This window comes from Triticum urartu, chromosome 2A, assembly GCF_056163025.1.
Source record: "Triticum urartu cultivar PI428250 chromosome 2A, HENAU_Tu73, whole genome shotgun sequence".
NCBI lineage: Eukaryota > Viridiplantae > Streptophyta > Magnoliopsida > Poales > Poaceae > Triticum > Triticum urartu.
Genome location: NC_141874.1, coordinates 493,647,682 through 493,719,221, shown reverse-complemented (window position 1 = coordinate 493,719,221; position 71,540 = coordinate 493,647,682). Strand labels below are relative to the sequence as shown.

Here is a 71,540-nt window from a genome sequence, read left to right as displayed (position 1 = left end):
CATATGCATGGGTATCAAATGGAATAAGGGTATCATATGTGGACTGAACTGCAGAATGCCGGAATAAGAGGGGGATAGCTAGTCCTGTCGAAGACTACGCTTCTGGCAGTCTCCGTCTTGCAGCATGTAGATGAGAGTAGACTGAAGTCCTCCAAGTAGCATCGCATAGCATAATCCTAACCGATGATCCTCCCCTCGTCGCCCTGTGAGAGAGCGACCACCGGTTGTATCTGGCACTTGGAAGGGTGTGTTTTATTAAGTATCCGGTTCTAGTTGTCATAAGGTCAAGGTACAACTCCAAGTCGTCCTGTTACCGAAGATCACGGCTATTCGAATAGATTAACTTCCCTGCAGGGGTGCACCACATACCCCAACACGCTCGATCCCATTTGGCCGGACACACTTTCCTGGGTCATGCCCGGCCTCGGAAGATCAACACGTCGCAGCCCCACCTAGACCATCAGAGAGGTCAGCACGCCGGTCTAAACCTAAGCGCCCAGGGGTCTGGGCCCATCGCCCTTAGCACACCTGCACGTTGCGTGGGCGGCCGGAAGCAGACCTAGCCTAGTGGCGTTCCAGTCCAATCCAGCGCGCGCCGCTCCGTCGCTGACGTCAAGAAGGCTTCGGCTGATACCACGACGTCGGGATACCCATAACTACTCCCGCGTAGATGGTTAGTGCGTATAGACCAAATGGCCAGACTCAGATCAAATACCCAGATCTCGTTAAGCGTGTTAAGTATCCGCGAACGCCGACCAGGGCCAGGCCCACCTCTCTCCTAGGTGGTCGGAACCTGCCCTGTCGCTCCGCCTCAAAGATCCACACAGAGGGCCGTTGGGACAAAGGTCCTTTCAGCCCCCAATCCGTGAATCACTCGCGGGTGCTCCACAAGCCGACCCGTCTTTAGTCACCACATGTATCATGTATAAAGCATATAGTATATACCCGTGATCAACTCCCGAGTGATCACGGCCCGATAGTATAGCATGGCAGACGGACAAGGATGTAGGGCCACTGATGAAAATACTAGCATCCTATACTAAGCATTAGGATTGCAGGTAAAGGTAACAACAGTAGTAGCAAGGATAGGCTATGCATCAGTATAGGATTAACGGGAAGCAGTAACATGCTACACTACTCTAATGCAAGCAGTATAGAGAAGAGTAGGCGATATCTGGTGATCAAAGGGGGGGCTTGCCTGGTTGCTCTGGCAAGAGAGAGGGGTCGTCAACACCGTAGTCATACGGGGTAGCAGCGGCGTCGGTCTCGGTGTCTAGAGAGAGAAGAGGGGGAAGAAACAATAAATATAATGCAAGCATATGCATAGTGATGCATGACATGACAAGTTACGGCGTTAGAGGTGCCCTAACGCGGTAGTAGGTGATACCGGTGAAGGGGGATAACATCCGGGAAAGTATCCCCGGTGTTTCGCGTTTTCGGACCGGTGAACCGGAGGGGGAAAGTTGCGAGTTTGATAGGTTAGGGATGCGTGGCGGACGAACGGACTGCGTATCCGAATTCGTCTCGTCGTTCTGAGCAACTTTCATGTATAAAATATTTTCATCCGAATTACGGATTAAAAGATATGATTTTCTAAAGATTTAAATCATTTTTAGGATTTATTTAATTAATTAAATCAACATTATCCAGAATAGTGTTTGCTGACATCATCATGACGTCAGCATGACATCAGCGGTTGACCTGGTCAACCTGACTTGTGGGTCCCATTCGCCATTGACTGATTAGTCTAACTAGGGTTTAACTAAACTATCTACTTAATTAGATTAATTAAACAAGATTAATTAACTTAATTAGTTCACTAATTAATTAACTAATTAATTATTAATTTTATTAATTCATTTTTATTTTATTTTGTTTATTGAAGTGGGGCCTATAGGTCAGTGAGATAGGGGCGGCCCAGTCAGTAGTTGACCCAGTCAACAGGTCAACAGGGGGGGGCCCTTGGCCCACCAGTCAGCGGCCCAGGTGGTGGGACCCGCGGTGCCAGGTCAGCAGGGCCGGCTCTCGCCGCCGGCGACCAAAAGCACGGCGCCGACCCGCCGGAGTTCGCCAGAATTTGTGCTCAGGGCACAGATCCGCGCGTGCCTGGGCCCGTTCGAACAAGCGCGAAGACGCGCATCTAGTGGTGGTGGTGGTTCGTCCCGAGGTCGCCGGAGCTGTCGCCGGCGAGGAGAGAGGCGGACGTCGGGGCTCGGGTGAGTGGCGGGTTTCGTCTGCAGGCCACCAAAATGGGCGGGACCGGTCGCATTCGAACGGCAAGACGACGGCGGAGCGAATGGGGGTGGCTGCGGAGGCTGTGGTGGCCGGAGTCGAGCGCCACGGGCTCGACGGCGGCGAGGTGGTTCGGGCGTGAGGCGAGGCCGCCGTGGGCGCGAGCCAGCAGGGCTCACTGACGGCGCGTGTAGAGGGCAGAGAGGAGGAGAGGCGGCGCCAGCGGCCACGGCGTAGGCGAGGTCGCGCGGCAGCGGCAGAGTAGCAGGGGGGCGGCAGAGACTAGCGCGGCGGCGGGGCTCACCGAGGGGTGTAGGGATCGGGGCAATGGGGCTCGGGGTGGAGAGATGGGGACGGTCCGGCAAGGAGGATGCAGGCCGGCGAGGGGGGGGGTCCGGGGACGGGGTTCCGGGCGGCGTCAGGCGGTTCCAGGCGGCGGCGGGCGCGCGGGGAAGTGGGGCGAGGGGATCGGGATCCCCCGATCCAGATCCAGACGAGGGGAGGGGGAGTGGTAGGTGTCGGTGGGGGGTTACGGGTTAGGTTTCGGCCTCCAGGGGGTTATGGAGAGAGTGGGGGGTGGCCGGGTGGGCCTGGCGGGCTGGCCGACCAGTTGGGCCAGTGGGCCGTGGGAGGGGGGGTTCCCTTTTTTTTTGTTAGCTTAGGTTTTAGTTTTTCTCTTTTGTATTTTCTCTTTTGTTTTATTTCATTTTAAAATATTCAGACACTTTATAAAAATGTGTGCACCCCACCATAACTAACCTTGTAATATTTGACAACCCCCGAACATTTTAGTTTGATTAATTTTTTTTGAAAACTTTTATTACCATCATAATTTTGAATTGAATTTCGAAACCGTTTTGATTTAACCCGAGATTAAGTACAGTGACAGAGGTGACGTGGCATCATTAGTGAGGATTACTGTAGCTTAATTACCCGGGCGTCACAATTCTCCTCCACTACAAGAAATCTCGTCCCGAGATTTAGGAGGTAGAAGGAAAGAGTGCGGGGTATTCATCACGCAGACGATCCTCGCGTTCCCAGGTGGCTTCGTCTTCAGAGTGGTTCGACCACTGGACTTTGAGGAACTTGATCGCCTTCTGACGTGTGCGGCGTTCAGCTTGGTCGAGAATGCGGACCGGATGCTCTTTATAGGAGAGGTCCTGCTGCAATTCGAGCACTTCATGATCCACTGCTCGGATTGGGTCCTTGAAGCAGCGTCGGAGTTGTGACACGTGGAACACATCGTGAACCTGAGAAAGGTTCGACGGAAGCTCCAGTTGATAGGCCACTTTTCCACGCCTTTCCAGAATAGTGAATGGACCAATATAGCGGGGAGCTAGCTTTCCCTTGATCCCGAAGCGGTGAGCACCCTTCATTGGTGTAACTCGAAGATAAGCCTTTTCGCCAGGTTGATAGACCATGTCTTGGTGATGACGGTCATACTGACTTTTCTGACGTGACTGAGCAGTCTTGAGATTCTCGCGAATAATGTGAACTTGTTCTTCGGCCTGTTGGATAATATCCGGACCAAAGAGTGGACGCTCCCCAGTTTCTGACCAGTTTAGAGGGGTTCGACACTTTCGTCCATATAGCACTTCGAAGGGGGGCATCTTTAGACTAGCTTGATAGCTATTATTATAAGAGAACTCGGCATATGGAAGAGATTCCTCCCATTTCTTGCCGAATGAGATTACACAAGCTCGAAGCATGTCTTCGAGAACTTGGTTGACACGTTCAACCTGTCCTTGCGACTGAGGATGGAACGCAGTACTGAACGACAGATGAGTCCCCATAGCTTCTTGGAAACTCGCCCAAAACCTTGAAGTGAATAAGCTGCCACGGTCTGAACTGATAACCAGTGGGATACCGTGAAGTGAAACAATTCTAGCCATGTAGAGAGTAGCAAGCTGACTAGCAGTGATTGTCTCTTTGACCGCCAGGAAATGGGCAACTTTGGAAAGTCGGTCAATGACGACAAGAATAGCATCATTACCTTTCTGCGATTTGGGAAATCCAGTGACGAAGTCCATTTCAACATGGTCCCATTTCCATTCAGGAATAGAGATAGGTTGCAGAGTTCCAGCAGGCCTTTGATGCTCTGCTTTGATTCGGCGACAAACGTCACACTCAGCAACATAACGAGCAATGTCCTGCTTCATATTAGACCACCAGAATCTTTGACGAATATCCTGGTACATCTTTGTACTACCAGGATGGATGGACAGAGGCGTATCATGGGCTTCTTGCATAACCCTTTTAGTCTTATCCAGGTTTTTCTTCGAACATGGTACCACTAAGCGGCCTTTGAAATACAAGGCGCCATCGTCGGCGATCGTGAAGAATGAGGGCTTTCCCCTTTTGAGGTCGTGCTTAATCTTGAGGACTTCATCGTCACATTTCTGTATCCATTTGATGGTGTCCACAAGATCTGGTTTCGCAACCAGGGTATTGAGAGAACCCTTGGAAACAACATGTAGGTTCCGTTTGGGGAAATCTTCGGGAGGGGGAGCGAGTGATCCCGGAGGAACAATATGGAGGTTCAGCCTTCTAAATTCTTCGGTAAGCGAGGGCTGAACTTTGTGGACCTGGAGGTGGTTGCAGTAAGACTTGCGGCTCAGGGCATCAGCCATTACATTAGCCTTGCCGGGGGTATATGATATATCCACGTCAAAGTCTGCAACAGTCTCCATCCATCTTTGCTGACGGAGGTTCAGGTCTGGCTGAGTAAACAGATACTTCAGACTTTGATGGTCGGTGAAGATCTCGCAACGATTACCGAGAAGGTAATGTCGCCACTGCTTCAGTGCATGAATGACAGCAGCAAGCTCGAGGTCATGAACCGGGTAGTTTTCTTCGTGAGGGCGCAGTTGACGAGAGGCATAAGCAATCACTCTGCGCTCCTGCATTAGGACACAGCCTAATCCTTGGCGGGAAGCGTCGCAGTAAATGACGAAGTCCTTCTTAGTATCAGGTGGAGCAAGTACGGGGGCAGAAGTCAACTTGTCTTTGAGCGCCTGGAAACTTTCCTGACACTTGTCTGTCCAGTCGAACTTGACACCCTTATGCAACAAATTAGTCAGAGGCCTGGCAATCTTGGAGAAGTTCTCGACGAATCGACGGCAATAGCTGGCGAGGCCGAGAAAACTTCGGACTTGCTTCACATTCTTCGGAGGAGTCCAATCGAGAATAGCCTGAACTCGTTCAGGGTTGACGGCAATACCATCTTTGGAGATGACATGCCCAAGATAGGTTACTTCGGGAAGCCAGAATTCACACTTGGAATACTTAGCATACAGCTGATGTTCTCGAAGCTTCTCTAGCACAAGACGCAGATGTCCAGCATGTTCTTCCTCGTTCTTGGAAAATACAAGGATATCGTCCAAATAAACCACGACGAACTTGTCGAGGTAATCCATGAATATATAATTCATCAGACGAGAGAAGGTGGCGGGAGCATTCGTTAAGCCGAATGACATGACGGTGTACTCATATGACCCATACCGAGTCACGAAGGAGGTTTTTGGGATGTCCTCTTCACGAACACGGATCTGGTGGTAACCCAACCTCAAGTCAAGTTTGGAGAACACTGATGAACCAGCCAGTTGATCGTAAAGATCATTGATCCGAGGAAGAGGGTATTTATTCTGAATGGTAGCTTGGTTTATAGGACGGTAGTCTTGGACCAATCGGTTTGTCCCATCCTTCTTCCTAACAAAGAGAGAAGGTGCTCCCCAAGGAGAGCAACTTGGGCGAATGAAACCTTTGACAAGAGATTTGTCGATTTCCTCCTTAAGCTCAAGGAGTTCATGCGGCGGCATCTTGTAGGGTCGTTTAGCTATAGGGGTAGTGCCGGGTTTCAAGTCGATGACGAATTCGACAGCTCTAGCAGGGGGAACCCCTGGAAGTTCTTCTGGGAATACATCTTGGAATTCACGAACGACGGGAACGTTTTCAATGCCCTCGAGTGGTGCAGCGTTCAACGCATTCAAGGCATAAAGTCGTGCCTCGGCGTTCTGAACTAGATGAGCCTGATAAGCTATTATTTCATCAGAAGGGTGTAGCAGATGGACGACCTTAGTGGCGCAAACTATAGAAGCAGTATGCGCTTTTAACCAATTCATTCCCAGAATGAGATCAATGCTACAGGACTTCAGTACGATGGGAGAGACAAGGAATTCCAGTCCTTCAATTTCTACAGGGACGTCGTTGCAAATCATGGAGGTTCGACATTGGCCCGCAGGGGTGTGTACTAATAGTGAAGCATCCATGTTCTCACATTTAATGTCGTGCAAGCATGCAAAACCTTCTGACATGAATGAATGCGATGCACCTGTATCAAATAAAACGGATGCTGGTACTGAATTTACGAGGAGGGTACCCATCACAGTAGCAGGCTGGTCTTGAGCTTCGCTCAGATCAACGTGGTTGGCATGAACACGACCATAAGACTTGGCATTGTTGCTGCGGGGCTGGTTACTTCCACGGCCAGTTGCTGGAAGGGCCAGTTGATTCGGGTTCTGGTTGCATTCCCTAGCACGATGCCCTGGTTGTCCACACCTGAAGCACAATCCATTATTGGGAGTGGGAACAGGAGCTTGTGGTGGTGGAGCTGGGAGTCTTGGCCGCCTAGTCGGAGGAGTAGGCAGACGAGGTGCAGCATAGGTCTGCCTTGGGATAGGTGCATCCGGCTGGTACAAGCTATTGGGAATCCATATCTTGCGCTTCTGCGAGGACGGGCCCGAAGATGAGCCCGTGTCACGGTTGCGCCTGTGAGAGCTCTGGTATTCCTGCAGACCAGTTTCGACATTGATGGCTTTGTTCAACAGAGTGGCGAAATCAGCAAAATCATGCACTAGAAGTGCGAGTTTGATGTCAGCTTGAAGGCCATCCCGGAACTTCTCCTGTCTGCGTGCATCAGTTGCGATGTCTTCTTCAGCATAGCGGGACAAGTCAAGAAACTCCCGCTGGTAAGCTTCCACAGTTTTATTGCCTTGGGTGAGGTTGCGGAACTCACGCTTCTTCCGGTCCATAACTCCCTGAGGAATGAAGCGAGCACGGAAGGCAGCTTGGAAGTCTGGCCAGGTGATGATTGTTCCAGCTGGCAGTGTACGCCTGTGGCTGTCCCACCATTGAGCTGCGGGTCCCTTCAGGAAGAAGGAAGCAAAGGTGACATAGCTGGCAGGGGCTACATCAGCAGACTCCATCTCATAGGTGATGTCACGGAGCCAGTCATCAGCATCCAGAGGCTGAGTTGAGCTGCGGTACACAGTTGGGTTCAGGCGCATGAAATCCTGCAGAGTTACTGGGGTTGGCTGCTGGTTCATATTGGGGCGAGGAAACTGAGCCATCATATTCTCCATGAACTGGCGATTCATCTCAAGCTGTTGGATCATACCAGCCATGTACTCAGGCGGTGGTGGGGCGTTGCCACCACGACCACGACCACCTGGTCTAACCATCCTGCTAATATTTAACAGGGGTAGTTCAGCATTGAGGAATTGTAAAAACAAGAATCATTCATGATGAAACATGCACAACGAAAGCAGCACGATAGATACCACATAGTAGTCGGCATATCTTACAAAAGAGATCATGCATAGAGTTCGTTACACAGTGTTCAGTACATAGACTAAGACATCATAGGCGGCACGCAGGCTCGCGGCGAATGCATCTAACACTAATAAGCAAGTCTACGTCAGTCCCATGCGGTACTGCGGAGGTAGGTGTAGCCCGACAGCTGGCAGTGACGCGAAGGGAAGACCTCCACGCGAGTAGCCTGGGGTCCGCGGATACTCTGGTGCAGAACCCGACGCGCAGGTGGCAGGAGAGGGCCCAATGCAGGAGAGTAGCCTCCCACATCTGGCCAGCCGACGCCCTGGGGCATCACGGTCCTGGCTGGGTAGATAGCAGAACGCGACAGCTCCCCAGATCCGACGAAGGGGTGCAACATCGTCAGAGCACGGTAGAGGTGCTGACGGGTGGTGTACAACTCGTGGCGAAGAGCTCGGTTAGCTCGATCCAGCCCATCAGCATGCAGAACCAGGTTCTGATGGTAGAATGGCTCTCGGGTGACAGTGGAGTAGGCAGCAGTGTAGTAACCCTCCGCACCAACATCGGATGCGATAGCAATGTGCCTGAAGGGGGAGGTGTCCAACTCCTGATACTCTCCACGAAGACGTGTCAGAGCAGCATAAGCAGCATCGTGGACCGCCATATCGATAGTCACTCCAACACCATGAGCAGTGTGCAGCACGGTAGTGGAGTCATACTCCCGAGAGTAGAGGTGGACGATGGCACGGTACTGCTCCTGGTTGAAGTCCTGATACTCCTCATAGACGGTGTACTCAGGGTGCCAGCGATAACCCAGATAGGTCATCATCTCAACCAACACAGCAGGTGACCCTGAGGCACCAATGGCCGTCGTGTGGCGCACGACCTGCCTCGTGGGTTCCATCTGAAAACACAGATGTTTTCACAGGAGTCAAATGACAATGTGGATAATGTTCAAATACAATTCTAAAGAATAACTAGGGCTTATCCAACTTTGGGGTGAATGTCGTATCGGGATCCTAGTGTCAGAGTTAGTAAATTCGTTTAACCCGAGTAGAAGAGAGTTCAGAGTCCCAGAGTAAAGGTCGAGGAGTAAAAGATACTAGTACCACCCGATGGCGACGTGGGCCCGTAAGGCACACAGCCAAGTTAGTAAAAGTTTATACAATGTCTAGACTCGACTTCGGCCAAGGAGTGTGGAAGGGGGATTCCTACAGGCAGTCGGCTCTGATACCAACTTGTGACGCCCCCGATTTAATCGTACACTAATCATACACGCAAACGTGTACGATCAAGATCAGGGACTCACGGGAAGATATCACAACACAACTCTACAAATAAAAAGTCATACAAGCATCATATTACAAGCCAGGGGCCTCGAGGGCTCGAATACAAGAGCTTGATCATAGACGAGTCAGCGGAAGCAACAATATCTGAGTACCGACATAAGTTAAACAAGTTTGCCTTAAGAAGGCTAGCACAAACTGGGATACAGATCGAAAGAGACGCAGGCCTCCTGCCTGGGATCCTCCTAACTACTCCTGGTCGTCGTCAGCGGGCATCACGTAGTAGTAGGCACCTCCGGTGTAGTAGGAGTCGTCGTCGAAGGTGGCGCCTGGCTCCTGGGCTCCAACATCTGGTTGCGACAACCAGGTAGAAGGGATAGGGGAAAAAGAGGGAGAAAGCAACCGTGAGTACTCATCCAAAGTACTCGCAAGCAAGGAGCTACACTACATATGCATGGGTATCAAATGGAATAAGGGTATCATATGTGGACTGAACTGCAGAATGCCGGAATAAGAGGGGGATAGCTAGTCCTGTCGAAGACTACGCTTCTGGCAGTCTCCATCTTGCAGCATGTAGATGAGAGTAGACTGAAGTCCTCCAAGTAGCATCGCATAGCATAATCCTAACCGATGATCCTCCCCTCGTCGCCCTGTGAGAGAGCGACCACCGGTTGTATCTGGCACTTGGAAGGGTGTGTTTTATTAAGTATCCGGTTCTAGTTGTCATAAGGTCAAGGTACAACTCCAAGTCGTCCTGTTACCGAAGATCACGGCTATTCGAATAGATTAACTTCCCTGCAGGGGTGCACCACATACCCCAACACGCTCGATCCCATTTGGCCGGACACACTTTCCTGGGTCATGCCCGGCCTCGGAAGATCAACACGTCGCAGCCCCACCTAGACCATCAGAGAGGTCAGCACGCCGGTCTAAACCTAAGCGCCCAGGGGTCTGGGCCCATCGCCCTTAGCACACCTGCACGTTGCGTGGGCGGCCGGAAGCAGACCTAGCCTAGTGGCGTTCCAGTCCAATCCAGCGCGCGCCGCTCCGTCGCTGACGTCAAGAAGGCTTCGGCTGATACCACGACGCCGGGATACCCATAACTACTCCCGCGTAGATGGTTAGTGCGTATAGACCAAATGGCCAGACTCAGATCAAATACCCAGATCTCGTTAAGCGTGTTAAGTATCCGCGAACGCCGACCAGGGCCAGGCCCACCTCTCTCCTAGGTGGTCGGAACCTGCCCTGTCGCTCCGCCTCAAAGATCCACACAGAGGGCCGTTGGGACAAAGGTCCTTTCAGCCCCCAATCCGTGAATCACTCGCGGGTGCTCCACAAGCCGACCCGTCTTTAGTCACCACATGTATCATGTATAAAGCATATAGTATATACCCGTGATCAACTCCCGAGTGATCACGGCCCGATAGTATAGCATGGCAGACGGACAAGGATGTAGGGCCACTGATGAAAATACTAGCATCCTATACTAAGCATTAGGATTGCAGGTAAAGGTAACAACAGTAGTAGCAAGGACAGGCTATGCATCAGTATAGGATTAACGGGAAGCAGTAACATGCTACACTACTCTAATGCAAGCAGTATAGAGAAGAGTAGGCGATATCTGGTGATCAAAGGGGGGGCTTGCCTGGTTGCTCTGGCAAGAGAGAGGGGTCGTCAACACCGTAGTCGTACGGGGTAGCAGCGGCGTCGGTCTCGGTGTCTAGAGAGAGAAGAGGGGGAAGAAACAATAAATATAATGCAAGCATATGCATAGTGATGCATGACATGACAAGTTACGGCGTTAGAGGTGCCCTAACGCGGTAGTAGGTGATACCGGTGAAGGGGGATAACATCCGGGAAAGTATCCCCGGTGTTTCGCGTTTTCGGACCGGTGAACCGGAGGGGGAAAGTTGCGAGTTTGATAGGTTAGGGATGCGTGGCGGACGAACGGACTGCGTATCCGAATTCGTCTCGTCGTTCTGAGCAACTTTCATGTATAAAATATTTTCATCCGAATTACGGATTAAAAGATATGATTTTCTAAAGATTTAAATCATTTTTAGGATTTATTTAATTAATTAAATCAACATTATCCAGAATAGTGTTTGCTGACATCATCATGACGTCAGCATGACGTCAGCGGTTGACCTGGTCAACCTGACTTGTGGGTCCCATTCGCCATTGACTGATTAGTCTAACTAGGGTTTAACTAAACTATCTACTTAATTAGATTAATTAAACAAGATTAATTAACTTAATTAGTTCACTAATTAATTAACTAATTAATTATTAATTTTATTAATTCATTTTTATTTTATTTTGTTTATTGAAGTGGGGCCTATAGGTCAGTGAGATAGGGGCGGCCCAGTCAGTAGTTGACCCAGTCAACAGGTCAACAGGGGGGGCCCTTGGCCCACCAGTCAGCGGCCCAGGTGGTGGGACCCGCGGTGCCAGGTCAGCAGGGCCGGCTCTCGCCGCCGGCGACCAAAAGCACGACGCCGACCCGCCGGAGTTCGCCAGAATTTGTGCTCAGGGCACAAATCCGCGCGTGCCTGGGCCCGTTCGAACAAGCGCGAAGACGCGCATCTAGTGGTGGTGGTGGTTCGTCCCGAGGTCGCCGGAGCTGTCGCCGGCGAGGAGAGAGGCGGACGTCGGGGCTCGGGTGAGTGGCGGGTTTCGTCTGCAGGCCACCAAAATGGGCGGGACCGGTCGCATTCGAACGGCAAGACGACGGCGGAGCGAATGGGGGTGGCTGCGGAGGCTGTGGTGGCCGGAGTCGAGCGCCACGGGCTCGACGGCGGCGAGGTGGTTCGGGCGTGAGGCGAGGCCGCCGTGGGCGCGAGCCAGCAGGGCTCACTGACGGCGCGTGTAGAGGGCAGAGAGGAGGAGAGGCGGCGCCAGCGGCCACGGCGTAGGCGAGGTCGCGCGGCAGCGGCAGAGTAGCAGGGGGGCGGCAGAGACTAGCGCGGCGGCGGGGCTCACCGAGGGGTGTAGGGATCGGGGCAATGGGGCTCGGGGTGGAGAGATGGGGACGGTCCGGCGAGGAGGATGCAGGCCGGCGAGGGGGGGGGTCCGGGGACGGGGTTCCGGGCGGCGTCAGGCGGTTCCAGGCGGCGGCGGGCGCGCGGGGAAGTGGGGCGAGGGGATCGGGATCCCCCGATCCAGATCCAGACGAGGGGAGGGGGAGTGGTAGGTGTCGGTGGGGGGTTACGGGTTAGGTTTCGGCCTCCAGGGGGTTATGGAGAGAGTGGGGGGTGGCCGGGTGGGCCTGGCGGGCTGGCCGACCAGTTGGGCCAGTGGGCCGTGGGAGGGGGGGTTCCCTTTTTTTTTGGTTAGCTTAGGTTTTAGTTTTTCTCTTTTGTATTTTCTCTTTTGTTTTATTTCATTTTAAAATATTCAGACACTTTATAAAAATGTGTGCACCCCACCATAACTAACCTTGTAATATTTGACAACCCTCGAACATTTTAGTTTGATTAATTTTTTTTGAAAACTTTTATTACCATCATAATTTTGAATTGAATTTCGAAACCGTTTTGATTTAACCCGAGATTAAGTACAGTGACAGAGGTGACGTGGCATCATTAGTGAGGATTACTGTAGCTTAATTACCCGGGCGTCACAGAAGGAAAGCGGTACTACCGTGGTAGGCGCGGATGTAAAAAATTACATCCGCCCCTACTACCGCGGGGGAGTAGCCTGGTGGGCCGCGGTAGTGCAGCTCCAGGGGAGCGGTACTACCGTGGGCACCTGCGGTACTACCGCGCCGCAGCACGGTACTACCGCTCACCTGGGAGCAGTACTACCGCGAGCCAACACAGCAGCCAGAAACAAGGTGACGAGATAACAACGGAGGAAGCTCCAAGGTGCAAGGGAAAGAAGGGGACAAGGAAGAAACGTGTACGTGATGATTCCACCCAAATCTCTCCGACGCGAACCCCCTCTTAATAGTACGGCTTTCCTACGACTCAAATCCACCAAAAAGAAACGTAGAAAAGACGTCGTCTTCAACAGTCTTCGAGGGGCACCCAACCGTCTTGTGTCTAGCGATGAAATGTCTGGGATACTCAAGGCACACAATTAGTTCGCAAACGCATTATCATTAATCACCAAAACACCTTAGGGATAAATATGCCCTTACAATGTGTTTGAAATTTCTTTTCATTTTCCCTTCCTGAGACTGTTTCACGAGCTATATGTCTGATGGTGGTTGGTGCATTATTTATAGAAAAAACCTTTTCTATACACCCTATATGGGAAAAAAATGTAATTTACAAAATTCCAAAAGTTCCAAAAGTTTTTTTCAAACAAACTTGACCTTCCTTTGTATCGTGTAAATAGTTTGGCGAAGGAGTAAGTTCTATAGTATTCTTGGTGGAAAAAAATCAACACTATATACAAGTTACTTTTCGCACTTTTTGTCCTTGAATTTTCCTTTTCTGAAGTCAACGGGAGTTTTTTCTTCCACAAATTGTTTATACGAGTACAAAAGATGGTAAATTTTAATTTGAAAAAAGTTTTGGATTTTTTTTGACTTTGTCAGATTTACTATTTTTTGCCCATATCAGGTGTATATACACCCGAGAGCCAAAGACTATTTCCCCATTCCCTCGTCCCTAACTGGTTGGGGGTTATCCCCTGCCTGGGAGCCCTAGCGGCCACTTTCCTGGCACGCGGGAGCACTCCCAACACTCTATGTGGTGCGCTCCAATGCCGCCACTTGTCATGCTAGGCGTTTTCCACACAAAGGTTTGTCTTTTTGTTTTTTAAAATTTTCTTGGTATGATTTTTTAGTTTTTAGTTTTCTAGGTTTTTCTATTTCTTTGATCGTTCTGTCAGAAAGCACAATTATGTTTCGTGCTTTCAAAAAAGGGAAGCATAGTTCTCCTTTCCTGTGAAGCTTTTCCCAGAAGTAAAGTACTTTCTCTGTAAAGTAATATAAGAGCGCTTAGATCACTACAAGCATGGTTTAGTACAGTTTTGAAGCACAAATTTCATTCAAAACAAAGTTTGTCAGAACCTATCAACATGGGATCTAGTTTTAAAGATCCCGACACGAGAAAAGAAATGGTGAAAATGACTATGATTTGGATGCACGGGTTGAAATATGATCATTCAAAAATCAAATCTAAGAAAAAACACAAACAAATCCACCCATCTCTCCCTGCGGTAAAATACACAAAAACTCTCTTATTGCGACAACTGGCACATGTGCATTGTGGTACTTGTGACCACCAGAGAAGATGGGAATGACCTTTGCAAGGTGCATCCCTTTAACTACTGATTTTGACATAGTACACGCTAACATGGCAATCCTTTGTGGGCCGGGTCAAGTAGTTGATTTTCTCTCGTTTGACAGGCTCCCACATGGTATGCTTTATTTTCGGGAGGTCATATGTGCCACTCAATGCGCCAGCGAGTGCTTCTTTGCACAGGGCGCCCTGTCGACTTGGCCGGCCCTTTACGGATCTCGGAGTGAAGAATCACAAAAACTAAGTGTGGGTGTGAGGGATCGAACGCGAGATCTTTTGCTTGTGCGATAGCCACTTGAGCTGATGAGGTTTGCTAACTAATATGCTACGAACTATCAGTATTGACACATCTAAGACATTTTTTAAAATTCAAAACACATTTTCTTTTTTCAAAAAATTAAATATTTTTTGAAAAGCGAATCTTTTTCAAAATTGTGAATACTTTAAAAAAATAACTGTTTTTTTAAAGTGCAAACCATTCTTGAAAATGATGAATATGTTTGAAAAAATGAAAATTTTCAAAATTTTGAACTATTTTTAAAACTGGAACATTCTTTGAAATTTTGAAAAAAAAGTGAAAACATGAACATTTTTTAAAAACAGGAACATTGTTGAAACTCCAATCAAAATACAAAAGAACAAACAATTATTTGGATCCGCGAACAAAATTGGAAAACAAGAATATTCTGAACACAATTATATTAACTTACGAACAATTGTTTTAAAATACGAACATTTTTCAATATTCGAACAAAATTAAAAAAGATCTCTGCAAATTTTGAAGATTTAGATCTTTTTTGAAAAAAAATAAAATCCAGAAACCAATAAATAAATAAATGATAATAAAAGGTTTTGCGCATTTATTGAAATTGTGAACAAAAATTGAAAATTGGGAGCATAATTGAACTTATGAACAAAAATTTGAGACCCGGAACAGTTTTTGTAATTCCTATTTTTTTTCTAAAATACAAACATTGTTTGAATTTGTGAATGAATATTTTTTTTGAGGAAATTGTGAACGAATAATTTAAATACAGGAACATTTTGAGAAATTTTGAACAAAATTTGGAAAGCGAATATTTGTTGAAATTGTGAACAAATTTTGAAAACATGAACATTCTTTGAAATTCCAAACAATATTTGAAATTTTCAAAAAGTTTGAAAATAAAAATAAAAGAAAATACGAAAAATTTAACAAGAAACAGAAAAAAGGGAAGAAAAGAAAAGAAACATAAAAAACCAAAAAATGGAAAATGGACCAGGTTAGTCGGGGACTCGGGGGTGCCCAGTGTGCAGACCCGACAGTTTGCCGCCTTCTGCTGCAAATACTGTGTTCCATTGTTTTCTTGGGAGGTACTATCTTTTATTTTTGAGACATACTACTTGGGAGGTACTCCCTCTGTCCTAAAATATAAAAACATTTTTAATACTATACTAGTGTCAAAAACGTTTTTATATTATGAGACGGGGGGAGTACTATCTGACTCTAACTGCGTCAAATAATTGACCATTGATGCAGGGAGCAAGTGTGGTTGCCGGCCCATCCAGAGCTCGAGCGTAGTGAGTGGCCCAATTTTTCCTGCTCACCTTCTAGTGTCTTTTTGTTTTTGGTATTTATTTTTTCCAGGAATATATTTATCTATCTATATCTATATCTATATCTATATCTATACCAATATAAAAAGACCCAAATGAGCAGATCCAAACCATCTCATCCGTCAAATCATGTTATCTAACCGTTCAAATCGCTCCAATGTTGAGCACCAAACACGTTTAACGCTCTAATTACCCACCACTGCCATTGGTTATAAACACTTTTTGACTCAACGCTATCCCTTTAAATCTGCCATGTAATTAATATCCTACCACTCTTGTGAAAAAGTAATTGATATCTTACCAAATACCAACGTGCAACAGATATATCTTACCTAATATAACGTGCAACTAATATCATACCTAATATAAACGTGTATTGCACGTACATTATTACTAGTTTTTAAAAGTGTACATTTTTTTATTTTAGAACATTCTTCATAAACTAGGTGAACATTTTTACGCAGGTGTGAACATTTTTAAAAAAATCAAGTATTTTATAAACAGGAATATTTTCTTTAAATTCTGACCACTTTTTGGATATTGTGAGCCTTTTAAAACGAAAAGAAAACAGGAAAAAGGAAAATAAATAACCAAAAATAAAATGTAAAGAAAACAACAGAAAAAAGGAAGCCAAAAAATACCAGACTGAAACCTTCTAGAAGGTTCCAAAAACAGATTTATGTAGAGGCTGCATTACCTAATTGGGCCGGCACATTTAGCTTGCTCGTTCCTCTACCACATGTGATTGATTGATTGATCGATAATGTCTCACAATGAGTGACACATAGGTTTTGATAGATTTGTTCGGAGCTTCTATTTCACGCCTTATGCGGCAAGTTGCGGCTTAAACGGTCGCTCGTTCGCTCGTGCGCTATGGCTTCACTCATTTTTTACACTTGCCTGTTGCTACCGCTGTTATACTGGCTCAGAAAGATGAACAACTACCTTTTAAATTTCTGAAAAATGGTGAATTCAAAAAGATGGTTTGTGAATTTTTAAAAAAAATATTGATTTGAAAAAGTTTGCAAAGTTGACAAAAATGTTCACGGTAAATTTTAAAAATGTTCACAAATTTTGGAAATATTCATGAATTTGAATTTCTTTCGGAAATGTGAAAATACTTATGAGTTTTATGAATATTCACGAATTTCAGAAGATGATGAAAATGACCATGACTTTTAAAATGATAACAAAAGTGAAAAACCATCTTCCTGAATTTCAAAAGAAAACTAATTGAAATTAAAAAACAAAATAAAATAGGAAAGTAAAATGAAAATAAAAAATAAAAGGGAAGAAAATGAACATTAAAGGAAAATGGGTGAAAAAGGAGACATGTAAACTAGGAGATAAAAACATTGAAAAAAGGAGGCAAAGGAACCTTCTAGGGGTGCTTGTTGCGAAGTATTACCGCAGGAATGGGATTTTCTGGTTTTATTTTTACACTTTCGCTCTGGTGTGACCAATTTCCTACACTGGCACTTTTTTCTTCCTTTTTCTCACTTTTTACGTTTTATTTTTTGCACTTTTTTATTTTTATTTTTTGGTTTCCTTTTTGTGTTTGTTTTAACTTGTTTTATTTTTGTTCCGTGTTTGTCTTTTTTTCATTTTTGTTTCATTTTCTCTTTCTTTTTTAGTTAATTTTTTCAAAGGATCCAAACAACTCCGAGCTCGGCGATGGTGAGTGGCATCAAGGACCCACACAACTACGAGCTTGGCAAAGGAGTCGTGTCATGACTTCGGGGACCAACATGACTCCAAGCTTGGCAAAGGAGAACTATGTCGAGGGTTGGCGCAACTCTAAGCTTGGCCAAGGCGACTAGCTTCTCGACGTCGAGCTTCCACTCGACTTTGGCTTGGCGAAGGAAATCGGTGTGGCATTGAGGATCCTGGCGACTTTCATCTTGGTGAAGAAAAGTAGTGTCTTGACATCAAAGATTCGCGCGACTTCGGGTTTGGTTAAGGAAAGTGGCAACTCAACGTCAAGGCTACGCATGAATATGAGTTTGGCGAAAGTGAGTGGCACCTCGTCATCGAGGACCCACACGACTCCAAGCTTCGAGAAAGGAAGTGGCGTCTCGACGTCATAGATCTGGACTACTTTGAGCTTGGTAAAGGAAAGCACTATTGAGGACCCGCGCGATTCTAAGCTTAAAGAAGGGGAGTGTCATCTTGTAACACCCCGGTCTCTCACGTCAACACATGATCGTTACTACCAACTATCACCTGGGAGCTAGACTAACCTCACAGATCTACACTGGCCTTTCCTCGCACCTTGTCGACACTCGTGCGCACCCGAGAATATTTTCCTGGTCAGTCACCCATTCCCAAATTATCCCAGGCCACACATGCTTAACCTAGAGGTTCTTTGGCGATGAGATTTTGATAAAGAAGGCGTGCCTTATTGATATGAGTAGTCTATTATTTCTATTAAGCAGGATGTCATATACATCTCAACTCAAAGGAATTGGCATTCTCATCGGCCAATGGGAACATTTGCTCTTGGCACACATTTGTGCGCCTAGTGCCGGCATAAGTTCCACAATGTATACCACGATGGGCCATGATGGATCCATTTTATGACGGTTTTCTGCAGTCTTTTTGTCCGGATTAATTCAGGGTTTGGCCTTCTCAAGCTCCGTCGAACACGCATGCAACTTTACCCTCTAAGGTCATTACTTTGGTATTACTTTGCAAGCTCTGTGCACCATGTTCGGCTTTGTGAATGCAGGTGTTATCAAGCTTGAGGATGAGCACCTCGCCTAAGAATTTGCCAATTGGAAGTTTATTTCTGTCGAGGGCGAGGTCAACTTTGTGAAGGTGAAGGTTGCCACTATCTAGAACCTGGCAATCAGCTACTTCTCCTTTATGTAGTGCTACCTACTTCTCCTTTGTGTAGTGCTGATGGGCGGAATAGGATTTCAGGGCTCCTCTGTTGCGAATTGGACTATTGCCCCTTCATTAAAGTTGTTTAGGATGACATCGCGCAGGCGGCGCCATGCGGTACTGCCGCGGGTACGAGCGCATGTGGTCGTTTCACGCATCATTTTCTCTTTTACCTCCTTTGGTGCACGCCAAATTCTATAACAATAAAATAAAAAGGAGATTTGCACTTACTAGCGATTGATGAGCAAGTTGAAGGGATAATCACCAAAAATATTCGGTTGAAACGTGGTAAAAAAGAGTGTCAATACCACTTATCACCTCTCATGGTCAACGCCAATGTTATTGTTATGAAAACAACTTTTGACTAAGGGTGGCTTTAGCCACATGGTTGAATTCAAGAGTATGGCATGTGTCGCTAGTAAGGAGAGAATGAAAAATATTTAATTGGGGGTGTGTATCGATGGTCTTATGACATAGGTCACAGTACACTTACAATATTTGCATGTCAATGTTTTTAATAGGTTTGTTTGTACAAATGAAGCATGATCTAGTACTATATTAGAAATGTGTCGAGCAAAGATGGTTGTGGGTACGAGTTGAATGAGGCTCCTCAGATCCCACTCCCAAGTGACCAAGGCTACCCTTAAGATGGTGTGGGGGAAGGGTATGAGAGCTAATCTTGGCCCATGAGTCTATGGTTGAGTAGTCAACCTTTTTGCCATGGTGGGCTTTCTTCATGGGCATCCTTCTTCACTTGGGCTTCTTTGATTCTCCTTCTCTCGCCGACTCGATCTTCCCATCTTTTTCGCTTTTGTTGAATTGTTGATGACAAATACTTACTTGTGTTGACTTATCTTCATTTGCTTTTAGTGTGCTTAGTCGGGATAAGTGGGTTTTTTGGTAATCATTAATTACCCTCAACAGTTTGTAAGATTGGTGGATATATAAATTACATATTAATGATGCCATACTTCTTTTATTTGTGTCGTAATATTATTAGCATGACTTAATGTAAAATTATGGAAGTAACACCTCAAAGGTGTTGAAAATTCAAGAAGAAAAAGTAAAAGAAAAGAAGTATAGTATTGGAATTTCATGTGCAAACTTGTACGCGCATATGAAAAATACTAGTCCTCAATAAGACAAATACTATGAAATACAATGCGGTGTTCTTTGTTTTTCCTTCGATAGAGAGTGATTTTATTGACTTAATAGTGTCGCATGAAGGGAATACTATCAAAACGAATTTACAACCGATCTTGGCATGACTAGATTGCACACAACCAACACAGCCATGCACACAACCCACCTTGGATTGACTTAATAGTGTCGCATGAAGGGTATGAGAGCTAATATTGGCCCACTAGTCTATGGTTGACTAGTCAACCCTTTTGCCTTGGTGGGCTTTCTTCACTAGGCCTTCTTTTCTTCTCCTTCTCTCGCTGACTCAATATTTTTTATCTCTTTTCCTTTGTTGAATTGTTGATGACAAAGACTTACTTGTGTTGACTGGATCTTGATAGCTGCTTCGAGTGTGCTTAGTCGGGATAAGTAGGGGTTTTGGTAATCATTAAATGTTCCCTAAACAGTCTGTAAGATTGGACATATAAAATTATACTTCCTCTATCCGGAAATACTTGTCCTCCAAATGGTTGTATCTAGACTTATTTTAGTTGTAGATACATCAATTTTATCCATTTCTAGGACAAGTATTTCCGGACGAAGGGAGTATATTACTAATGTGCATGCTTCTTTTAATTATGTTGTAATACTACTAGCATGAATTAATGTAAAATTATGGAATTAATAATACCTCAAAGGCGTTGAAAAGTCAAGCTGAAAAAGTAAAGAAAGAAAAGAAGTATAGTACTGGAATTTCATGTGCAAACTTGTACGCATATATGAAAAATACTAACCCTCAGTAAGACAAATACTATGAAATACAATGCAGCGTTCCTTGTTTTTTGTTCGACAGAGTGATTTTATTGACTTATAGTGTCGCATCAAGCGAATACTATCAAAACGAATTCAGAACTGATCTTGCCATCTTGGCATGACTAGATTGCACACAACCAACACAACCATGCACATTTAAAAAAATGGCCGGCAAACAGAACATCGTACAAACATCATTCCTTGTTATGCACCCCATTAATTATTTTTATTTCCATGAATAAAAGCTTGGTTAGGTTTGCAGAAGAGTTGTTGCATTGTTCTACATCATACTCCCTCTGAGTGTTCAGCTACTCCAGCGACAACTATTTCGGTACACAAGGAGTAGAAGTTAACTATCTATATCTAGTCCGAAGTTCAAAGCAAACACATACAGTATAGTTTAATTTGCTTACAATAGGGCCGGTAAATCTGGGATGAATTCAGCAGGGCTGTGATTATCTCTATTCGAATAAGGATGGCTGGGCAGTCACAATGTGTGGTTGCATACGTATATGTTCAGAGTCATCTAAATAAGTGGTTGGTAATTACTGTGTAGATTTCTGCACTTAAATTCTAAACGAAGCACACGCATGATGCAGTAGCAGGCTAACAGGAGTCCTACAGGCCGATTCAGTACGTGGCACACCTTACTCCACGATCATATCAAACTGACCACGCACGCCCATATATATGAAACTTCTAGAAGCAGCAATTGGCTAGCAAAGATTCCTGTACGGTTTGAACCAAGTGTGTTTAAGACCAGAGCCCCTGGATGAAGTGTCGCCTGCAAATCGGGCACATAGTGCCGGCCGGCCGCAGAGTAGTTTCGAATTACATATGCTTTTGAGCTACTAGGTACTAGCAAGGGTATGCGCGTAACATGCACTATCTAGGTCACGTGGTTAATGCCAAACGAGCAGTGGCCACTTACAACCAACGAAAGAGGCGAGAATCTGTTCCTCAAAAGGAGAAGAAGAAACGAAAGAATGGCATGAAACCACGTCACTAGTGTTTGAAAAGGTTCACCTGGACGAAACAACGAGCACAAATTAATTCGATCCTGAGCTTTATGGCGATCTATACCTGCAACCCAATCGTATTGACTCGTTAAAGTCCATAGATATTATTATTTTCACCCAACTGTCTAATCAAAGGTGGTAGCTAGTACTACATATGATATGGCTCTTAACAATACTAGCAACATCATCAAGCACAACATACACATCTATCTACAGAGACTTGGAGAACAACGCTCCTCGATCGATCATCACTAGCTAAAATTTTGCATCAACCGTATCGTTTCTGAATTATTGGCAGTATATATAAGCTAAATAAGCTGAAATGTAAATGTAATCTTCACATCATCACCATTAAACCACAAAAAGATCGACCTTCATAACTCGGAAACAAGAAGGACAGTATCTTATTTGAGCAAGAAGAAGCTAGGCATATGTGCATGTAGATGTAGAGGTGAAGCAGTAGCTCAGGAGCAGCCGTCTTGCACCCGGAGAGGGCTGGAGCTGGCAGGTGGTGCCGGGGCCGGGCGGCGCGCGCAGGACTCGGCGACGAGCGCCCGGCGCGCAGTGAGCAAGCCGGCCGGCACGAGCGGGCGGTCGAAGGCGGAGCAGTCCATCCAGTCCTTGAGCAGCTTCTCCTGCCCCCACATCTCCGGCACCCACACCCTCCCCGCCATCTCCCGCCTGTGCCGCTTCAGCCTTTCCCGCGCGGTCTCCCCTTCCTCCTCCTTGTCCGCTGGCTGCAGCAGCTTCCCCGCCTCCCGCTTCTCCTTGGACGTGGATATTCTTCCAGCTTGATCTTGCGCCGCCACCGCCGCACGGTGATCGGAGGACGTAGCGTCGGCCGCGACCGGCCGGCTTTCCTCCGCCAAGCCGCCCGTGCATGCCTCGGCCGGGTGAGCCGCTCCGTGCTCCGGCACCTCCTCGACGTCGCCGGAGTATGCCATGCAGCAGATCAAGCAACACACACTAATTACCCAGGCCAATGGAAGCTAGCTAGAACAGCAATGATTCTTGATCCCTTGGCAAACACCGGTCGTCTGCTGCCTTGCTGACCCCAATATAACGAGGCCGGGGGCGGGGGGAGATTAAAAGATGGGGGGAGGTGGGGGACGGTTGGGGGAAGAGGCGGACACGTTAGGGGGAGCAGGGGAAGGAGATGGAAGGGGCTCGCCTATGGTGGCTGCGAGGTGAGCGTGGCCTGCCGCTGCGGCGCATTCCGCCATATATGTGGCTGCCCTTGCCTTCGCGACGTGGCCGGAGGCCGGAGCCGTGGAAGCAGTAGGTGAAGTAACTGTGAGGCGCGCGCGGGCGTAAATGTGTGTGTGCGCGGCTGCGGCTGCGTGGCGCGGTTTGCGTTTCTGAGGCTGGCGGCAGCGCTGCGCGGGCTGGATGCACCACGGCCAATCGGTAGATACCTCCGGTAGATTTGATCTTTTGCGGGGGCCACCGAGCAGTCAGTGTTCGTCTAGCCCCATTAACTTCGAGACTCTGACCCGACATTACTGATGGGACGAAGGAAGGAGGGACGAAAGATCCACCCGACCCGAGCAATCAAATTTCTTTTCTTTCTTTTTCTGATAACTCAATCAAATTTTTATTTCATAAAACATAGTCCACACTTTTAAATTGTGGCATAGATATAATATTCCCTCCGATCGGAAAAAAGTGTCTCAGCTTTGAACTAAGGTTTGAACCAACCGTAGTTCAAAGCTGAGGTTCAACCTTAGTTTACAGTTGAGACATTTTTTTCCTATTGGAGGGAGTACTAGGTAAGTCTCTGATTTATCTTCTTATATTATTTTGATAGTGTAAAAACGGATTTTATTTGATAAACATTTATTACATACATATGTACTAATTTGACTTATCAAACAAAGCAAAATTTTATTTTAGAAGTCGATAACAAGTGAGATACTTGAGCTGGTTTTTAGGGAAAAACCGACCCAAAAAATTAGAGATAGGAGGGAAAATTAGAACGAAGAAAGGCGGAATATGTAGGGACAAGCAAACATATAGCCTTATGTCCTTTTCATTAAGTATTAAGCTGCCCTGTAATAGAGTGTAACTGTTTTAGGGTATTTTGAGCTAAAAACGGCCCTCCAACAGCCTCCCTATTTATAAAATTTGCTCCAAAATTTTTGCTCAGCCCCAAATACAACCATATGTACTGCAAATAGACGACAACAACCCTGCTCCCGCTAGACGAAAAAAAAAAGTAGCCAACCGCCCCCAGTGATTTCCCGCCGCAACCGCGCGCCCGTCGCTCCCCCTCCCGTGCCGCAGCCGCTACCAAATCCATCTAGAATTGACTGATTCCATGACCGCCGCACCGCGCGGACGCCGGATCCACCATCCCCTGTCGTCGTCGCACTGCCACATCGACCCAATCGCCCCCCGCAGTGCCCTATTTGTCCACCACCTCCACCATTGTCGCGCGGCCAAATCTGGGCGATTCTGCCACCGTTGCACCGCCTGCCACTGAATCCGCCAGATTCCGCCACCCCACCGCCGAGGATGTCATCCACACGCACGTTGAAGAGCAAGACATTCGTGTCATCCGACTACGAGACTTTGGCCGCTACGGTCGCCGAGCTACAGTGCGACGACCAACGCCACTGGCTTGGTACCTTTGACACAACGGATATCGCCCCGTCCGCGTTCGACGTCATGTGTTGGTGGTTCGGCCGGACGCGGAGCGAGATGAACTTCCCGGAAATCGAATCCCGTGAGGCGACGGAGTTCATCGGTTCACCAATGAATATTGTATCATGTGCGGTGAAGAGGGACACCCGCACCATCCTGGAGTAGCAGGACACCCGGGAGAGCGATGAGGCGGTGATGGCAAAGGCCACCGTGGAAATTCCGCACCTCGTGCAGGCAGAAGCGGAGTGGTTCAAGGCTGAGTCCGAGGATGAGATTGAGGAGTTCAATACCTCTGAGGAGGAGACCATGGCGCTTTGCAACACTGTCGACACACAGCCTGACAAATGATAAGTAGTATGTGTGTAGAGGTGTAGTGTGTCTGTAGGAATACTATGTTTAAGTATGCATGTCTGGATGTTTAGATCGTTGCATGTTCAAAAATTTGAATGTTTGGAAGTAATCAATAGGCCATGTCCAGATGCACAACACTGTCTGAATGTATTGGAGTATGCAATGTGATCAACTAGTTTGGAGGTTCGTTTGAAAAACAATGTGTGGATGAGTGCTCTGTCTTAAGGCAGATGTTAAAAGACCATTTTTTTAGTGCCCTAAAAAATATTTTTTGTACTCTAAATTCTGTTTCGACTGATTTTTTTTAGCTGCTGGAGTTTTTTTTTGAGAATTGGCAGCTGTTTGAGGTGCTCTTTTTTCTTTTCTTTTTGAGGGGTGTTTGAGACGCTCTTATGCCGCATGCGCGGACACAAGTGCCGTTTCGATGGCGTAAGAGCAAGTCTAGTAGAGCCCTCAAACCCTCAAACCCCTAAAAATAACCGCCTTTTTTTTACAGTTTTCGCCGAAAAAACACCGTAGACTAGAACCTCTAAATCCTCAAACCCGTAAAAAAAATTAGAGGTCCAACCCTCAAACCAGTTTGCAACCTGTAGAAGTAGGGGTTGAGAGGGAAATCTCCCCCCAACCCGCACTCCTCCTCCTTCCTCGCGCGGGAGGAAACTTCCTCCTCCTTCCGGCCTCCCCCTCCCGCCGCCTCCCGCCGCATCCTGCCGCGCCGGCCATGGAGGGCCCCGCCACCGCCGCGCCCGCCTCGCCCGCCCCCGCCGCCTCCCCTGCTCCTTTCGTCGCCGTGGCCGAACCTCCTCCTGCCGCGCACGAGGTGTTCGAGAAAATGGCAACCCCATCCTCGTTCATGGACCTCCTCCAAAACGCGGAGGTGGACCTCGGGGCTCCGCCTCTCGAACCCTTTAGGGTTGGTGACGACTTAGAGGAAGATGAGGAGGATGAAGGTGATGACGAGGAGGAGGTGGCCGAGATAGGGGAGGAGGCATTCACCGCCGTTTCCCGCCCACACGCGCGGTCGACAAACTACACCGAGGCGGAAGATATCCTCTTGGTTCGTGCTTGGGCAGCTGTGGGAATGGATGCAACCACCGGCACCGATCAAACCGGTAAACGGTATTGGCAAAGGATCGAGGACACCTATTGTAGGATCAAGCCGAAGAATAGTGGGTTCATCTCTCGCACTTACCGGTCGCTTCAAGGCCGGTGGGAGTTGATGAAGCCCGCTTGTGCTCGTTGGAGTGCGGTCATGGACCAAGTGAGGGATGCACCACCTAGTGGAACCGTGGAGAGTGACTATGTGAGTACATCTTCACTATTTTAAATATGTGTGTGTACTATGATATTGGTGGGTTCTTATGTGATTTATGTGTGGTTGATAGGAGACAATTGCCGGCATGAGGTACAAGGAGATGGCCGCTTCCAAGGGCAAGCCATTCCCATTTAAGCATGCTTGGACAATTCGTCAAACCTTTGACAAGTGGAACTTGAGGGATCAAGAGACCGCACCCAAGAAGTCGGCAATGCTTAGGATGGGTGATAGTGAAGATGAGGAGGAGAGGAACTTGGGCAAGCCCGAGGGAACCAAGAAGGGCAAGCTAAGGGTGAAGATGGAAGAAGAGGCGTCAAGCCTAAGGGAGAAGATGGACCACATGATGAAGGCAAGAGAGGAATTGACAACGAAGACATTGGAGACGAAGCTTCTTATCACCGAGAAGAAGAAAGAGGTCAAGCTTGCACAAGTTGAAGCAAAGCGTGAAGAAGCAAAGCGCAAGGCCGAGTTGGAGAAGAGGATGATCAAGCTCAAAGAGGCAAAGGTATGGAAAGAACTCATGGTAGAAGAGAAAGAGCACATGATGATGTCCAAAAAGGACATGGATCAAGACCAATTGCAATGGTGGAAGGACTACAAGGAGGACATCGCGGAGAGGAAGAGAATGTTCCGTGTTGCGTCCTCTACTTTTCGAGGTGACACTCCGATGAGTAGTTGTGGCATGGCGGTGTGTACGACTCCACCAGTGCCCATGGAGATGCTTGATGGAGCCTGCATGTGGTCTAGGAGATGGCGTCGAGGTGCAACTTTTTGGTGATGGTGCCGATGAGAGGAGGAAGATGATGATTTTGTGATGTAAACTATTAAACCATGCATCAATGATTGTCATTTGGTAGTTTGTTTGGAAGTTGATTGTGTTCTTGTTGTCATAAATTGTGAGATGTCAAATGACATCAATGATTGTCATTTAGTAGTTTGTTTGGAAGTTGATTGTGTTTTTGTTGTCATAAATTGTGAGATGTCAAATGATAGATTTAAAAATTGGGGTTGAGGCAAAGACTAGAACCCTCAAATCCAATCCTTAAAGCAGTTTAAGGGTTGGATTTGAGGGTTCTAGTATTTGTCCCTGTTTTTTAACCCTTAAAAGTGTCAAAAAGTGATACTTTTCAACTCTTAAAACTGCTTTTAAGGATTTGAGAGTTTGAGAATTGTACTAGTAATGTTCTAAGGCGGTCCGTTTGCCAGGCCTTGTGCGCCTGGACAAGGAACGGCCCAAGGAGGCCCGCGGCAACAGTTAGGTGGAGTGAAACCGGGCAGACAGAGTGGGAAAGAAGATAACGACAAGGAGGCTTGCCACGAATCGCCAGTAGCTGCCGTGCAGGACGCGGAGAGGGACCTCCCGCCACTGTTGTATCCTCTAGTAGTGATCAAGGAAAAGCAAGTACTCCCCCGCAAAACAAAACAAAAGGAAAAGGAAGTACTCCTAATTCACTGCTTGATTTGATGGTAGCTGGTGGATGACTGGGTGTGGAGTAAGATAGCAGGGTAGAATTATAGTACGTGCACCAGAAGAACCCGAGCGCTGGTCCACGCAAACGAAGGTCGCACAACGAGCTTTGCTTGGCTGCCGGCTCTTGCTCGTACGCTTGGCGAGGGCTGCGCGCGCTCGCGGCACCTGCGTGTCGTACGTACGTGACGCCCCTGCCTCGTGTATATTCGTGCTGTCGGTCTTTCACCTTTCGTCGGACGGCGACGCGGCGGGCTCCCTTCGCGCCCGGCATGGCGGCGTGCGCTGCTTCCCCTCCCCTGAATCATCGGGCTGAGCAGGGCACTTCACACTTCACACCCTTCTCATCGCTCCTCAGCGAGCGGAGCAGCAGGTGCCCGTGTCGCCCGGCGGCGGCACAGGTTGCGATCCGCGCTCCCGCCGTCATGGGCACGCCTCGTGTACCCAGGTGTGCGCTTCTTTCCTGCCTGGTTCTGTTCCTTGAGCTGGAGGGAACGAAAGTTAGCCGGTGCAATTGTACCGGCCGATCGCCACGAGTCAGGCTCTTCAGATTGTAGCTTGCAAGGCAGCGTTGAACTCGTTGCTTCAGATTGTAGCTTGCAAGACTCAATATTGTCCTCCGTTCAAAGATCCCTGTCTTTAGGGGCGTGTTTGGTTAATGGCATAAAATCTCTAGTAGACCCCCCCCCCCCCCCCCCCCCCCCACACACACACACACCCCACGAGTTATTTTCGCATTGTCTTGCTCGAGTGAGGTAGAGCATCTACAGTCATACTTGGGCGCGTCCGCGAACAATGATCGATGCCCTTCAAAAAATGCATTCCACATCGGGATACCCCAGATTAGAAACCTCAAATTCATATTATTACATGCAACGTGAAACCTAATCTACGCGGAGCTCGTCCGGTTCCGCTCCCCGCTCGCCCGGCTCCGCTTTGGCCATATCCAACGGCCGGCTGCGCTCCTTGGAATGTTGGGCCAGTCACCGGCAAGGTAGGGTAGGTCATGGGACACGAGCTGGCTCACAAGACTCAAGGCCCCGCCATCTCTCATGCCCTACTCTTCCTCGTCAGAGACCGGAACCCGAACAGTACCGGTGGACGCCAGATCAATGATGGATCCGTCCGGAGACGAGCCGCCGACGTCCACCATGACGTGGTTGCGGCGCCCGGACTGATGCGCCATACGAGGCGTCGGAGAATGCGACTCCACCTCGCCGACGTCCGCCGCCTCCCGTGCCCGGTGCCTTGCACGGCGGGCACACCGTGCCATGGCCTCATCGGACGAGGTCTATGGTGCGTCCCGATGCTCGGCGCGCTACCGGAGGGGTTGCGCGTCCGCCAACACGTTCAAACGGCAGACGGACCGCACGGCCTCCGGTGACGTAGCTATGGCCGGCCTAGCGCCGGATCCATGCCCCATTTGGACGGACACAATGGATTCCCGACGGATGGAGTCCGAGTGCAGCCGTCCACGGGTCTCCTCCCCGGGCGCGGCGGAGCGCAAGCCGGACAACCATCTCCTCCTCGGGGACGCGCAGGATAAGCTCGGGGTCAACGGATCTGGAGGTAAAGGACTCGGATTCGCTTCCCACCATGCCGGAGAAGGTTGGAAGGAGCCGGAGACGAGCTTGGGTGGCGGAGGGAAGGGAAGTGAAGTGGCTAGGATTTGGTCCGGCGAGCGGATGGGAAGAAATTTATGCGGGGTCGGGTGGGCCACGTGGGCCGGATCCGACATGGTGGGCATGCCCGGGCGTTGTGACGCCCCCGATTTGACCGTACACTAATCATACACGCAAACGTGTACGATCAAGATCACGGACCCACCGGAAGATATCACAACACAACTCTACAAATCAAATAAGTCATACAAGCATCATATTACAAGCCAGGGGCCTCGAGGGCACGAATACAAGAGCTCGATCATAGACGAGTCAGCGGAAGCAACAATATCTGAGTACAGACATAAGTTAAACAAGTTTGCCTTAAGAAGGCTAGCACAAACTGGGATACAGATCGAAAAAGGCGCAGGCCTCCTGCCTGGGATCCTCCTAAACTACTCCTGGTCGTCGTCAGCGGGCAGCACGTAGTAGTAGGCACCTCCGGTGTAGTAGGAGTCGTCGTCGAAGGTGGCGTCTGGCTCCTGGGCTCCAACATCTGGTTGCGACAACCAGGTAGAAGGGATAGGGGGAAAAGAGGGAGAAAGCAACCGTGAGTACTCATCCAAAGTACTCGCAAGCAAGGAGCTACACTACATATGTATGCATTGGTATCAACTGGAATAAGGCTATCATATGTGGACTGAACTGCAGAATGCCGGAATAAGAGGGGGATAGCTAGTCCTTTCGAAGACTACGCTTCTGGCAGCCTCTGTCTTGCAGCATGTAGAAGAGAGTAGACTGAAGTCCTCCAAGTATCATCACGTAGCATAATCCTAACCGATGATCCTCCCCTCGTCGCCCTGTGAGAGAGCGATCACCGGTTGTATCTGGCACTTGGAAGGGTGTGTTTTATTAAGTATCCGGTTCTAGTTGTCATAAGGTCAAGGTACAACTCCAAGTCGTCCTGTTACCGAAGATCACGGCTATTCGAATAGATTAACTTCCCTGCAGGGGTGCACCACATAACCCAACACGCTCGATCTCATTTGGCCGGACACACTTTTCTGGGTCATGCCCGGCCGCGAAAGATCAACACGTCGCAGCCCCACCTAGGCACAACAGAGAGGCCAGCACGCTGGTCTAAACCTAAGCGCACAGGGGTCTGGGCCCATCGCCCATAGCACACCTGCACGTTGCGTACACGGCCGGAGAGCAGACCTAGCAACCTCCATTACAAAGGAAGTCACGTTACGCGGTCCAACCCGGCGCGCGCCGCTCAGTCGCTGGCGTCACGAAGGCTCCGGCTGATACCACGACGTCGAGTGCCCATAACTGTCCCCGCGTAGATGGTTAGTGCGTATAGGCCAGTAGCCAGACTCATATCAAATACCAAGATCTCGTTAAACGTGTTAAGTATTTGCGAACGCCGACCAGGGCCAGGCCCACCTCTCTCCTAGATGGTCTCAACCTGCCCTGTCGCTCCGACTCAAAGTAACAGTCGGGGGCCGTCGGGAACCTAGGCCCACCTCTACCGGGATGGAGCCACCTGTCCTTTCAGCCCCCTCATCAGAATCACTTGCGGGTACTCAACGAGCGGACCCGACTTTAGTCACCACATGTGTCATGTATAAGTATATAGTATATACCCGTGATCACCTCCCGAGTGATCACGGCCCGATAGTATAGCACAGCAGACGGACAAGAATGTAGGGCCACAGATGGAATACTAGCATCCTAAACTAAGCATGTAGGATAGCAGGTAAAGGTAACAACAGTAGTAGCAAGGACAGGCTATGCATCAGGATAGGAATAACGGAAAGCAGTAACATGCTACACTACTCTAATGCAAGCAGTATAGAGAAGAGTAGGACGATATCTGGTGATCAAAAGGGGGGGGGGGGCTTGCCTGGTTGCTCTGGCAAGAGAGAGGGGTCGTCAACACCGTAGTCGTACTGGGTAGCAGCGGCGTCGGTCTCGATGTCTAGCGAGAGAAGAGGGGGAAGAAACAATAAATATAATGCAAACAAATGCATTGTGATGCATGACATGACAAGTAACGGCGTTAGAGGTGCCCTAACGCGGTAGTAGGTGATACCGGTGAAGGGGGATGACATCCGGGAAAGTATCCCCGGTGTTTCGCGTTTTCGGGCAGAGGAGCCGGAGGGGGAAAGTTGCGAGTTCGATAGGTTAGGAGGGTGTGGTAGACGAACGGGTTGCGTATCCGAAATCGTCTCGTCGTTCCGAGCAACTTTCATGTTGAAAATATTTTCATCCGAGGTACGGTTCATTTTGTATTAATTTTAAAAGATTTAAATCATTTTTAAGATTAATTTAAATATTTTAAGTCAACATTATCCAAAACAGTGTTTGCTGACGTCAGCATGACATCAGCAGTCAACAAAGGTGTTGACTGGGTCGCTGACGTGTGGGACCCGTTCGTCATTGTCTTAGACTAACTAAGTAGGTTTATTAGTTTAATTAAGCCATTATATTAATTTAACAGATTTAATTAAGTTAATTAATTATCTAATTAATTAATTAATATTTTCTAATTAATTTTCCAACTCTTTTTTTTAAATGGGGGCGTGGGGCCCATATGTCATAGGTAGTGGCAATATTAAAAGAGTTTATTTAAACTAATTAACTTAATTAGTCAGGGTGGGGCCTAGTGGTCAGTGGGTCAAATTGCTAACAAATTTTATTAGAGTTAAACCTAATCGTTGCAGTAGCATGGCCCATCAGTGGCTATTAGGATTACTTTAACTAGTCTGTTAATTATGCCCATGATTAATTAGGTGTGGGTCCCGTTGGTCAGGGACACAGGGCGCCATTTGGAGCTGAGTTAATGGTGCCATGCTAGCGCATCGGCGTTTAGCCGCCGGCAGCCACAGTACACGGCGGAGGCCCACCGGAGTTGCGTTCTGGCGACCATTTGGTCACCCACGAACATCAGTAGGACGAGCGTGTTGGCGCGCATCGAGTAGGGCTAGTGGTTGGTGCTGGAGGTGCCGGGATGGACGCCGGCGACGAGGTCTAGCGGCAGCTGAACAAGAGCTCGACGGATCCGGTGAAACAAGAGGAGAATGAGGTAGGAAAAGGGTCAGGCGACATCTGTACAGCTCCTAGAGCTCGCGCACACCAACGAAACGCAGTGGGGAGCACGGCAGCGATGCATTCATCGGCCATGGCGGACGACAGCTTTGGGGCTCGCAGGGGACGATGCCTCTGTGGTTGATTCACGCGGGAGAGAGGGAAAGCAGGTGGGAGCTCACATTGAAGCTCGTGGGGGACTCGGTGGAGCCGGAGCGGTTCAGGGCGATGCAGATCGCCGGTCAGCCATGGCGGATCCAGTCGGGGGAGAAACGAAGAAGGCGACGATGGTGCGGCATCCCGGCTAGGTCCGGTGGTTGCGGTCGATGAAGATGATCCCTGGAGAGCTCTTGGACGTGGAGAGGCGGCGATGGGCGGTTGCCAGCGAGCCGGTGCGGCCAACGCGGGCGGGGAGCGCGGCCATAGGGGAGAGAGGGCGTCGGGCGCCGGTGACGTGGCCCGAGGCAAGGGCGCGTGCGGGGGACTGCGGGGGTTCTCGCTCCTCTCTGTGTCTCCTCCTGGCGGCGCGAGGAGGGAGGATGGGATCGAACGGGAGGAGTGGGAGTAGTGCGGTCCATGCTAGGGTTTCGGGGGTTATGGGGGCGCCGGCTGGGCCGGCCTGGCTTGCCCAGTGGCCAGCTGGGCCGAGGCCCAGCGGGGGGGGGGGGGGTTCTTTTCCCTTTTTTTGTTTGTTCTGTTTTCTATTTACTTCTTTTTTTGTTTTTATTTTCTCTCATGTTCTGTTTTGCAAATAGTTAGGCCACAAAAGGACTTCTACAAAAAAGGGACCTAGCTCATAATTAGCAGTGCAGTATACCCTAGCACCAAAAACTAGTTTGGGCAAAACATAATTTCATATTTGACTTTAGATTAAATAAAAGGTCGATAAATATTGTCTTTAGTCACTGTTTGAGGATGTTTGAGTCACTTACCCAATTCCAATAATGTTGGTTTCAATTTTAGAATTGTCTCTGGAATATTTGTTATTTAATGAACAAATTAGTTTCTGATTTGAACAACTTTTATTGTTTGCCCGATTTTGAACGTGATCACTTCGGGAGCTGATGCATCATGAGGTTAACAATAGTAATCGTGGTGACATGGCATCGTTAATAGAGGTTTACTGTAGCTTAATTATCCGGGCGTCACAATTCTCCTCCTCTATAAGAAATCTCGTCCCAAGATTTAATAGGGGAGTAAGGGGGAAAGTTCTTGTTACGATATTCTAATGGATCTTCTTGAAGAAGTTAATCCCTTTCGTTGATGTCTTCAATTCTTTATTCCAATGCATCATGATAAACTTGTCATCATTTCTTCGGGAACTCCGTCGTACTTACGAAAGGATAAGGGGCAGCTCAGCTATGTCAGAATGCTTTTGAGGGAAACAATCTGGGGTTAACCCATGAATGAGTATAAGATTATCTCTCAAGCTGAACGTATGAAATACATCGAGAGTAAGGTACGAAGGTACAATAAGAGGTTCCAAGCGGATAGATAGTTGCTCGAAGTCTGAACCAGAGTGAGAAAGGGTTCAGAGTAACGAGAGTAAGTATTGCGTCCGATACCAGAATTGATCACTAGGAATGTGGCTCGCAAATTACATACGAAACGAAGCGCAAGGGATAACTTCGAAACAGGGGTGTACATGAGAGTCAGGTTCCGATCCTGTGGAACCGTGGGTTATGGGTCCACCATGTGGGTTAAAAGTAGAAGGAGCGGTGACATCTTGCTCGGTCATGACAGCAAGGCATGTCAAAAGGGTAGCCTGTCAATTATGTCGGCAACAACGTTGGTACCAAGGGCGAGGGGCAAAGAGAACTATCTTCCTACTCGTTGAACGAGGTGGACCAATAGGCAAGGTTCTCGTCCATCGGTGGTTACCAGAATGTCAACAACAATAGTAACAGGGTCTTACTGATAGAGTTGTACACTGAGGTGCGTATAAAAGCGGTGACATATTACTGCTTAGATCATATAAACCTCAAGAAGGCTAAACAAAACAATGGAAAGGAAAATGTGATTATTAGGTTAAACAGATCAATGGGAAGGAAAATGTGTTTAAACACATATTTCAGGGGTATATCCTTCCCAAGAACAAGAAGAGCATGATATCCATGATAGGATATAATTGTAAAAAACCATTTTGGTAACAGGAGAGAAATTTCATGACATTACCCAAACAACGGTGTTAGGATAATTGATGAAGAAAATGCAGCATTGTGCTTCAAATGTTCCTTTTGAAGATCGGAGTACCACATACATGCTTCGAGATAGCATTGACAAGGTTTTTAAGCAAAGGTCAAACTTTGGATACACAAAGGATCCATCAGGAACAACTCATAGAATAAGTCTTGCAATAGGTCCTCCAACCAGGTGTGCTAGGCATGACCTCACCTTACCGGGTCATATAAGACCAACGCTATAACTCTTGGATATATGTTCCAACCATCATATCTGACCAGGATTCAGATCTGATTGGTGTTAGGATAACTCAGATTCAGGATGCCTGAGAAGAAAGGTGCAACACAAATTGTCGAGATGACATTGTAAGGTTCTCAGGGAAATGAACTATGGAAACGAGTTCCAAACAAGGGTTCACCATTAAATCAAGGAGAGGTGAGGAGGTGACTGATTGACTCAGCGATAATTCAATGAGGTATCCAAAGAGATGCATCTCCCCAATTATGTGGATAAGGAGATAGCATTTGTCAGATCAAATGATATAATGAAGCATGCTCGAGGAAAACATACACAATTAAACATTGGTTGAAAGGTGCGCCCGAAATATGGGTTGGGCTGCACGACCAATGTCAGAATGGTGATTCAATAATCAATAGTCTAAGAATGAACGGCCGACCATTAACTTCAAAGCAATAGGGATGCTAGAAGGTCAGAATCCAAACAGCACCGTTCACTTGTTGGTACACCGGTTGGAATCAACACGAGGATCAAGAAAGAATGGTGATGACGAGAAGCATCACTATACCAAGAATTATTAAGAGGTGGAGCAATTCTCACAACATCCACGACATAACAGATGGTGATACTCCAAGGTAGAACATATCATAAGCTAGATAGTAAGGAAATCAAGATGCAACACAAAATATGAACAAGTTTGTGTTGGGGGAAGGCAAGAATTGTTGTCGATGATAACACAATTCATCGAGGGGCAAGGATGGTACTTCTCATCCTGAATTTCGACACACAACTTGGAAGAAGTCAAATTGTTGACAATGATCACGACAAATTTGTCGAGAGGTTTTCAAGAAGATGTAATTGATCGATGACGACATCAAGTCAAAGGAATGATGAAAGCGAAAAGTTATTGGAACCATGGGTAGGACACAAACTCGAAATCAAGTTTGCTGTTCAAGGAGAAGTGATATGACGAGGAAGATCGACGCAAGATTAGCTCACTGTCGAAATTTGTGCTCTGGGAAGAAGGACCAGGTAGCACAGTTAAAATTTGGCACGATAATGATATAGCCGAGTAGGCTTGGAATGACGTGATCGAGTTCAGACTCGTAAGTAATGAAGGTTACTGAGAGTTGTTGAATCGTAGTGCGGACTCAATTCAGTTGTCGGTGTCCTTGAGGGGTTCTAACAACTGAGAACCCGTTGGAAAAATGGAATCGGCAAGAATATTAGTTGATGAAGAACTCATAAGAAGTTATGTATCCTGTGGTATCCTTGAGATACCAGGGGGTAATACTCGACGACAGATCAAAGGAGAGGTTGGACTGGGGTATTGCTCTGCAGAAGACAAGTGCTTAAACTTGCACGAGAAACGGTACCTAAAAGAGAACATGGTCGAAACCACGATTGCAAAAGGCCAGATCCCAGATATAATATGAACTTATACCAAGGGAGTAATTAATTTAAGAGAAGCTTTAATGATAAGATCTACATCGTGTCCATGGGCATGAACACAAAGTTCAAGGTCGACTCCCACTTCTTTAATGCATAACCTTACATTTACTTCTCACTTTTGAAGAAGTTGTATTGTTGAAATTTCATCTGGCAAAATACCAGAAGTGTATGACTCGTGAAAACTTTCGAGTTCACACGGTTTTAGAGAAGGTTGTATAGGTTCAACCCATCGGGGTTTCATAGAAACATATACCACAAGTTTCAAGAGTAAATATCACAAGCTCGAAAGTAGAGCATGGTTAGCAAAACAGATGATACAATTTACCAAAGGTATCATATACCCATGGAAAGGCTCACAAGATTATTGAATAGGAAGGACACTGCCGGATAATAATCCAACAAGGGATCCTACGGTCTACAATGGAGCTGATGCGAGTATCGGTTCTCTATCTGAGGAAGATGGAATGAAAGGGCATCAGATTATATAAACAACTGAGTATTTCAAATCTTAAATACAAAGGAATTATCATTTCCAAATCAAGGGATCAAAAGCCAACGCTCTCATTAAGAATGGATCAGTCGAATAGACTTAGGGGTACAATCAACGACAATTTGAATGGTCGATAACCAACTCATGTCCAAAATGACGTGTGAGCCGGAAGGATGAATCATTGGATCTGATTGAGGATGGCGAGCATTCACAACATTTTGAATCAACGGACTCAAAATGATAATGATAAGGGATGCCAATAAAATTATAGACTTATGGGATTAACCATAATGCAAGCAAGTAAGAACTTCAAGAGTAATAGGCTACTCAAGATTTTCGGAAGTTCAAATAGTATTTTGAAGACTGTTGTGAAATACATGAACCAACTGGGGATGAGCAAATATCCGGTGAGTGCTAGAAATTTACCCATAGTGGTATTCATGTGGCAAATAAATGCAAGGCAGTAGACACAAAGTATTCTCGGAACAATAGAGAGAATTTTGGGGCATCTTGTAATAACAAGATCAATGAGGAATGATTATATGACTGGCACATGTACGTGGTTATCCATAGAGGTTTATCAATAGAAGGGAATTGCAAAAGCAACAGGCACAAGGTCTCGACAGAATATCGGAGAGTATCTTCGAAATCCTCCAGTGCAGCCGGCGATCATCTGGACTGAAGGGGGTTCTCCGGGAGAAAGTATTTTCGAGAACCTAAGTTAGATTTTTAGTAAATTTATTAAACCCGAATAGGAGAGAGTTCAGAGTCCCAGAGTATAGACGAGGAGTAAAATATCCTAATACCACCCAATGGCGACGTGGGCCCGTAAGGCACACAGCCATGTTAGTAAAAGTTTTTGCAATGCCTAGACTCAACTTCGGCCAGGGAGTGTGGAAGGGGGATTCCAACAGGCAGTCGGCTCTGATACCAACTTGTGACGCCCCCGATTTGACCGTACACTAATCATACACGCAAACGTGTACGATCAAGATCAGGGACCCATGGGAGGATATCACAACACAACTCTACAAATCAAATAAGTCATACAAGCATCATATTACAAGCCAGGGGCCTCGAGGGCTCGAATACAAGAGCTCGATCATAGATGAGTCAGCGGAAGCAACAATATCTGAGTACAGACATAAGTTAAACAAGTTTGCCTTAAGAAGGCTAGCACAAACTGGGATATAGATCGAAAAAGGCGCAGGCCTCCTGCCTGGGATCCTCCTAAACTACTCCTGGTCGTCGTCAGCGCGCAGCACGTAGTAGTAGGCACCTCCGGTGTAGTAGGAGTCGTCGTCGAAGGTGGCGTCTGGCTCCTGGGCTCCAACATCTGGTTGCGACAACCAGGTAGAAGGGATAGGGGGAAAAGAGGGAGAAAGCAACCGTGAGTACTCATCCAAAGTACTCGCAAGCAAGGAGCTACACTACATATGTATGCATTGGTATCAACTGGAATAAGGCTATCATATGTGGACTGAACTTCAGAATGCCGGAATAAGAGGGGGATAGCTAGTCCTTTCGAAGACTACGCTTCTGGCAGCCTCTGTCTTGCAGCATGTAGAAGAGAGTAGACTGAAGTCCTCCAAGTATCATCACGTAGCATAATCCTAACCGATGATCCTCCCCTCGTCGCCCTGTGAGAGAGCGATCACCGGTTGTATCTGGCACTTGGAAGGGTGTGTTTTATTAAGTATCCGGTTCTAGTTGTCATAAGGTCAAGGTACAACTCCAAGTCGTCCTGTTACCGAAGATCACGGCTATTCGAATAGATTAACTTCCCTGCAGGGGTGCACCACATAACCCAACACGCTCGATCTCATTTGGCCGGACACACTTTTCTGGGTCATGCCCGGCCGCGAAAGATCAACACGTCGCAGCCCCACCTAGGCACAACAGAGAGGCCAGCACGCTAGTCTAAACCTAAGCGCACAGGGGTCTGGGCCCATCGCCCATAGCACACCTGCACGTTGCGTACGCGGCCGAAGAGCAGACCTAGCAACCTCCATTACAAAGGAAGTCACGTTACGCGGTCCAACCCGGCGCGCGCCGCTCAGTCGCTGGCGTCACGAAGGCTCCGGCTGATACCACGACGTCGAGTGCCCATAACTGTCCCCGTGTAGATGGTTAGTGCGTATAGGCCAGTAGCCAGACTCATATCAAATACCAAGATCTCGTTAAACGTGTTAAGTATTTGCGAACGCCGACCAGGGCCAGGCCCACCTCTCTCCTAGGTGGTCTCAACCTGCCCTGTCGCTCCGCCTCAAAGTAACAGTCGGGGGCCGTCGGGAACCCAGGCCCACCTCTACCGGGATGGAGCCACCTGTCCTTTCAGCCCCCTCATCAGAATCACTTGCGGGTACTCAACGAGCGGACCCGACTTTAGTCACCACATGTGTCATGTATAAGTATATAGTATATACCCGTGATCACCTCCCGAGTGATCACGGCCCGATAGTATAGCACAGCAGACGGACAAGAATGTAGGGCCACAGATGGAATACTAGCATCCTAAACTAAGCATGTAGGATAGCAGGTAAAGGTAACAACAGTAGTAGCAAGGACAGGCTATGCATCAGGATAGGAATAACGGAAAGTAGTAACATGCTACACTACTCTAATGCAAGCAGTATAGAGAAGAGTAGGCGATATCTGGTGATCAAAAGGGGGGGCTTGCCTGGTTGCTCTAGCAAGAGAGAGGGGTCGTCAACACCGTAGTCGTACTGGGTAGCAGCGGCGTCGGTCTCGATGTCTAGCGAGAGAAGAGGGGGAAGAAACAATAAATATAATGCAAACAAATGCATTGTGATGCATGACATGACAAGTAACGGCGTTAGAGGTGCCCTAACGCGGTAGTAGGTGATACCGGTGAAGGGGGATGACATCCGGGAAAGTATCCCCGGTGTTTCGCGTTTTCGGGCAGAGGAGCCGGAGGGGGAAAGTTGCGAGTTCGATAGGTTAGGGGGATGTGGCAGACGAACGGGTTGCGTATCCGAAATCGTCTCGTTGTTCTGAGCAACTTTCATGTTGAAAATATTTTCATCCGAGGTACGGTTTATTTTATATTAATTTTGAAAGATTTAAATCATTTTTAAGATTAATTTAAATATTTTAAGTCAACATTATCCAAAACAGTGTTTGCTGACGTCAGCATGACGTCAGCATGACATCAGCAGTCAACAGAGGTGTTGACTGGGTCGCTGACGTGTGGGACCCGTTCGTCATTGTCTTAGACTAACTAAGTAGGTTTATTAGTTTAATTAAGCCATTATATTAATTTAACAGATTTAATTAAGTTAATTAATTATCTAATTAATTAATTAATATTTTCTAATTAATTTTCTAACTCTTTTTTTTAAATGGGGGCGTGGGGCCCATATGTCATAGGCAGTGGCAATATTAAAAGAGTTTATTTAAACTAATTAACTTAATTAGTCAGGGTGGGGCCTAGCGGTCAGTGGGTCAAATTGCTAACAAATTTTATTAGAGTTAAACCTAATCGTTGCAGTAGCATGGCCCGTCAGTGGCTATTAGGATTACTTCAACTAGTCTGTTAATTATGCCCATGATTAATTAGGTGTGGGTCCCGTTGGTCAGGGACATAGGGCGCCATTTGGAGCTGAGTTAATGGTGCCATGCTAGCGCATCGGCGTTTAGCCACCGGCAGCCACAGTACACGGCGGAGGCCCATCGGAGTTGCGTTCTGGCGACCATTTGGTCACCCACGAACATCAGTAGGACGAGCGTGTTGGCGCGCATCGAGTAGGGCTAGTGGTTGGTGCTGGAGGTGCCGGGATGGACGCCGGCGACGAGGTCTAGCGGCAGCTGAACAAGAGCTCGACGGATCCGGTGAAACAAGAGGAGAATGAGGTAGGAAAAGGGTCAGGCGACATCTGTACAGCTCCTAGAGCTCGCGCACACCAACGAAACGCAGCGGGGAGCACAGCAGCGATGCATTCATCGGCCATGGTGGACCACAGCTTTGGTGCTCGCAGGGGACGATGCCTCTGTGGTTGATTCACGCGGGAGAGAGGGAAAGCAGGTGGGAGCTCACATTGAAGCTCGTGGGGGACTCGGTGGAGCCAGAGCGGTTCAGGGCGATGCAGATCGCCGGTCAGCCATGGCGGATCCAGTCGGGGGAGAAACGAAGAAGGCGACGACGGTGCGGCATCCCGACTAGGTCCGGTGGTTGCGGTCGATGAAGATGATCCCTGGATTTGACTTTAGATTAAATAAAAGGTCGATAAATATTGTCTTTAGTCACTGTTTGAGGATGTTTGAGTCACTTACCCAATTCCAATAATGTTGGTTTCAATTTTAGAATTGTCTCTGGAATATTTGTTATTTAATGAACAAATTAGTTTCTGATTTGAACAACTTTTATTGTTTGCCCGATTTTGAACGTGATCACTTCGGGAGCTGATGCATCGTGAGGTTAACAATAGTAATCGTGGTGACATGGCATCGTTAATAGAGGTTTACTGTAGCTTAATTATCCGGGCGTCACAGGCGTCCCCATATCCACCTCATATTTGGGCTAGATATGGGAGGTGCTGGTCAGCCCGGACGTTTGAGGGTGACGTCTGGGTCAAAAAGTCGTGACCGGACAGTGACCAGGCGACCCGCCCGGACGTATGATGTGGGTTTGAGGGGTCCGGTTGTAGATGCTCTTAGAGCAACTCCAATGGGGCGACTGAAACGGACGGCGCATTTGTCCGCTTTTTGTCCGTTTGGGTCGGCTGCCCGTCCGGCGTCCGCCCAGTTTTGCATTTGGGTCGGCAGTGCGCCCAACGCGCCGACCCATTTCATGTCCGCATTCAAATTTTAAATAAAAAAGGCCCGCGGCCGATCCTGTTGCCGGCACCATGCCAGCGCCCGCATACAATGCCGGCTTCAGAGAATACCACAGTTCATGCTGGCGCACTCGCCAGCCGGCCCGCACACATGCCAGCACACAAAAAGGGTGGGACTTGAGTTCGACCACACGCCATCGCGGCTCCCGTGGTCATGCCGGCACACCTGCCGGCATACAAAAAAGATGGCCCTCGACGCCATAGATCACTCGTCGTCGAACTTGAGCATGTCGGCCTGCATTTTCTCGAACCACGGCCTCTTTCTTGGCGACACGGTGTTGAGATCCACCTTCACGATCTCTACCCCGGTCATCATGCTTGCAAGAGCCACTTCTTTCGCCTTTGTCTTGGCGTTGGCGGCCTCGATCTCCAGCATCTTGGCTTGCTTCTCCGCCTCGAGCTCGAACATCTTGGCTTGCTTCTCGGCGTCAAGATCAAGCCTCCTCCTTTGGATCTCCATGAAAGCATCCATTTACTCCGCCTTGAAACGCCGGCGCTCCTCCTCCCTTGAGTCCTTATTCATCATGCCGTCCACGCTTGCGATCAAGGTGTTGGTGGCCGCATCTCGCTTGTCCTCCTTCTTGGAGTTGGTCTTCCCCCTCGGCCGTGCCGGCTCGCCCTCCCCAACATCCTCCATGGCTTGCTTCCCCCCATGTGCCTTGAGGGCGGCATATTGCGCCTTGAATTTCTCTTCGTCCTTGATGACCCGATATTAATGGGAGAGGTTGAAGCACTTGCCATCGTGTTGAACCTTGAATGCCTCCAAAGCTTGAAATGCCTACAAAATGTTTCCATGCAAGCATATGGGCAAATAATAGCAAATGAAGACGTAAAAGAGGGCGACTTTCTTGCTATCATACCATGTCTTGCACGCCGATGCCGCTCACGGGGCGGGCCTTGACGCTCTCAAGGGTGGCGCAAAACTTGTTGCACTCTTGTTGGATCACCCTCCACCGCTTGGAAATGGAGACCCACTCGCGCGTGCTCACAAATTGGTAAGGTGGAAACTTCTTGCCCTCATGAAACTCGCGGTGCACACGAGTCCAAAAGGTCGAATGCTTTTGCTCGGCGCCTGTCTTTGGGTCTTGTCCAATGTTTCGCCAACACTCGCAAAGAAGCTTGTCCTCGGCAGCTGTGTACGCCTTCGTGCGCTTGCTCTTGCGCTTCGGCTTAGGACCGGCGGCTTGGTTGGTGAGCTCGTCCTCGAACAAAGGCTCCACTTCGATGTCGCACTCGTCCTCTTTCTCTAGCCCATAGTCCTCCGGGAACTCGTGGTCGAGGGGGAAGCCGTCCAGGTCGATGCCGACCTGATCACGCATGAAGGCCGCCTGATCGGGATCATAGCCAACAGCCGGCGTGAACGCCCCGCGACCGTCCTGGCTTTGTGTCTCGTCGGGATCGTAGCCAGCGCCCGGCGCACCACCCTCAAAGATGAGGTTTTGCATGTAGTCCTCGTCGACGGCGGACGACATTTCCTCAAACAGGTTACGGGCGTCCGGGAGACCGCCGGCCAACGTCTGTCGCACGCGTTTCCTCGTGCCGCCGGACGACGAGCCACCGACCACCGGGGTGGCATTGAGGTCGATGGGCGCGGGCGCGGGCGTGGAAGGCGCGACCACGCTCACTTTGGGTGAGCGTTCCCCGGAGAGGCGGGAGGCTTGCGGGTAGACGTGGAAGCCGGGGACCGGGTTGCAAACCGACGCGCGGGTGAGTCGGGCATCACCATCCGAGGAAACGCCGACGAGCCGGTGCTGGTCGCGGCGACGGCGGCTTGGAATGCGTTGTGCTGGTTAGGGTTTACCCCTAGCATGTAGAGCGCCTCCCTCGTTACCGCCGCGACGCGGGCGTTGGTGAACTCCTGCTGCGCGGCGGCGGCCTCATCCCTTGCATCCACGGCGTCCCTCCGGCCCTTCCTCTTGGCCGACTCCCTTGCCCGCTGTTCGGGCGTCAGTGCCTTCTTCAGCTTGGTCGCGGCGGCGATCTTGCGCGGGGCACGAGGCTTGCCTTTTCCGAAGGGGGCGACGGCGCCGGACGAGGCGAGGGAGGCAAGGCCGGCGACGGCGTCGAGGTCGAGGTCGATGGCGTCCTTCATGGCTGGTTGGGGGGGCGGGGGCGCGGGCGGGCGGGAGTGTTTTTGGGGAAAGTAGGGGGCAATGATGGTGGCTGCCACCGACCGGCGGGCCCGGAGAGAGTAGGCGCGCGCGCGTCCCTCTCATGTCCGCGCCGACACAAATCAGGCTCAAAATTGGGCCTGAAATGGGTCGCCCGCGGACGAAAAGCGAACGCACGTCCGTTTGGGTTGGCGCATTGGGCCGTCATTTTTTTTCCGCTCCGACCCAAACGGACGCAGGCGGACGAAATGGGTCGCCCCATTAAAGTTGCTCTTATAGAGGGAAAACGTACTGAGCAGCACTCCCTACTTTTTAACCTCCTCTCTTGTAGTAACAGACATGGTTGTTATTTAATAAAGGTCGCCGAAGTTCAAAAAAGAAAAGGGCGGCTTTACGCGTCAACCGACGGACAGCACAAAACACCCCCTAAACCCAAAACTTCACTAAAATGTCACTTTTGCTCCTCCAATTTGAGTTTTAAGAAATTTGCTAGAGATGCCCTAACATCCATCAAAGCTTTGGGGATCAACTTTGGCCTGTTTGATTAGTTGGGCCTGCATCACGAATAACCGATGAATGGGACAAGGAGATAAGTAGGCATGTGGGGACATGAAGAAGAGCGCGCGATTGGACACACCAGGAAGGCAGAACATTTTCTACAACACTGATATGCTCACAGCTACACATTATTGGCAGTAGCATTCCAAGATAAAGAACAGAAAGATCAAACAAACTACAAAAAAGTAAAACCTCTACGGAAAACAGCTAGACTCTACAGGTCTGGTATCTTACAAGAGGGCATCTAATCTACGAGGGGCGAGTCTCAACAGGCATTATCTAAGAAAGGGAGCCCTGGAGAAGAGTCAAATTCGCGGGAAGCGAGAAGGTCCTCTCCTCCGAAGGAACTCGGGGATCTCCACCTTGCTGCCACCTGTGGAAGATGGATGTCGACCATTGTCTCCTTGCATTTGCTGGCCACCCTGGTTCAACACGTGAGATCACGTAAGAGATTCCCCTCAGAATCTAGACCAGTAGTTGTGCAACCGTATTTACCTTTGCGGTGTGGCTTTCTGCTTCATCCTGCCGTTTAAAGCCAGTAGCGATCAATGTTATGCTAACCTGCATCGACAAAAAGTATGTGCATAAGCATTTCTAAGCAAATAATAAACAAGTTAATCGCATCTCTCCCGCAGTTGCCCAACTTGTGAGAAACTTATAGTGCAACTGTTAAATATAACCCATACATACTTAAAATGAACAGGCGTATGGAAACATGCTAAAATGAATATGCGTATGGCTTACCTGGCCATTGAGTGATGGGTCTATGACAGAACCAAATATCAGATTAGCATTTGGATCAACTAGATCGTAGATTACTTCGGCTGCAGCATTTACCTAAAAAATAAGAAAATCAGACCTCCGTATGAAAATGGTGACTACATAAGCTGATCTTGAAAATTCTATGACCGCCCTGGAAAAATGAAAGCGACACCCAGGCAACAGGTAAACTTTGATGCCGAGACCTTCAGAGCATCATCATTGTTTTTGAGGGAAGTAGCTCTTGTGAGCAAGTTTATCAACATATTTGGGTGGGTCTGGTCCAGCACCACATCTCAACCATGCAAGAGCTATGCTGGTGCCAGGAACATAATAATTGCAGTTTTGTGAAATACGAAGTTTCTTATGGGCATATAGCCATATACTGTTGTATAGATGGAAATTACCGAGTGTTGAATCTACCTCGTATGTTGCATATATTAGCAACTGATAGTTTAGTTTTGCAGGAACAAGTTGCCTAATGGAGGGAAATCAAACTTGTATGTTAACATGGTTAAAAACAATGTGTACATGTTGGTAAAAGCTGGCTCTTCATGCAGCGAAATAGATCACACCATTATCACGATTTCATAGAACATCCCTCAGCTGTTCAGAATTTGTTTCCGCCATTCAGTAACTAGTAGAAGATGGGTCTTATTTGAATGCAGGTTAATACTGAGAAAATTTGATACCCTGAAGTCCATGGTACCGACGCATATGTGACAATTTCAGATAAACACAAAATCAGTTTTTCTTATAACATAGCTAAAGGCAATAAATAAATAAAATTATGAGGTCAAAATAAAAAAGATATTAATGCTTGATCACGTCATTTCAAACTTCCAAAACTAGGCCAACCAAAGTATTGAAATTCATGTAGAACACAATCTAATCGGACGTTGAACCCCTCTAAATAACTTAATTCTATATATAGTATTATTGCATTATTACTCTGTTTTGTGGGATCACTCAAAATCAATCAACAGGAGCCTGAGAGAAACACCCACAACAAACAAAGCAATTAAAATGTGGCCCCAGTCGATTTAGAAGGCAAACTAGCTGCTACACCACAAATGCCAGGTGTCTGTTCCCTATAAAGTCGTTATCATACCCACTTGGATTGATATTGTCATGTACGAATAAAACATAATACTACTTGGTGTATCCTAGTAGCAACTTTTCTGTTTAATGTATTCATGTCATATTAGATGTATGGCAACTAGACAACCATATAAAAGAGTGCACAGAACATTAACCTACAAAAACTAAGTTCACCAAACAATATACGGCGTGAGAAAATCAGCAAAAAACTGTCAAATAGATGGACCAACCTCAAACAAAGTCAAATCATTTCCTCCAGTGATATTCCACACGATGCCTGTAGCCCTCTCAATTCCAATATCTAGCAGTGGTGACTGAATGGCATTAAGAGCGGCGTCTCTTGCTCTTGACTTGCCTGAAAATTTAAGGCAACACAACAAAATAAAAAAAAAGATTAAAATTCAATTCAGTCAAGTATGGCTGTATGGCATCTGCATGGAAACTGCAAACTACAGCGCTATACCAAGAAAACTGAACTCAATTTGTCAGTGTCGACCTGGCATGTATGATGTATTAATAGTTGGTTCTTGTATTGTACACATATGAACCGTGTGTTGACCATTAATTTTATCATGTGCCTAGTATGGCATGTAAATTTGTTTCGTTGTTATTAGTCAACAATAACAGTGTAGGACATAAGGTGAAGAAATGGTCAGTGTTATTACCTTGATGCCATAAGGTGAAAAACACAACAATTCTGAAGCTATAATACATCCACAGATTCAAGTGTTGGTAGCATGCATAGGAGCTAATAGCCTAATACAGCGTTAGCTTTGAACATTACTTTTTTTTGGAGCAATTTTAAGGTACCCTGGTACACCACCTGGGTGTTAAGGAGTACCAGTGAAATCTAGCCCTTGATGCATAGGGGTATTTTAGGTTTTTAATCATATTCTTCTTACTAGGAGCAAACCAATAGAACACTATACATATACTCCCTCCGTTCCGAATTACTTGTCGCAGGTATGGATGTATCTAGATGTATTTCAGTTCTAGATACATTCATTTCTGCGACGAGTAATTTGGAACGGAGGGAGTACATATAAATTGCCGCAGTGATGGGAGTGGCGATAACTATGGCATCACACAAAACTTGCTGACTTTGCAACAATTGAGGCCCGCCGCCACCATCTCCATAACTGCACATATTCGCTCCCCCATAGCATCCTTAGCAGGCGCGTTCGCCGGAGCTGACCGTCGATGGCCGGATACAGAGAATTACTCGATGATGTCAATTCTTGTTTAATCTCGCTGGATCCGACGGCAATTTGTGAGAAACAAGTAGCAGATCTCATCTTTTAATCTCTGTCTGTTCTTCAGCCATTAATTGTTTATTTAGGAAGTCTTTTTAATCTCCAGCTGTTCCTGAGCAATTAAGTTCTTATTTAGGAAGATAGCATTCTATTCACGGTTATCGCTGCAGCCAAACCTGCCATGCTCACCGCATCCATATGCACGTACTGACGTGTGTGACCATAGATCTGAGCTTATATTCACACTTAATTCTCTCCAAGTTACTATTTTACCCCTGAAACCAGGTACTCCTACATATTTTGTGGCAGTACTCCATAATACTTTTCTTGGAGTACCAGTAAACAACGACCCTTAGATCTAAGACAATAGATGACTAATAATAATTTGGGGGCACTATAAAAGAGCTCTTTTTGAACCGAAATCTTCGAACACTACTCAACATCACATTGTGGCAGGCAATCATTTTTCTCTATTTAACATTGTTTGCTCCTAGCTGTGTCATGCAATGAAGTCTTCTCAATAAACAGGGTGCAAACTAGAATTCAACTTGCAAAGAATGGAGCTAGATGTGTGCAGCAATCATATAAATATCAAGAAAAAAACACCAGCAGCTTATTTCAGATGCAATACCTGTTGCAGTCCCTATACCCATCAAAGATGACCCTGCATTTTGCATTATGGCTCGCACATCTGCAAAATCTACATTAACCAACCCAGGAACCTGCAAGAGGAAGAGGACATTAAATCTATGCAAGTTATATATCTCTGATATGCTAATTCATTCTCCCACCTTATGTGATAAGAGTTTCAAATGCATACGTCAGTTTACTTACCGTAATGATATCAGAGATACCGCGAATTCCTTGCCAAAGAATATCATCAGCCAAGTTGAATGCTTCCGTGACAGGAGTGTTTGGAGAAACAGCAGACAACAGCTTGTCATTTGGGATGACAATGAGAGTGTCCACACTATTTCTCAAGGCTGATATTCCTTCTTGAGCCTGAACTGCACGCCTCCTCCCCTCAAATGAAAAGGGCGTTGTGACAATACCCACTGTCAGTATACCCATGGACTTGGCAATTCCAGCAATTACAGGAGCACCTCCAGTTCCAGTTCCTCCACCCATTCCAGCCTGCAATATGGACACAGGAACAGTATTATCATACCTCCACATATAACATGATAGTTTCATATGAAGGGGGTGACATTTACCGTGACAAAAACCATGTCAGCACCATGAAGTGCTTCCTCTATGGACTCACAGCTCTCCTTGGCGGCATTCATCCCAATATCAGGGTTCCCACCCGCACCCAAACCCCGAGTGAGCTCCTGCCCAATCTGCAGCCTGTTCTGGGAATGCACCGGGGACATCCTTATCGCCTGGACATCGGTGTTGACGATCCAAAACTCGACACCATTCATGGAGTACTCAATCATCCTGTTGACAGCATTCGAACCCCCACCCCCGACTCCGACGACCTTGATCTTGGCAGCGTTGTAATCGTCCTGGCTCGGCGGCACCCCCAGCCCCTCCAACGTGCTCCCATCAGAAGAAGCTTTCCTTGGGTTAATAGCCTCGTCATTCTGCTCGCCTCGGAGCAGGGACACCTCCGGGTGAAGGTCCAGGAAGGAGTCTTTCTTCTGAAACGAGTTGGCGCTGCGTGGGGTTGCGCGACACCTGAAGCGAGAGTGGCCTGAAAATGGAACGCTTCTGACCAATGCCCTCCCAGATGCAGCCCCGAGGCTCCCGGCTTCGTTCCTCCATCCCGGCGACGGCGGGGTGAGCTGCGTGAAGCAGGGCAGCTGCGTCGCCATCCCAGCGAGCTGAATGGCACGCAGAGGCGGATCCAGATGGTGTGCCTAGCGTGCCGGTGCACACCCAGAAAATTCGGAGGTTGGTTTGTAGGACGGGAACGGCGATGGCGGCGGCGGGGAAGAAGGCGGACCTGCAGCTCTAGGGCACGGCAAAAGTCTAAAGATTGGGTTGCATAAAAAAGATACAATGAAATGTAGAAGAAATTTGGGGCGGAAGAGACGAGGTCAGTCCCTTACCACGAGCGACTCAGGCCGGACCGCGCTGAAATCCCAAGATATCGCCGCCGCGTGCTTCACAAAAGAATCAGCGAGCACTTGAGATTTGGGGACGGAGGTGGAGAATTTGAGGTGGTTGGCCGCCGACGGGAGGAGTGGGGTTTCAGTTCCGGAGGTGGTAGAATCCGGAATCTGTTTTTTGTTGGGTTTGCGGCTTCTCCTAAACCCCTACCCACCTGGCTCTGGCTGTGTGAGCCGGAACAGCTGGTTCTGTTTGCTTCCAAAACTGAATTTAGTGGTATGATGAATTGTATCATTGTCCGTTGCTACTGTAAAGATGTCAATTAGTGGTGGCATTTTGTTTGCCTCCTTGTCCCATACTATCACCAGGTGTTAGATTTCTTGCAAAGTGTGAGATGTTGTCATGGCTCGCAAAGTTAGAGCCTTTTTGTTTTATTGAAGCAAACTGTTGGCTGTCTCGTTGTTTTATTTGTAGCAGCACATGAGTTTTGGCTAGCACTATCTAAAAAGCATTATTTTAATCGCGGCTATGACAATGCAGTCCTACAAATATGTTTGCAGATAAGGGGAATAGAAAATATTATGTTTTGTCTCCTCAAGGATACACCACGGGAGGTGCACCGGGGCCCCAACTCCGTCCGCCATCGGTTCCCTCCCCTCCTTCCTCCTCCCTCGCCGCCGTCGAAGGCAGTCGCCGGATCCCCGCTCCTGCAAGGGACAGTGGCGGCGAGGCCTTTGGTTGCTCCTCTGCCTCGGGTCAGGTGAGGGCCTGGATCTGAAGCGGTGGCCTCGATTGGTGTGGGCGGCGTCCTTCCATCGGTGATGGGCGTTCGTCACAGCGGTCGGTCAGACTTCCTTGGCTTCTTGGGCAGCAGGACCCCGGTGGAAGACGGTCGTGGAGTGAGGTGGTTCCCCGTGCGCCTCTCGTCAGATCTGCGGTGGACCATCCTAGCGCGCGGTTCTCCCCATCGGCTAATCCAAATCTCGGGCGTCCGTGCTCGAAGGTGTTGATGGCGAACCAGGTGGGTGATGGGGTGAGAGCTTGTCCAGTGGACACCTCTAACCGCCACAGCCGGCCACGTCGTTGATGGTGCTCTGGTCGTTTCCCCTCCTTGGTGGCGACGGTGAGGTCAACCCCCTGCTCACTCCTCCCTCTGTGCCCAGGTGAAAACCCTAGTCCCCCGTGAATGGGCGGTAGCGGCGCCATGGCGTCGTCACCTTCTTGGAGGCGTCGTCTTGGGCATTGAGCTAGAAGGTGTGCACGGCGAGCTTGGATGGTTCCCGGTGCCGGAGGTGGTGCGGTGTGGCATCTATCGCGTCAACGACAACGGGTCTAGGCGGCATGGCGCTGCGGGGTCTAGGCAATGGACATGTGTTGATTGACGCGCGTAGGGTGGTGGCGTTGTCTGGCGTCGATGGCAGTTGGCCCTGGGAAGGTCAATGCGTGGATCTCTCCTGAGTTTGGGACTGCAGAAGTGGCGGTGGCAGAAGCTGGAGCGTACGCATGTGGTGCATGATGAGGGTCTGCTAGACTAGTTGGTGATCTCGGTTCGCCAAGGGGCAGCTGAAGGAAATATGCCCTAGAGGCAATAATAAAGTTATTATTTATTTCCTTATTTCATGATAAATGTTTATTATTCATGCTAGAATTGTATTAACCGGAAACATAATACATGTGTGAATACATAGACAAACAGAGTGTCACTAGTATGCCTCTACTTGACTAGCTCATTAATCAAAGATGGTTATGTTTCCTAACCATAGACAAAGAGTTGTTATTTGATTAATGGGATCACATCATTAGATGAATGATCTGATTGACATGACCCATTCCATTAGCTTAGCACCCGATCGTTTAGTATGTTGCTATTGCTTTCTTCATGACTTATACATGTTCCTATGACTATGAGATTATGCAACTCCCGTTTGCCGGAGGAACACTTTGTGTGCTACCAAACGTCACAACTTAACTGGGTGATTATAAAGGAGCTCTACAGGTGTCTCCAAAGGTACATGTTGGGTTGGCATATTTTGAGATTAGGATTTGTCACTTCGATTGTCGGAGAGGTATCTCTGGGCCCTCTCGGTAATGCACATCACTTAAGCCTTGCAAGCATTGCAACTAATGAGTTAGTTGCGGGATGATGTATTACAGAACGAGTAAACAGACTTGCCGGTAACGAGATTGAACTAGGTATAGGATACCGACGATCGAATCTCGGGCAAGTAACATACCGATGACAAAGGGAACAACGTATGTTGTTATGCGGTCTGACCGATAAAAGATCTTCGTAGAATATGTAGGAACCAATATGGGCATCCAGGTCCCGCTATTGGTTATTGACCAGAGACGTGTCTCGGTCATGTCTACATTGTTCTCGAACCCGTAGGGTCCGCACGCTTAAGGTTTCGATGATAGTTATATTATGAGTTTATGCATTTTGATGTACCGAAGGTTGTTCGGAGTCCCGGATGTGATCACAGACATGACGAGGAGTCTCGAAATGGTCGAGACATAAAGATTGATATATTGGAAGCCTATGTTTGAATATCGGAAGTGTTCCGGGTGAAATCGGGATTTTACCGGAGTACCGGGAGGTTACCGGAACCCCCCGGTATATGGGCCTTAGTGGAAGAGAGGAGAGGTAGCCAGAAGTGGGCCGCGCGCCCCTCCCCCCCCTTGGTCCGAATAGGACAAGGAGAGGGGGTCGGCCCCCCCTTTCTTCTCTCTCTTCTCTTCCCCCCTTACCGAATCCTATTCCAACTAGGAAAGGGGGGAGTCCTACTCCCGGAGGGAGTAGGACTCCTCCTGGCGCGCCTCTCCTGGCCGGCCGCACTCCCCCCCTTGAGCCTTTATATACGGAGGCAGGGGCACCCCCTAGAGATACAAGTTGATCCACGTGATCATATTCTTAGCCGTGTGCGGTGCCCCCTTCCACCATAGTCCTCGATAATATTGTAGCGGTGCTTAGGCGAAGCCCTGCGACAGTAGTACATCAAGATCGTCACCACGCCGTCGTGCTGACGAAACTCTTCTCCGACACTTTGCTGGATCGGAGTCCGGGGATCGTCATCGAGCTGAACGTGTGCTAGAACTCGGAGGTGCCGCAGTTTCGGTGCTTGATCGGTCGGGCCGTGAAGACGTACAACTACATCAACCAAGTTAACGCTTCCGCTGTCGGTCTACAACGGTACATAGATCACACTCTCCTCTCTCGTTGCTATGCATCACCATGATCTTGCGTGTGCGTAGGAAATTTTTTGAAATTACTACGTTCCCCAACAGTGGCATCCGAGCCTAGGTTTTATATGTTGATGTTATATGCACGAGTAGAACACAAGTGAGTTGTGGGCGATATAAGTCATACTGCTTACCAGCATGTCATACTTTGGTTCGGCGGTATTGTTGGACGAAGCGGCCCGGACCGACATTACGTGTACGCTTACGCGAAACCGGTTATCCTGCGTGCTTTGCACATAGGTGGCTTGCGGGTGACAGTTTCTCCAACTTTGGTTGAACCAAGTGTGGCTACGCCCGGTCCTTGCGAAGGTTAAAACAGCACCAATTTGACAAACTATCGTTGTGGTTTTGATGCGTAGGTAAGATTGGTTCTTGCTTAAGCCCGTAGCAGCCACGTAAAACTTGCAACAACAAAGTAGAGGACGTCTAACTTGTTTTTGCAGGGCATGTTGTGATGCGATATGGTCAAGACATGATGCTAAATTTTATTGTATGAGATGATCATGTTTTGTAACCGAGTTATCGGCAACTGGCAGGAGCCATATGGTTGTCGCTTTGTTGTATGTAATGCAATCGCGCTGTAATGCTTTACTTTATCACTAAGCGGTAGCGATAGTCGTGGAAGCATAAGATTGGCGAGACGACAACGATGCTACGATGGAGATCAAGGTGTCGCGCCGGTGACGATGGTGATCATGACGGTGCTTCGGAGATGGAGATCACAAGCACAAGATGATGATGGCCATATCATATCACTTATATTGATTGCATGTGATGTTTATCTTTTATGCATCTTATCTTGCTTTGTTTGACGGTAGCATTATAAGATGATCTCTCACTAATTATCAAGAAGTGTTCTCCCTGAGTATGCACCGTTGCGAAAGTTCTTCGTGCTGAGACACCACGTGATGATCGGGTGTGATAGGCTCTACGTTCAAATACAACGGGTGCAAAACAGTTGCACACGCGGAATACTCAGGTTATACTTGACGAGCCAAGCATATACAGATATGGCCTCGGAACACGGAGATTGAAAGGTCGAGCATGAATCATATAGTAGATATGATCAACATAGTGATGTTCACCAATGAAACTACTCCATCTCACGTGATGATCGGACATGGTTTAGTTGATTTGGATCACGTGATCACTTAGAGGATTAGAGGGATGTCTATCTAAGTGGGAGTTCTTTAAGTAATATGATTAATTGAACTTAAATTTATCATGAACTTAGTCCTGGTAGTATTTTGCAAATCATGTTGTAGATCAATAGTTCGCATTGTTGCTTCCCTGTGTTTATTTTGATATGTTCCTAGAGAAAATTGTGTTGAAAGATGTTAGTAGCAATGATGCGGATTGGATCCGTGATCTGAGGTTTATCCTCATTGCTGTACAGAAGAATTATGTCCTTGATGCACCGCTAGGTGACAGACCTATTGCAGGAGCAGATGCAGACGTTATGAACGTTTGGCTAGCTCAATATGATGACTACTTAATAGTTTAGTGCACCATGCTTAACGGCTTAGAATCAGGACCTCAAAAGACGTTTTGAACGTCATGGACCATATGAGATGTTCCAGGAGTTGAAGTTAATATTTCATGCAAATACCCGAGTTGAGAGATATGAAGTCTCCAACAAGTTCTATAGCCAAAAGATGGAGGAGAATCGCTCAACTAGTGAGCATGTGCTCAGATTGTCTGGGTACTACAATCGCTTGAATCAAGTGGGAGTTAATCTTCCAGATAAGATAGTGATTGATAGAATTCTCTAGTCACCATCACCAAGTTAGTAGAACTTCGTGATGAACTATAGTATGCAAGGGATGACGAAAACGACTCCCGAGCTTTTCATGATGATGAAATCGATGAAGGTAGAAGTCAAGAAAAAGCATCAAGTGTTGATGGTAGATAAGACCACTAGTTTCAATAAAAGGGCAAAGGGAAGAAGGAGAACTTCAAGAAAACAGCAAGCAAGTTGCTGCTCAAGTGAAGAAGCCCAAGTCTGGTCCTAAGCCTGAGACTAAGTGCTTCTACTGTAAAGGGACTGGTCACTCGAAGCGGAACTGCCCCAAGTATTTGGCGGATAAGAAGGATGGCAAAGTGAACAAAGGTATATTTGATATACAGATTATTAATGTGTATTTTACTAGTGTTCGTAACAACCCCTCGGTATTTGATACTGGTACAGTTGCTAAGAGTAGTAACTCGAAACGGGAGTTGCAGAATGAACAGAAACTAGTTAAGGGTGAAGTGACGATGTGTGTTGGAAGTAGTTCCAAGATTGATATGATCATCATCGCACACTCCCTATGTTGGGGAACGTTGCAGAAAACAAAAAATTTCCTACTCGTTTCACCAAGATCCATCTAGGAGTTCATCTAGCAACGAGTCATCGGATGCATCTACATACCTTTGTAGATCGCGCACGGAAGCGTTCAAAGAACGGTGATGATGTAGTCGAACACGACGTGATCCAAATCACCGATGACCAAGCGCCGAACGGACGGCACCTCCGCGTTCAACACACGTACGGGACAGGAGACGTCTCCTCCTTCTTGATCCAGCAAGGGGAAGGAGAGGTTGATGAAGATCCAGCAGCACGACGGCGTGGTGGTGGATGCAGGGCGTCACAGTAGCAGGGCTTCGCCTATACTACGAGAGAGAGACGTAACGGGGAGAGAGGGAGGCGCCAGGGGCTGGTGTATGAAGTCCCTCCCTCTCCTCAACTATATATAGGGGTGCCAAGGGGGGGCGCCGGCCCTAGTAGATGGATCTACTAGGGGGGGCGGCGGCCAAGGGGTGGGGGGCTTGCCCCCCAAGCAAGGGGGCGCCCCCTTAGGGTTTCCCCCAACCCTAGCCGCATGGGCCCTTGGGGGGTTGGCGCCCCAGCCCACTTTGGGCTGGGTCCCTTCCCACTTCAGCCCATGGGGCCCTCCGGGATAGGTGACCCCACCCGGTGGACCCCCGGGACCCTTCCGGTGGTCCCGGTACAATACCGGCGACCCCGAAACTTGTCCCGATGGCCGAAACAGCACTTCCTATATATAATTCTTTACCTCCGGACCATTCCGGAACTCCTCGTGACGTCCGGGATCTCATCCGGGACTCCGAACAATATTCGGGTTACTGCATATTCATATCTTCACAACCCTAGCGTCACCGAACCTTAAGTGTGTAGACCCTACGGGTTTGGGAGACAAGCAGACATGACCGAGACGACTCTCCGGTCAATAACCAACAGCGGGATCTGGATACCCATGTTGGCTCCCACATGCTCCACGATAATCTCATCGGATGAACCACGATGTCGAGGATTCAATCAACCCCGTATGCAATTCCCTTTGTCAATCGATATGTTACTTGCCCGAGATTCGATCGTCGGTATCCCAATACCTCGTTCAATCTCGTTACCGGCAAGTCACTTTACTCGTACCGTAATGCATGATCCCGCGACCAGACACTTGGTCACTTTGAGCTCATTATGATGATGCATTACCGAGTGGGCCCGGTGATACCTCTCCGTCATACGGAGTGACAAATCCCAGTCTTGATCCATGTCAACCCAACAGACACTTTCGGAGATACCCGTAGTATACCTTTATAGTCACCCAGTTATGTTGTGACGTTTGGTATACCCAAAGCACTCCTACGGTATCCGGGAGTTACACGATCTCATGGTCTAAGGAAAAGATACTTGACATTGGAAAACTCTAGCAAACGAACTATACGATCTTGTGCTATGTTTAGGATTGGGTCTTGTCCATCACATCATTCTCCTAATGATGTGATCTCGTTATCAATGACATCCAATGTCCATAGTCAGGAAACCATGACTATCTGTTGATCAACGAGCTAGTCAACTAGAGGCTTACTAGGGACATGTTGGTGTCTGTTATTCACACATGTATTACGATTTCCGGATAACACAATTATAGCATGAATAAAGACAATTATCATGAACAAGGAAATATAATAATAATGCTTTTATTATTGCCTCTAGGGCATATTTCCAACAGTCTCCCACTTGCACTAGAGTCAATAATCTAGTTACATTGTGATGAATCGAACACCCATGGAATTCTGGTGTTGATCATGTTTTGCTCTAGGGAGAGGTTTAGTCAACGGATCCGCTACATTCAGGTACGTATGTACTTTACAAATCTCTATGTCTCCATCTTGAACATTTTCACGAATGGAGTTGAAGCGACGCTTGATGTGCCTTGTCTTCTTGTGAAACCTGGGCTCCTTGGCAAGAGCAATAGCTCCAGTGTTGTCACAGAAGAGCTTGATCGGCCCCGACGCATTGGGTATGACTCCTAGGTCGGTGATGAACTCCTTCACCCATATTGCTTCATGTGCTGCCTCCGAGGCTGCCATGTACTCCGCTTCACATGTAGATCCCGCCACGACGCTTTGCTTGCAACTGCACCAGCTTACTGCCCCACCATTCAAAATATACATGTATCCGGTTTGTGACTTTGAGTCATCCAGATCTGTGTCGAAGCTAGTGTCGACGTAACCCTTTACGACGAGCTCTTCGTCACCTCCATAAACGAGAAACATTTCCTTAGTCCTTTTCAGGTACTTCAGGATATTCTTGACCGCTGTCCAGTGTTCCTTGCCGGGATTACTTTGGTACCTTCCTACCAAACTTACGGCAAGGTTTACATCAGGTCTGGTACACAGCATGGCATACATAATAGAACCTATAGCTGATGCATAGGGGATGACGCTCATCTCTTCTATATCTTCTGCCGTGGTCGGACATTGAGCTGAGCTCAATTTCATACCTTGTAACACAGGCAAGAACCCCTTCTTAGATTGATCCATATTGAACTTCTTCAATATCTTATCAAGGTATGTACTTTGTGAAAGACCTATGAGGCGTCTCGATCTATCTCTATAGATTTTGATGCCTAATATATAAGCAGCTTCTCCAAGGTCCTTCATTGAAAAACTCTTATTCAAGTAGGCCTTGATGCTGTCCAAGAGTTCTATATCATTTCCCATCAATAGTATGTCATCTACATATAATATGAGAAATGCTACAGAGCTCCCACTCACTTTCTTGTAAATGCAGGCTTCTCCATAAGTCTGTGTAAACCCAAACGCTTTGATCATCTCATCAAAGCGAATGTTCCAACTCCGAGATGCTTGCACCAGCCCATAAATCGAGCTTTGGAGCTTGCACACCTTGTCAGCATTCTTAGGATCGACAAAACCTTCCGGCTGCATCATATACAATTCTTCCTTAAGGAAACCATTAAGGAATGCCGTTTTGACGTCCATTTGCCATATCTCATAATCGTAGAATGCGGCAATTGCTAACATGATTCGGACGGACTTTAGCTTCGCTACCGGTGAGAAAGTCTCATCGTAGTCAACCCCTTGAACTTGTCGATAACCCTTAGCGACAAGTCGAGCTTTATAGATGGTCACATTACCATCCGCGTCTGTCTTCTTCTTAAAGATCCATTTATTTTCTATGGCTCGCCGTTCAACGGGCAAGTCAGTCAAAGTCCATACTTCATTTTCATACATGGATCCTATCTCGGATTTCATGGCTTCTAGCCATTTGTCGGAATCCGGGCCCGCCATCGCTTCTTCATAGTTCGAAGGTTCACCGTTGTCTAACAACATGATTTCCAAGACAGGGTTGCCGTACCACTCTGGTGCGGAACGTGTCCTTGTGGACCTTCGAATTTCAGTAGGAGCTTGATCAGAAGTATCTTGATCATTATCATTAACTTCCTCTCTAGTCGGTGCAGGCACTTCAGGAACATTTCCTTGAGTTGCGCCATTTTTCGGTTCAAGAGGTAATACTTCATCAAGCTCTACTTTCCTCCCACTTACTTCTTTCGAGAGAAACTCTTTCTCTAGAAAGGACCCATTCTTGGCAACAAAGATCTTGCCTTCGGATCTGAGGTAGAAGGTGTACCCAATAGTTTCTTTTGGGTATCCTATGAAGACGCATTTTTCCGACTTGGGTTCGAGCTTTTCAGGTTGAAGTTTCTTGACATAAGCATCGCATCCCCAAACTTTTAGAAACGACAGCTTAGGTTTCTTCCCAAACCATAATTCATACGGTGTCGTCTCAACGGATTTCGACGGAGCCCTATTTAAAGTGAATGCAGCAGTCTCTAAAGCATAGCCCCAAAAAGATAGCGGTAAATCGGTAAGAGACATCATAGATCGCACCATATCCAATAAAGTGCGATTACGACGTTCGGACACACCATTACGCTGAGGTGTTCCAGGCGGCGTGAGTTGTGAAACTATTCCACATTTTCTTAAGTGTGTGCCAAATTCGTGACTCAAGTATTCTCCTCCATGATCTGATCGTAGAAACTTGATCTTCCTGTCACGTTGATTCTCAACCTCACTCTGAAATTCCTTGAACTTTTCAAAGGTTTCATACTTGTGTTTCATTAAGTAGATATACCCATATCTACTTAAATCATCAGTGAGCGTGAGAACATAACGATAGCCACCGCGAGCCTCAACACTCATTGGACCGCACACATCAGTATGTATGATTTCCAATAAGTTGGTTGCTCGCTCCATTGTTCCTGAGAACGGAGTCTTGGTCATTTTACCCATAAGGCATGGTTCGCACGTGTCAAATGATTCATAATCAAGAGGCTCTAAAAGTCCATCTGCATGGAGCTTCTTCATGCGTTTGACACCTATGTGACCAAGGCGGCAGTGCCACAAGTATGTGGGACTATCATTATCAACCTTACATCTTTTGGTACTCACATTATGAACATGTGTAGTATTACGTTCGAGATTCATAAAGAATAAACCATTCACCATAGGAGCATGACCATAAAACATATCTCTCATATAAATAGAACAACCATTATTCTCGGATTTAAATGAGTAGCCATCTCGAATTAAACGAGATCCCGATACAATGTTCATGCTCAAAGCTGGCACTAAATAACAATTATTAAGGTTTAAAACTAATCCCGAAGGTAGATATAGAGGTAGCGTGCCGACGGCGATCACATTGACCTTGGAACCATTCCCGACGCGCATCGTCACCTCGTCCTTTGCCAGTTTCCGCTTATTCCGCAGCCCCTGCTTTGAGTTACAAATGTGAGCAACTGCACCGGTATCAAATACCCAGGAGCTACTACGGACACTAGTAAGGTACACATCAATTACATGTATATCACATATACCTTTTGTTTTGCCGGCCTTCTTGTCTGCTAAGTATTTAGGGTTGTTCCGCTTCCAGTGACCGCTTCCCTTGCAATAAAAGCACTCAGTCTCGGGCTTGGGTCCATTCTTTGGCTTCTTCCCGGCAGCTTGCTTGCTGGGCGCGGCAACCTCCTTGCCGTCCTTCTTGAAGTTCTTTTTACCCTTGCCTTTCTTGAACTTAGTGGTTTTATTGACCATCAACACTTGATGTTCCTTCTTGACTTCTACCTCCGCTGATTTCAGCATTGAGAACAACTCAGGAATGGTCTTTTGCATCCCCTGCATGTTGAAGTTCATCACAAAGCTCTTGTAGCTTGGTGGAAGCGACTGGAGGATTCTGTCAATGACCGCATCATCCGGGAGATTAACTCCCAGCTGAGACAAGCGGTTATGTAACCCAGACATAGTGAGTATGTGCTCACTGACAGAACTATTTTCCTCCATCTTACAGCTGAAGAACTTATCGGAGACTTCATATCTCTCGATCCGGGCATGAGCTTGAAAAACCATTTTCAGCTCTTCGAACATCTCATATGCTCCATGTCTCTCAAAACGTTTTTGGAGCCCCGGCTCTAAGTTGTAAAGCATGCCGCATTGAACGAGGGAGTAGTCGTCAACACGTGTCTGCCAAGCGTTCATAACGTCTTGGTTCTATGGGACGGGAGCTTCACCTAGCGGTGCTTGTAGGACATAATCTTTCTTGGCAGCTATGAGGATGATCCTCAGGTTCCGGACCCAGTCCGTATAGTTGCTGCCATCGTCTTTCAGCTTGGTTTTCTCTAGGAACGCGTTGAAGTTGAGGACTACGTGGGCCATTTGATCTTTGTAGACATATTGTAAAATATTTTAGACTAAGTTCATGATAATTAAGTTCATCTAATCAAAAATTAATGAACTCCCACTTAGATTAGACATCCCTCTAGTCATCTAAGTATTACATGATCCGAGTTAACTAGGCCGTGTCCGATCATCACGTGAGACGGACTAGTCAACATCGGTGAACATCTTCATGTTGATCGTATCTTCTATACGACTCATGCTCGACCTTTCGGTCTTCTGTGTTCCGAGGCCATGTCTGTACATGCTAGGCTCGTCAAGTCAACCTAAGTGTTTGCATGTGTAAATCTGTCTTACACCCGTTGTATGTGAACGTCTGAATAAAACACCCGATCATCACGTGGTGTTTTGAAACAGCGAACTGTCGCAACGGTGCACAGTTAGGGGGAACACTTCTTGAAATTATTATGAGGGATCATCTTATTTACTACCGTCGTTCTAAGTAAACAAGATGCAAAACATGATAAACATCACATGCAATCAAATAATAAACGTGACATGATATGGCCAATATCACATAGCTCCTTTGATCTCCATCTTGGGGCTCCATGATCATCTTGTCACCGGCTTGACACCATGATCTCCATCATCATGATCTCCATCATCGTGTCTCCATGAAGTTGCTCGCCAACTATTACTTCTACTACTATGGCTAACGCGTTTAGCAATAAAGTAAAGTAATTTACATGGCGTTTCTTAATGACACGCAGGTCATATAAAAGAATAAAGACAACTCCTATGGCTCCTGCCGGTTGTCATACTCATCGACATGCAAGTCGTGATTTATATTACAATAGCATGAACATCTCATACATCACATATAGATCATTCATCATTCATCACAACTTTGGCCATATCATATCACAAACCACTTGCTGCAAAAACAAGTTAGACGTCCTCTAATTGTTGTTGCAAGTTTTACGTGGCTGAATTAGGGTTCTAGCAAGAACGTCTTCTTACCTACGTTAAAGCCACAACGTGATTTGTCAATTTCTATTTACCCTTCATAAGGACCCTGTTCATCGAATCCGCTCCAACTAAAGTGGGAGAGACAGACACCCGCCAGCCACCTTATGCAACTAGTGCATGTTCGTCGGTGGAACCGGTCTCACATAAGCGTACGTGTAAGGTTGGTCCGGGCCGCTTCATCCCACAATACCGCTGAAGCAAGAAAAGACTAGTAGCGGCAAGAAAGTTGACAAATCTACGCCCACAACAAATTGTGTTCTACTCGCGCAAGAAGAACTACGCATAGACCTAGCTCATGATGCCACTGTTGGGGAACGTCGCAGAAAACAAAAATTTTCCTACTCGTTTCACCAAGATCCATCTAGGAGTTCATCTAGCAACGAGTCATCGGATGCATCTACATACCTTTGTAGATCGCGCACGGAAGCGTTCAAAGAACGGTGATGATGTAGTCGAACACGACGTGATCCAAATCACCGATGACCAAGCGCCGAACGGACGGCACCTCCGCGTTCAACACACGTACGGGACGGGAGACGTCTCCTCCTTCTTGATCCAGCAAGGGGAAGGAGAGGTTGATGAAGATCCAGCAGCACGACGGCGTGGTGGTGGATGCAGGGCGTCACAGTAGCAGGGCTTCGCCTATACTACGAGAGAGAGACGTAACGGGGAGAGAGGGAGGCGCCAGGGGCTGGTGTATGAAGTCCCTCCCTCTCCTCAACTATATATAGGGGTGCCAAGGGGGGGTGCCGGCCCTAGTAGATGGATCTACTAGGGGGGGCGGCGGCCAAGGGGTGGGGGGCTTGCCCCCCAAGCAAGGGGGCGCCCCCCTTAGGGTTTCCCCCAACCCTAGCCGCATGGGCCCTTGGGGGGTTGGCGCCCCAGCCCACTTTGGGCTGGGTCCCTTCCCACTTCAGCCCATGGGGCCCTCCGGGATAGGTGACCCCACCCGGTGGACCCCCGGGACCCTTCCGGTGGTCCCGGTACAATACCGGCGACCCCGAAACTTGTCCCGATGGCCGAAACAGCACTTCCTATATATAATTCTTTACCTCCGGACCATTCCGGAACTCCTCGTGACGTCCGGGATCTCATCCGGGACTCCGAACAATATTCGGGTTACTGCATATTCATATCTTCACAACCCTAGCGTCACCGAACCTTAAGTGTGTAGACCCTACGGGTTTGGGAGACAAGCAGACATGACCGAGACGACTCTCCGGTCAATAACCAACAGCGGGATCTGGATACCCATGTTGGCTCCCACATGCTCCACGATAATCTCATCGGATGAACCACGATGTCGAGGATTCAATCAACCCCGTATGCAATTCCCTTTGTCAATCGATATGTTACTTGCCCGAGATTCGATCGTCGGTATCCCAATACCTCGTTCAATCTCGTTACCGGCAAGTCACTTTACTCGTACCGTAATGCATGATCCCGCGACCAGACACTTGGTCACTTTGAGCTCATTATGATGATGCATTACCGAGTGGGCCCGGTGATACCTCTCCGTCATACGGAGTGACAAATCCCAGTCTTGATCCATGTCAACCCAACAGACACTTTCGGAGATACCCGTAGTATACCTTTATAGTCACCCAGTTATGTTGTGACGTTTGGTATACCCAAAGCACTCCTACGGTATCCGGGAGTTACACGATCTCATGGTCTAAGGAAAAGATACTTGACATTGGAAAACTCTAGCAAACGAACTATACGATCTTGTGCTATGTTTAGGATTGGGTCTTGTCCATCACATCATTCTCCTAATGATGTGATCTCGTTATCAATGACATCCAATGTCCATAGTCAGGAAACCATGACTATCTGTTGATCAACGAGCTAGTCAACTAGAGGCTTACTAGGGACATGTTGGTGTCTGTTATTCACACATGTATTACGATTTCCGGATAACACAATTATAGCATGAATAAAGACAATTATCATGAACAAGGAAATATAATAATAATGCTTTTATTATTGCCTCTAGGGCATATTTCCAACACCCTATACTTTCGGGATTAGTGTTGAACCTAAATAAGTGTTATTTGGTGTTTGCGTTGAGCATGAATATGATTTGATCATGTTTATTGCAATACGGTTATTCATTTAAGTTAGAGAATAATTGTTGTTCTGTTTACATGAATAAAACCTTATATGGTTACACACCCAATGAAAATAGTTCGTCGGATCTCGATCATAGTGATACACATAATCATAATATTGAAACCAAAAGATACAAAGTTAATAATGATAGTGCAACTTATTTGTGGCACTGCCGTTTAGGTCATACTGGTGTAAAGCGCATGAAGAAACTCCATGCTGATGGGATTTTGGAATCACTTGATTATGAATCACTTGATGCTTGCGAACCATGCCTTATGGGCAAGATGACTAAAACTCCGTTCTCCGGAACAATGGAGCGAGCAACTGACTTATTGGAAATAATACATACTGATGTATGTGATCCGATGAGTGTTGAGGCTCACGGCAGGTATCGTTATTTTCTGACCTTCACAGATGATTTGAGCAGATATGGGTATATCTACTTGATGAAACATAAGTCTGAAACGTTTGAAAAGTTCAAAGAATTTCAGAGTGAAGTTGAAAATCATCGTAACAAGAAAATAAAGTTTCTATGATCTGATCATGGAGGAGAATATTTGAGTTACGAGTTTGGTGTACATTTGAAACAATGCGGAATAGTTTCGCAACTCACGCCACCCGGAACACCACAGCGTAATGGTGTGTCCGAACGTCGTAATCGTACTTTACTAGATATGGTGCGATCTATGATGTCTCTTACTGATTTACCACTATCGTTTTGGGGTTATGCATTAAAGACAGCTGCATTCACGTTTAAAAGGGCACCATCTAAGTCCGTTGAGACGACACAATCTGAACTGTGGTTTGGCAAGAAACCAAAGTTGTCGTTTCTTAAAGTTTGGATTGTGATGCTTATATGAAAAAGTTTCATCCTGATAAGCTCAAACCCAAATCGGAGAAATATGTCTTCATAGGATACCCAAAGGAGACTGTTGGGTACACCTTCTATCACAGATCCGAAGGCAAGACATTCATTGCTAAGAATGGATCCTTTCTAGAGAAGGAGTTTCTCTTGAAAGAAGTGAGTGGGAGGAAAGTAGAACTTGATGAGGTAATTGTACCTGCTCCCTTATTGGAAAGTAGTTCATCACAGAAATCTGTTCTTGTGACTACTACACCAATTAGTGAGGAAGCTAATGATGATGATCATGTAACTTCAGATCAAGTCACTACCGAATCTCGTAGGTAAACCAGAGTGAGATCCGCACCAGAGTGGTACGGTAATCCTGTTCTGGAAGTCATGTTACTAGACCATGACGAACTTGCGAACTATGAGGAAGCGATGATGAGCCCAGATTCCGCGAAATGGTTTGAGGCCATGAAATCTGAGATATGATCCATGTATGAGAACAAGGTATGGGCTTTGATGGATTTGCCCGATGATCGGCAAGCCATAGAAAATAAATGGATCTTCAAGAGGAAGACGGACGCTGATAGTAGTGTTACTATCTACAAAGCTAGAATTGTCGCAAAAGTTTTTGACAAGTTCAAGGTGTTTACTACGATGAGAGTTTCTAGCTCGTATCTATGCTTAAGTCTATCCAAATCATGTTAGCAATTGCCGCATTTTTATGAAATCTGGCAAATGGATAAACAAAAACTACATTCCTTAATGGATTTACAGAAGAGTTGTATATGATGCAACCAGAAGGTTTTGTCAATCCTAAAGGTGCTAAACAAAATATGCAAGCTCCAGCGATCCATCTATGGACTGGTGCAAGCATCTCGGAGTTGGAATATACGCTTTGATAAGTTGATCAAAGCATATAGTTTTATGCAGACTTGCGGTGAAGCCTGTATTTACTAGAAAGTGAGTGGGAGCACTACAACATTTCTGATAAGTATATGTGAATGACATATTGTTGATCAGAGATAATGTAGAATTATTCTGCAAAGCATAAAGGAGTGTTTGAAAGGAGTTTTTCAAAGAAAGACCTCGGTGAAGCTGCTTACATATTGAGCATCAAGATCTATAGAGATAGATCAAGACGCTTGATAAGTTTTTTCAATAAGTACAAACCTTGACAAGATTTTGAAGTAGTTCAAAATGGAGCAGTCAAAGAAAGAGTTCTTGCCTGTGTTACAAGGTGTGAAGTTGAGTAAGACTCAAAGCCCGACCACGGCAGAAGATAGAAAGAGAATGAAAGTCATTCCCTATGCCTTGGCCATAGGTTCTATAAAGTATGCCATGCTGTGTACCAGATCTATCGTATACCCTGCACTGATTTTGGCAAGGGAGTACAATAGTGATCTAGGAGTAGATCACTGGATAGCGGTCAAAATTATCCTTAGTGGAATAAGGATATGTTTCTCGATTATGGACATGACAAAAAGGGTTCGTCGTGGTTACGTCGATGCAAGTTTTGACACTGATCCAGATGACTCTAAGTCTCAATCTGGATACATATTGAAAGTGGGAGCAATTAGCTAGAGTAGCTCTGTGCAGAGCATTGTTGACATAGAAATTTGTAAAATACATACGGATCTGAATGTGGCAGACACGTTGACTAAATTTCTCTCACAAGCAAAACATGATCATTCTTTGGGTGTTAATCACACAGCGATGTGAACTAGATTACTGAATCTAGTAAACCCTTTGGGTGTTGGTCACATGGCGATGTGAACTATGGGTATTAATCACATGATGATGTGAACTATCGATGTTAATCACATGGTGATGTGATCTAGATTATTGACTCTAGTGCAAGTGGGAGACTGAAGGAAATATGCCCTAGAGGCAATAATAAAGTTATTATTTATTTCCTTATTTCATGATAAATGTTTATTATTCATGCTAGAATTGTATTAACCGGAAACATAATACATGTGTGAATACATAGACAAACAGAGTGTCACTAGTATGCCTCTACTTGACTAGCTCATTAATCAAAGATGGTTATGTTTCCTAACCATAAACAAAGAGTTGTTATTTGATTAACGGGATCACATCATTAGATGAATGATCTGATTGACATGACCCATTCCATTAGCTTAGCACCCGATCGTTTAGTATGTTGCTATTGCTTTCTTCATGACTTATACATGTTCCTATGACCATGAGATTATGCAACTCCCGTTTGCCGGAGGAACACTTTGTGTGCTACCAAACGTCACAACGTAACTGGGTGATTATAAAGGAGCTCTACAGGTGTCTCCAAAGGTACATGTTGGGTTGGCGTATTTCGAGATTAGGATTTGTCACTCCGATTGTCGGAGAGGTATCTCTGGGCCCTCTCGGTAATGCACATCACTTAAGCCTTGCAAGCATTGCAACTAATGAGTTAGTTGCGGGATGATGTATTACAGAACGAGTAAAGAGACTTGCCGGTAACGAGATTGAACTAGGTATAGGATACCGACGATCGAATCTCGGGCAAGTAACATACCGATGACAAAGGGAACAACGTATGTTGTTATGCGGTCTGACCGATAAAAGATCTTCGTAGAATATGTAGGAACCAATATGGGCATCCAGGTCCCGCTATTGGTTATTGACCGGAGACGTGTCTCGGTCATGTCTACATTGTTCTCGAACCCGTAGGGTCCGCACGCTTAAGGTTTCGATGACAGTTATATTATGAGTTTATGCATTTTGATGTACCGAAGGTTGTTCGGAGTCCCGGATGTGATCACTGACATGATGAGGAGTCTCGAAATGGTCGATACATAAATATTGATATATTGGAAGCCTATGTTTGGATATCGGAAGTGTTCCGGGTGAAATCGGGATTTTACCGGAGTACCGGGAGGTTACCGGAACCCCGCGGGAGGTATATGGGCCTTAGTGGGCCTTAGTGGAAGAGAGGAGAGGTAGCCAGAAGTGGGCCGCGTGCCCCTCCCCCCCTTGGTCCGAATAGGACAAGGAGAGGGGGTCGGCCCCCCCTTTCTTCTCTCTCTTCTCTTCCCCCCTTACCGAATCCTATTCCAACTAGGAAAGGGGGGAGTCCTACTCCCGGAGGGAGTAGGACTCCTCCTGGCGCGCCTCTCCTGGCCGGCCGCACTCCCCCCCCCCTTGAGCCTTTATATACGGAGGCAGGGGCACCCCCTAGAGATACAAGTTGATCCACGTGATCATATTCTTAGCCGTGTGCGGTGCCCCCTTCCACCATAGTCCTCGATAATATTGTAGCGGTGCTTAGGCGAAGCCCTGCGACAGTAGTACATCAAGATCGTCACCACGCCGTCGTGCTGACGGAACTCTTCCCCGACACTTTGCTGGATCGGAGTCCGGGGATCGTCATCGAGCTGAACGTGTGCTAGAACTCGGAGGTGCCGTAGTTTCGGTGCTTGATCGGTCGGGCCGTGAAGACGTACAATTACATCAACCAAGTTAACGCTTCCGCTGTCGGTCTACAACGGTACGTAGATCACACTCTCCTCTCTCATTGCTATGCATCACCATGATCTTGCGTGTGCGTTGGGAATTTTTTGAAATTACTACATTCCCCAACAGCAGCTTGGTGAGGCCACCGGATTATATGGTGTGTGTTAGTGCGTAGTCAGGGCACATTGATAACTCACAAGTATAGGGATTAGTTGTAGTTATTTTGAAAAATAATAGTGTTGAACCCAATGAGGAGCTAAAGGTAAAATTAATATTAAGTTCTATCGATAACCGATACAGCTCTACGCACGCTAACACTCGCTTTACCTAGAACAAGAAATAAAACTAGTTTGCAAGAATAAAAAGATAGCTTTGAGAAATAAAAGTTAGTTGTTGTTTTGATAAAAGAACAAGTAAAGGTTTTGGACGAACAATTATAAAAGAATTGTCCCCTGGCAATTGAATATGACACGAGTGAAACTCATCATACTTATGAGGGAGAGGCCTAAGCTAACATACTCTCCGTACTTGGAGCATATGTTCTTATAATTGGAACTCTAGCAAGCATCCGTAAATACTAAAGATTCATTAAGGTAAAACCCAACCATAGCATTAAGTTAAAAGTCCCATTTGATCCCATATGCAATAACTCACGAACTCAGGTTTAGATTTCTGTTACTCCTGCAACCCACTATAAGCAAATCATTAACATATTGCAAAACCCTATAGCAGGAACCCCGCACGTTTGCGCGAGATGGGTGAGCACCATAAGACACCACCATAATAACATACAACTCATATCAACCATACCATACCACAATTAACACAGAGAACAAAACAAAACTACTGAAACATAATAGAGGTGCAACACATCATTGGATAATAATATCTAGCATAGAGCACCATGTTCAAGTAGAGACTACAATGGAGGTTATACCACTACATGGAGAAGAAGAAATTTGTTGATGTCGGCAACAAAGTTGTTGGAGTAGATCGTCGTCACGATGGTTCCCCCGGTGACGCACCGATGCCAACGGGGGAGAGGTGGAGAGAGGCCCCCTCCTTCATCTTCTTACTTGGCCTTCCCCATAGATGGGAGAAGGGTTCCCCCTGAAGGAAATATGCCCTAGAGGCAATAATAAAGTTGTTATTTATATTTCCTTATATCATGATAAATTTTTATTATTCATGCTAGAATTGTATTAACCGAAAACTTAGTACATGTGTGAATACATAGACAAACAGAGTGTCACTAGTATGCCTCTACTTGACTAGCTTGTTGAATCAATGATGGTTATGTTTCCTGACCATAGACATGAGTTGTCATTTGATTAACGGGATCACATCATTAGAGAATGATGTGATTGACTTGACCCATCTGTTAGCTTAGCACGATGATCGTTTAGTTTGCCGCTATTGCTTTCTCCATAACTTATACATGTTCCTATGACTATGAGATCATGCAACTCCCGAATACCGGAGGAACACTTTGTGTGCTACCAAATGTCACAATGTAACTGGGTGATTATAATGGTGCTCTACAGGTGTCTCCGATGGTGTTTGTTGAGTTGGCATAGATCGAGATTAGGATTTGTCACTTCGATTGTCGGAGAGGTATCTCTGGGCCCTCTCGGTGATGCACATCACTATAAGCCTTGCAAGCAATGTAACTAATGAGTTAGTTACGGGATGGTGCATTACGGAACGAGTAAAGAGACTTGCCGGTAACGAGATTGAACTAGGTATTGAGATATCGACGATCGAATCTCGAGCAAGTAACATACCGATGACAGAGGGAACAACGTATATCGTTATGCGGTTTGACCGATAAAGATCTTCGTGGAATATGTGGGAGCCAATATGAACATCGAGGTTCCGCTATTGGTTATTGACCGGAGACATGTCTTGGTCATGTCTGCATAGTTCTCGAACCCGTAGGGTCCGCACGCTTAACGTACGGTGACGATCGGTATTATGAGTTTATATGTTTTTATGTACCGAAGGTTGTTCAGAGTCCCGGATATGATCACGGACATGACGAGGAGTCTCGAAATGGCCGAGACATAAAGATCGATATATTGGATGACTATGTTTGGACATCGGAATGGTTCCGGGTAAGCTCAGGCATTAACCGGAGTACCGAGGGGTTACCGGAACCCCGGGGGAGTATATGGGCCCTAATGGGCTTTAGGGGAGAGAGGGAGGGGCTGCCTAGGGTAGGTCGCGCCCCCCAAGGCCTAGTCCGAATTGGACTAGGGGAAGGGGCGGCGGCCGCTCCTTCCCTCTCTTCTCTCTTCCCTTTCCTTCTCTCCTACTCCTACTACATGGCAGGGGGGGAATCCTACTCCCGGTGGGAGTAGGACTCCCCAGGGCACGCCAGAGTAGAGGGCCGGCCCTCCCCCTCCTCCACTCCTTTATATACAGGGAGGGGGGCACCCCATAGACACACAAGTTGATCATTGATCTCTTAGCCGTGTGTAGTGCCCCTCTCCAGCATAATTCATCTCAGTCATATCGTAGCAGTGCTTAGGCGAAGCCCTGTTCCGGTAGCATCATCATTACCGTCATCACGCCGTCGTGCTGACGAAGCTCTCCCTCGACACTCTGCTAGATCGTGAGTTCATGGGACGTCACCGAGCCGAACGTGTGCAGATCGCGGAGGTGTCGTACTTTCGGTACTAGGATCGCTCGATCGTGAAGACGTACGACTACATCAACCGCGTTGTCACAACGCTTCCGCTTACGGTCTACTAGGGTACATAGACAAAACTCTCCCCTCTCGTTGCTATGCATCACCATGATCTTGCGTGTGCATAGGAATTTTTTTGAAATTAGTGCGTTCCCCACCAGTGGCATCTGAGCCAGGTTTATGCGTAGATATAATTTGCACGAGTGGAACACAAAGGAGTTGTGGGGATGGGTATATACATATTGCTTGCCGTCACTAGTTGATTCTTGATTCGGCGGTATTGTTGGATGAAGCGGCCCAGACCGACATTACGCATATGCTTACGCGAGACTGGTTCAACCGACGTGCTTCGCACATAGATGGCTGGTGGGTGTCAGTTTCTCCAACTTTAGTTGAATCGGATTCAATGAACAGGGTTCTTTCTGAAGATCAAAAAGCAATCACTATACCGCGTTGTGGTTTTTGATGCGTAGGTAAGAACGGTTCTTGCTCGGCCCGTAGCAGACACATAAAACTTGCAACAACAAAGTAGAGGACATCTAACTTGTTTTTGCAGGGCATGTTGTGATGTGATATGGTCAAGGCATGATGCTAAATTTATTGTATGAGATGATCATGTTTTGTAATGAAGTTATGGGCAACTGGAAGGAGCCATATGGTTGTCACTTTATTGTATGAAATGCAATCGCCACGTAATTGCTTTACTTTATCACTAAGCGGTAGCGATAGTCATAGAAGCAATAGTTGGCGAGACGACAACGATGCTTCGATGGAGATCAAGGTGTCAAGCCGGTGACAATGGTGATCATGACGGTGCTTTGGAGATGGAGATCAAAGGCACAAGATGATGATGGCCATATCATATCACTTATATTGATTGCATGTGATG

The 71,540-nt window shown here is 47.1% G+C and overlaps 4 protein-coding genes across 5 annotated transcripts; 1 reads left to right on the top strand and 3 right to left on the bottom strand.

Moving 5' to 3' along the window:
* Positions 1 to 21,996: 21,996 nt before the first annotated feature.
* On the bottom strand, positions 21,997 to 23,043 carry LOC125538032 (uncharacterized). Its single transcript, XM_048701341.2, has one exon. The coding sequence runs from the start codon at positions 22,695 to 22,697 to the stop codon at positions 22,218 to 22,220; it is 480 nt and encodes a 159-aa protein (XP_048557298.1). The 5' UTR covers positions 22,698 to 23,043; the 3' UTR covers positions 21,997 to 22,217.
* A 2,536-nt stretch (positions 23,044 to 25,579) lies between these two features.
* Positions 25,580 to 26,877, top strand: LOC147985594 (uncharacterized). The gene is made up of 3 exons (XM_087541654.1): positions 25,580 to 26,050; positions 26,133 to 26,718; positions 26,810 to 26,877. The coding sequence occupies exons 1-3, from the start codon at positions 25,580 to 25,582 to the stop codon at positions 26,875 to 26,877; spliced, it is 1,125 nt and encodes a 374-aa protein (XP_087397780.1).
* Positions 26,878 to 41,909: 15,032 nt separating this feature from the next.
* LOC147985593 (uncharacterized) lies at positions 41,910 to 43,529 on the bottom strand. Its single transcript, XM_087541653.1, has 4 exons — positions 43,239 to 43,529; positions 42,298 to 43,188; positions 42,189 to 42,215; positions 41,910 to 42,134 (listed from the first exon to the last, which is right to left on the bottom strand). Exons 1-4 carry the CDS (start codon positions 43,527 to 43,529, stop codon positions 41,910 to 41,912), a joined length of 1,434 nt encoding a protein of 477 aa, XP_087397779.1.
* A 646-nt stretch (positions 43,530 to 44,175) lies between these two features.
* On the bottom strand, positions 44,176 to 49,513 carry LOC125538047 (cell division protein FtsZ homolog 2-1, chloroplastic-like). 2 transcript variants are annotated; one of them, XM_048701355.2, is made up of 8 exons: positions 49,274 to 49,513; positions 48,434 to 49,167; positions 48,054 to 48,353; positions 47,851 to 47,941; positions 46,197 to 46,321; positions 44,851 to 44,943; positions 44,602 to 44,667; positions 44,176 to 44,528 (listed from the first exon to the last, which is right to left on the bottom strand). In XM_048701355.2, the coding sequence occupies exons 2-8, from the start codon at positions 49,034 to 49,036 to the stop codon at positions 44,412 to 44,414; spliced, it is 1,395 nt and encodes a 464-aa protein (XP_048557312.2). In that variant the 5' UTR covers positions 49,037 to 49,167; positions 49,274 to 49,513; the 3' UTR covers positions 44,176 to 44,411. The 2 variants fall into 2 exon arrangements, with proteins under 2 accessions (XP_048557312.2, XP_048557311.2); XM_048701354.2 differs by having other exon boundaries at positions 48,434 to 49,175; positions 49,274 to 49,512.
* Positions 49,514 to 71,540: the final 22,027 nt, after the last annotated feature.

Coding starts and splice junctions, on each gene's coding strand:
- LOC125538032 (XM_048701341.2), bottom strand. CDS start 22,697: ATGGCATACTCCGGCGACGTCGAGGAGGTGCCGGAGCACGGAGCGGCT.
- LOC125538047 (XM_048701355.2), bottom strand. CDS start 49,036: ATGGCGACGCAGCTGCCCTGCTTCACGCAGCTCACCCCGCCGTCGCCG. Junction 46,322..47,850: donor GGGTATAGGGACTGCAACAG/GTATTGCATCTG, acceptor TTAAATTTTCAG/GCAAGTCAAGAGCAAGAGAC. Junction 44,668..44,850: donor ACCCATCACTCAATGGCCAG/GTAAGCCATACG, acceptor TTGTCGATGCAG/GTTAGCATAACATTGATCGC.
- LOC147985593 (XM_087541653.1), bottom strand. CDS start 43,529: ATGAAGGACGCCATCGACCTCGACCTCGACGCCGTCGCCGGCCTTGCC. Junction 43,189..43,238: donor AGGCGCTCTACATGCTAGGG/GTAAACCCTAAC, acceptor CGCCGCGACCAG/CACCGGCTCGTCGGCGTTTC. Junction 42,135..42,188: donor AAGCTTTGGAGGCATTCAAG/GTTCAACACGAT, acceptor CGGGTCATCAAG/GACGAAGAGAAATTCAAGGC.
- LOC147985594 (XM_087541654.1), top strand. CDS start 25,580: ATGGCAACCCCATCCTCGTTCATGGACCTCCTCCAAAACGCGGAGGTG. Junction 26,051..26,132: donor GAACCGTGGAGAGTGACTAT/GTGAGTACATCT, acceptor TGTGGTTGATAG/GAGACAATTGCCGGCATGAG. Junction 26,719..26,809: donor TGCGTCCTCTACTTTTCGAG/GTGACACTCCGA, acceptor CATGTGGTCTAG/GAGATGGCGTCGAGGTGCAA.